The following is a 69,188-nucleotide window of genomic DNA, read 5'->3' as shown; positions in this document are numbered from 1 at the left end:
TGAGGTCAAGAGTTTGAGACCAGCCTGGCCAATATGGCAAAACCCTGTCTCTACTAAAAATAACAAATGTGTCGGGCGCGGTGGCTCACGCCTGTAATCCCAGCACTTTGGGAGGCCGAGGCGGGTGGATCACAAGGTCAGGAGATCGAGACCATCCTGGCTAACACGGTGAAACCTCGTCTCTACTAAAAATACAAAAAATTAGCTGGGCGCAGTGGCGGGCGCCTGTAGTCCCAGCTACTCGGGAGGCTGAGGCAGGAGAATGGCGTCAACCCGGGAGGCGGAGCTTGCAGTGAGCCGAGATAGTGCCACTGCACTCCAGCCTGGGCGAAAGAGCGAGACTCCGTCTCAGAAAAAAAAAAAAAAAAAAAAAAAAAAACGTTAGCCAGGCATGGTGGCACATGCCTGTAATCCCAGCTACTCGGGAAGCTGAGGCAGGAGAATTGCTTGAACCTGGGAGGCAGAGGTTGCAGTGAGCTGAGATCATGTCCCTGCAGCCAGGGTGACAGAGTGAGACTTCGTTTTCAAAAAAAAAAACAAAAAACAAAAAGAAATCAGATCCCAGGCAAAAGACGATAGAAGAGGAGATTTGGGGAGAGGGCTTTTTTTTTTTTTTTTTTTGAGACAGTGTCTTCTACTGTCGCCCACAATGGAGTTTAGTGACATGATCATAGCTCACTGCAGCTCAAGCTTGGGCTCAAGTGACCCTCCTGTGTCAGCCTCCCAAGTTAGCTGGGACTATAGGTGTGCACCATCATGCCTGGCTAATTTTTTAAACTTTTTTTTTTTTGAGACAGAGTCTTTTTTTTTTTTTTTTTTTTTGAGACGGAGTCTCGCTCTGTCGCCCAGGCTGGAGTGCAGTGGCGCAATCTCGGCTCACTGCAAGCGCTCCGCCTCCCGGGTTCAAGCCATTCTCCCGCCTCAGCCTCCCGAGTAGCTGGGACTACAGGCGCCCGCCACTGCGCCCAGCTAATTTTTTGTATTTTTAGTAGAGACGGGGTTTCACCATGGTCTCGATCTCCTGACCTCGTGATCCGCCCGCCTCGGCCTCCCAAAGTGCTGGGATTACAGGCTTGAGCCACCACGCCTGGCTTGAGACAGAGTCTTGCTTTGTCACCCAGGCTAGAGTGCAGTGGCATGATCTCGGCTCACTGCAACCTCCACCTCCCAGGTTCAAGCAATTCTCCTGCCTCAGCCTCCCAAGTAGCTGGGACTACAGGCACACACCACCACGCCTGGCTAATTTTTTTTTTTTTTAAGTAGAGACGGAGTTTCACCATGTTGGCCAGGCTGGTCTTGAACTCCTGACCTCGTGATCCACCCGCATTTGCCTCCCAAAGTGCTGGGATTACAGGCATGAGCCACCGCGCCCGGCTATTTTTTTAAACGTTTTATTTGTAGAGACGGGGTGTCAATATGTTTCCCAGGCTGGTCTTGAACTCCTGAGCTCAAGAGATCCTTCCGCCTCAGCCTTCCAAAGTGCTGAGATTATAGGCATAGGCTACTGCTCTAGGCAGAGGGCAAAATTGACAGGGTCTAGTGATGGTTTGACAGGGACAGTTGTGTGTGGTTTGGGGAGCAGAGTTAAGGAGGATGCTCCCAGGTCCTGGTTTGGGCAGCAGGGTGGATGACAGAACTGTCAAGAGCTAGAGAACACAGTGGGGGGTGGGAGGGGCAGGCTGTGGCGAGGGGCTGGGTGGAGATATTTGGGTCTTGAACTTGCCAGTTTACGTGCCTGAAGGACACCCAAATGGAGGTATGCTGAAGGTGGTTGGATGTGTGGTCTGGAGCCTTGGAGAGGAGCAAGTGGCTGCTGAATGAGAAGACAAGGTCAAGGACAGAGCCTGGGGAGTCCCAATATTTATGCGCAAAGGAAAAGAGGAGACTGCAAAGGAAACCGAGAAACTTCCCTAAAAGAAAAAAGAATAGCCAGGAGGGAGCAGTATCCCAGGTGCCCAAGGAAGATGCTTGTGGGAGGCACAGCGAGCAGCATCAGCACCACGGGGAACTGAAGAGATGTGCTGAAATGTGCTCCTTGGATTTGGTGAGTCGGAGGAGTCACTGGAAATCTCTTCAAACTGGAGGGCACGTGAATGAGAGGGACTAAGCTGGGCAAGAGGATGCTGAAGGACTAAATGGCTGTGTGGAGGGTCTAGGACTTAGTGAAAGGCTAAGAGACCAGAGGGCCTCGGGAGGGCAGGAGAAGGAAAGGGAAGGATCCCCTACCCCGCCCCCTCCATGCACTTCCTTAGATCTTTTTGGCTTCTACTGGGCCCCCTTCTTAGTTGTCTGAAAGAACCTCTGATGGACACAGGGAAATAGGGTTAGGAGGGCCTCCCTGGGATGCTGGTGGAGGGTGGAGGGTGGAGGAGAAGGTATGAATGAAGCACCAAAGCAAGCCGATCCCGGGACGCCCGTCCCTCCAGGCCTTCGGAGGAAGGAGCCCTGTCCTCCTTTGGAGAGGTGGGGCAGAGACCTGGACTCTCCAGCCCAGTGACCAAGGGACCCAACAGAATTGTGACCTTTAACCCCTCTTGGAGTCCAGGCATTTCTGACCCCGCTCCCACCCCAACAAGGACTTCCAAGTTGGAGTGTGGCTCAGGCTGGTCCCCTGAGAGAACAGTGGAGGATGTCTCATGGTCACCGGAAGGAACAGCCAGGTATGATGGGAAGGGGTGGGAATGATTTGGAATCCTATCCCATCCTCCTGGGGTTGGGGGGTGGTCTTGGCACAGCTGCCCAGGCCACAGCTCTGAAATTGGACTTCTCTCGCCTCCCCAGGCCCTGTTTGATATGCACATCAGATACCGGTGCCCTTTGCAAAACTGTTATTTGTACAGAAACCTAAGGGAAGACGAAGGAGGGAAACTTCTCCCCTCTCTTTCCTCCCTCCAGCCACTTCCACTTGCAGGGACCTGCAGGAAAACGCCCACCCCCAGCGCTCTCCCTCACCACTCCGAGACTTGCAGCTTCCCCAGCTCCCCACGTGGCCCATGCTGGGAGTTTCTGCTCTGCCGGAAATGGCTGGGCCTTGGAGCTTCCTCCCACCTGCCCGGGGCCTCTCAACCTCAGCCCTTCCTCCCCATTTCCCCAGCCCTGAGCTCAGCGCTGCCCTGCACCTCCTCCCCAGCCTGGAGTCTCGCTGGCTGTGGCATATTTGCCTCAAGCCTCCCCAGTTCCCTTCATCTCCAAGAATGGAGTTAGAGCCTCACCCTAGTCTATCCCCTGAGCAGCTCCCAAGATGCCCACTGTGCCCTAAGGGTACAGGGGTTGGCAGCAGGGGATGGGAAGCAGGCCATGTGAGGCAGGCCAGGGCTAGGAGAAAAAGAATGGGCTTTGGAGCGGATGGGCCAGGACTACACACCCTCTGCCTGCGGCCTTCCAGCTTGTGTCCTGGACCCGCTTCCTGTCTATGAATGGAGGTGATAATACCACCCCACAGAGCCCTGGTGGGGACCAAATGAACAAGGAATGAAGTGCCCCACACACTGCTTGCCACATAGTAAGTAGGTGCTTAAAACAACATCCTCCTCTCCTCCTTGGGGCGCTGATGAAGAGGGTCCGTGCAGAGGACTCTCCAAGAGGCTAGGGGCACCTGGTGTGGGGGTGCAGGGCTCTTCTGCATCAATGAGGGGCCTTTGGGGGAGGAGGGGAGGGAATGCTGAGCCCTGGGCCACTCCAGTGCCTCTGCTGACTGCATTCCTTGGCCTGGCCTGGGGAGGACTTCTGGGAAAGGCTCCTTGCAGTGGAAGGTCTCGTGGGGAGGGCCTGGTGTGGGGGGACAGCATCTGGGTTTTGAACACCCCCGGCACATACAGACTCCCCCAACTCATAATCCGATTTATATTCCTACTCCCTCCTCTGGACCCATCACCATGGCAACAGTTTTCTCAGTTGCACTTCATCAGCTTCCCAGCAAATCTTTTCTCCTGCCCCCTCCTTACATCTCTTTTTCTCCTCCTCTGTCAGTCGGCCTTTCGAGGTACTCACAGCACTCCCCTCCCCTCTGTCCCTCAGCTTCTGTTTCTCTCCTGCTCTTCATGAAGGTGTCCCTGCCTGCCTCTGTCCACATCTCTCTCTATGGCATCCCTCCTGCCTCTCCCTTTTCAAGTGCACGATTGCAGCAACAAGCTGGGGTCTGTTGATTAGACAAGAACTTGTGTCCTTTCTGATATCAGGACAGAAAAGCAGAGTCCTGGAGGGTTTCGATTCCAGTGGGCTCTGCACAGATTTCTGTCTGCAGTGATGCAGTGGGTGGGTGGGTGTCAGCTTGGGTTGATCTTTGCAACTCTGACCAGGAGGCAGAGAATGCTGGGGAGGGAAAGCAGTGTTGGGCAGTTTCTTCTCCAGCCCTAAGTCATGGCTCTGGATGTGTTCGCTTCCCAGCTCACCCTCAGAAACCTCACCCAATGCCTGCAGTTACCACTGGCATGCGGTGCTTCCCAGGAACCTAACTTTGGCTCTGACTTCCCTTTCTCTGAAGTTCTAATCAAATCTCTTCACCTCCTCACTGGTCATGTCCACTTGGTATGCTACTGCCATGCCTAATGCAGTGACTAAACATGAACCATCTTCCCCAAGCCATCACCCCCTTCGTACTTCCCTGTCACTACCCACAGTAAAAACCTTGGTGCTACCTGTGACTCCTCTGTCATCCTCCACACCTCACTCGAGTCCAAGGTGGATCCATTCTCCTTTGGAAATGTCATTCGGATCTGCTTCCTTCCCTTTGCCATTCTCATACATATTATCCTAGACCAAGCCCTAGCCCCAGTGAGTCATCTTAGGCCCTCACAGTAGCCTCAGAGGTGGACTTCCCACTTGGGTTTACTACAAATGTAGTCCTTCTTCAGAAACCAGACCTGGCCAGGCGCCATGGCTCATGCCTGTAATCCTAGCACTTTGGGAGGCCAAGGCGGGTGGATCACCTGAGGTCAGAAGTTCAAGACCAGCCTGGCCAACATGGTGAAACTCCACTAAAAATACAAAATTACCTGGACATGGTGGCACATGCCTGTAATCCCTGCTATTCAGGAGGCTGAGGCAGGAGAATCACTTGAACCCAGGAGGTGGAGGTTCCAGTGAGCTGAGATCATGCCACTGCACTCTAGCCTGGGCAATAGAGTGAGACACTACTAGACCTGGGCCTGTCCTGAGCATGACTTTCTTCTCCTCCTCCTCACCCTCTCATTTTTCTTCTTCATTTATTGAGCACCTGTTATGTACTAGGCTCGTCATATATGCTATCTCTTAATCTTCACAATAAATCCTAAGGTAGTTGTTATCGCATTTTACAGGAGAAGAAACAGATGCTCAGAGCCGTTAATTTGCCCCAAGTTCTACAGCTAATAAGCAATAGAGCTGGAATTGTAGATCAGATCCAATTTGCCCCAAGTTCTACAGCTAATAAGCAATAGAGCTGGAATTGTAGATCAGATCCAGATCTGTTGAGTTCCAGGGTTAGTGTTTTGTTTTTTTTGCTATACCAGATTGTTCCTCGTATCACTCTTCACTCAAAAACCTTCTGAGCCTTTCTATTTTCTTCTTTTCAGGCTCATTTTGATCTGACTCCATCCCACCTACAAAACCATTTATTCTTGCTACTTCTTAGTGTGACATGGATTGGTACCAACCGGAAGAACATTTGCATACTTTAGGGTTTTGTCTCCATCTCTTTCCTGTTAAATATTTTTATTAACAGCTTATACGAAAATATAGTATCACATTTCACAGATATAACCCTTGAGGGATAGTAAACATTGAAAGATAAGGATCCAAGAATCATCTCCAGGTAAACCTAACAGAATAAAGTGATCAGAGATCCATGTAAGACCTCAGCAATACACAGTGGGCCAGACATGGCTTAGAAGAAGTTTAGGTGAAAAAGAATCAGGGGTTTAGTAAGTTCAGTCTGAGACATCAGCATTGGTGGGGGAGAGGGGATAGGGAGAAAGAAAAAGGGACATCAAGCTGGGTGCGGTGGCTCATGCCTGTAATTCCAACACTTTGGGAAGCTGAGGCGAGCAGATAACTTGAGGTCAGGAGTTCCAGACCAGCCTGGCCAACATAGTGAAACCCCATCTCTACTAAAAATATAAAAATTAGCTGAGCGCGGTGGCAGACGCCTGTAATCCCAGCTACTTGGGAGGCTGAGGCAGGAGAATCGCTTGAACCTGGGAGGCTGAGGTTGTGGTGAGCTGAGACTGACCGTGCCATTGCACTCCAGCCTGGGCAACAAAAGTGAAACTCTGTCTCAAAAAAAGAAAAGAAAAAGGGACACCCAGCCGGGCGCGGTGTCTCACGCCCGTAATCCCAGCACTTTGGGAGGCTGAGGCGGGCAGATCACCTGAGATCAGGAGTTCAAGACCAGCCTGGCTAACATGGTGAAACCCTGTTCCGACTAAAAATACAAAAAATCAGCTGCAATCCCAGCTACTCAGGAGGCTGAGGTAGAAGAATCGCTTGAACCTGGGAGGCAGAGGTTGCAGTGGAGCCAAGTTTGCGCCATTGCACTCCAGCTTGGGGAACAAGAGCAAAACTCTGTCTCAAAAAAAAAAAAAAGAAAAGAAAAAAAAAGAAAAAGGGACATCAGAATAGCATGGCTGCCAGGAGCAAATCCAATGTTAAGTCATGTTACTGGAGATACAGTATTTGGAATAAAGGAGAAGACAGATAATCTTGCTTTATTGTAAGTTGGCCAGGTGTTATAATGGGAGCCATTGTTTTGTGACCTGGGAATGTTTAGGCAAAAGAAAAGAGTGGATCATGAGGTCAGGAGTTCGAGACCAACCTGGCCAACATGCCGAAACCCTGTCTCTACTATAAATATAAAAATTAGCTGGGCGTGGTGGCAGGCGCCTGTAATCCCAGCTACTTGGGAGGGTGAGGCAGGAGAATCCCTTGAACCCAGGAAGTGGAGATTGCAGTGAGCTGAGATTGCGCCACAGCACTCTAGCCTGGGTGACAAGAGCAAGACTCTGTCTCAGGAAAAAAAAAAAAAAAGAAGAAGGAGTAGGGACCACTAAAGCTCAAATACCTGAAGGGCTATCATGGGGAAGAAGAATTAGACTTACAGTGTGCACCCCCAAAAGGTAGTGCACGGACCACCAGGAGATAAGAGATCAGCTCAAAATGAAGTTCAGTTCCATGGAGACCACTGGGAGATGAAGTTCAGCTTTGAGGAAGGAAAAACAGATGTCCATAAACGGAGTGAGCTGTCTTGGGAGTAACAGTAAGCTCCCTGTTACTGAAGGTGTTCAAGAAGATGCTGATGGCCAGGGGCTGTGGCTTACGCCTGTAATCTCAGCACTTTGGAGGCCCAGGCAGGTAGATCACGAGATCAAGAGATCAAGACAATCCTGGCCAACATGGTGAAACCTCGTCTCTACTAAAAGTACAAAAATTAGCTGGGCATGGTGGCACACGCCTGTAGTCCCAGCTACTAGGGAGGCTGAGGCAAGGAATCGCTTGAACCCAGGAGGTCGAGGTTGCAGTGAGCTGAGACCACCCCACTGCAATCCAGCCTGGTGACAGAGCAAAACTCCATCTCAAGAAAAAAAAAAAAAAGAAGATGCTAATACACTGCTGGCCAGAGATGTTGGCAGGGAGGTAACCATCAGAAAGAGTTTGAAGGCTGGGTACAGTGGCTCACACCTATAAACCCAGCACTTTCGGAGGCTGAGGAGGGAGGGTTGCTTGAGCCCAGCAGTTAGAGACAAGCCTGGGCAACATGGCAAAACCCCAGCTCTACAAAAAATACAAAAATTAGCCAGGTGTCGTGGTACGTGCCAGTAGTCCCAGCTACGCAGGAGGCTGAGGTGAGAGGACCACCCAAGCCCAGGGAGGCTGAGGCTGCAGTGAGCCGTGATCATGCAACTGCACTCTAGCCTGGGCAATGAAGTGAGACCCCGCTTCAGGAAAAAAAAAAAAAAAGAGAACTTGAACCAGGTAGTTGGTCTTTGAGATTTACTCCCCTCCCATTGGCATTGGTCCTGCTTTTGCTCTTTCCCTGCCCCTCGCCGAGCCCTCTGTGTGCCTCTGTCCCTGGCCTGTCTTCCCAGCTTCAGGTCAGTTTTCTCTTTCTCCACCAGGTCTACCTGAGGATGCAATTTGCACTGACTGCATAAACTTCATATCATTTAATTACTCAGCATCTTTTTTTTTTTTTTTTGAGATGGAGTCTTGCTCTGTTTCCCAGGCTGGAGTGCAGTGGCATGATCTCGGCTCACTGCAATCTTCGCCTCCCTGGTTCAAGTGATTCTCCTGCCTCAGCCTTGCAAGTAGCTGGGATTACAGACGTGCATCACCACGCCAGGCTAATTTTTTTCTGTTTTAAGTAGAGATGGGGTTTCACCATGTTGGCCAGGCTGGCCTCGAACTCCTGACCTCAGGTGATTTGCCTGCCTAGGGTTCCCAGAGTGCTGGGATTACAGGTGTGAGCCACCGCGCCCGGCCTATTCAGCATCTTTTATTGTTCTCTCACTGTCCCCATCTTAAAAGCCCCTTGAAGGCAGGTACCTGTATTATTTGTACAATGACTAGTGAGAATAAGAACTTGGGGCTGGGCAATATAGTGAGACAACCACCTCTGGGAAAAAAAAAAAAAAAAAAAAAAAAAAGCAGCACCCTAGTCCCTGCAGATAAAGCAGATGTATTCCTGAGGTTGTGAGATCCTGCAGGAAGACAGAAGCATTGGGCTTATTCCCTTACCTCAGAGCTATGTCTTTTTTTTTTTTTTTTGAGACGCAGTCTCGCTCTTTAACTCAGGCTGGAGTGCAATGGTGCGATCTTGGCTCACTGCAACCTCTGCCTCCCAGGTTCAAGCAATTCTCCTGCCTCAGCCTCCCAGGTGCATGCCACCATGCCTGGCTAATTTTTGTATTTTTAGTAGAGACAGGGTTTCACCATAGTGGCCAGGCTGGTCTCAAACTCCTGACCTCGTGATCCACCCGCCTAGGCCTCCCAAAGTGCTGGGATTACAGGCATGAGCCACCACACCCGGCAGAGCTATGTGTTTTAAAAACACTTCCTGATTTGGGATTTCAGAGCTGAGATTACAAATGCCTTAGGAGTTAGAATAGGTTGGCCTATTTTTGAGATGGAGTCTCATTCTGTAGCCCAGGTTGGAGTGCAGTGGCACGATCTTGGTTCACTGCAACCTCTGCCTCCCGGGTTCAAGTGATTCTCCTGCCTCAGCCTCCCGAGTAGCTGGGTCCCACCCAGCTAATTTTTTTTTGGTATTTTTAGTAGAGACAGGGTTTCGCCATGTTGGCCAGAATGGTCTCAATCTCCTGACCTCATGATCTGCCTGCCTCGGCCTCCCAAAGTGCTGAGATTACAGGCATGAGCCACCAGGCCTGGCCTAATTTTTGTATTTTTAGTAGAGACGGGGTTTCATCATATTGGCCAGGCTGGGCTCAAACTCCTGACTTCAAGTGATCCACCCACCTCGGCCTCCTAAAGTGTTGGGATTACAGGCGTGAGCCACTGTGCCCCGCCAGGTTATAGGTCTTGACAGATGGAGAGCACAAGGCCCAGGGAAGTGAATCAGTTTGTTTTAAGTCACAGGGCAGGTTTTAGGTCTGGCTGGCATTGGTACAATGCCTGGCCCAGGGCTTTGTCCACAATCCAGGGAAGCCTTTTTAGAATGAGTAAGAGAGCTACATAAATATAAACAGGGTCATGATGAGAGAGAAAAGGGGGGCCTGGGAGATGGCAGGTTCTGAGCACCCCTCCAGGCTCTGGGGGATGTCCAGATAAGGAGGCCGAGCCTGCCTTCCCAGATCACATGGCCTCACAGGGAAATGAGCCAGACACAGGAAGAAGTCCAATGGAAAGTTGGATCAAGTGCTGCCGTGGTGTCGTGGAAAGAGTCTGGACACGGAATCAGGAGGCCTGGGTACCTGTTCCAGCTATCAGCACCAGCCCTATGCTTTTAGGCGAGTCGTTTCACCACTCTGGACCTTCACCAAGCAGTTTCCTCACCTGAGAACATTCCCTCTCTCAAAAATAACAGTCCTATAGTGCTACATATTAGAGCAGATTAATGCAGTAACTAAATATATTGTGGGCATGCTCTCCCCTCCAGCACAATCTCGGAAAGCCTCTTGCCTTCCATTAGCAGAAAGAATGAAATGTTCCCAGGACACAGAACTGCCAGACCAAGGGGGCAGTGGGCGAGACACAGGTGACTGACCGACTGGCTTTCTCTGAGGTCCTGCCTCTGACAGCTTCTCCTGGTTTTATGAGCTCTGGTAGCCCCATGCAGATGAGAGCTAAGTGAGTGTTTTTCTCTCAACAAGCCAACTATTTAATCGCTATCTATAGGATAAAGAAGGGCATGAAGATAAAGGCACCTAAGTCTCTTGTTTTATATCTGAAGAAGCTGCAACCCAGAGACAGGAAGTGACTAGGCCAAGGTCTTGTACTTTGGACTCTCAGACCAAAGTTGTTTTGGGACTTGGAGAATTAGAAATGGGTTGTTTGGGGCTGGGTGCGGTGGCTCATGCCTGTAATCCCAGCTTGTTGGGAGGCCAAGGCGGGCGGATCACAAGGTCAGGAGTTCGAGACCATCCTGCCTAAAACGGTGAAACCCCATCTCTACTAAAAATACAAAAAAAAAAATTAGCTGGGCATGGTGGTGGGCGCTTGTAATCCCAGCTACTTGGGAGGCTGAGGCAGGCGAATGGCGTGAACCCAGGAGGCAGAGCTTGCAGTGAGCCGAGACCACGCCACTGCACTCCAACCTGGGCGACAGAGCGAGACTCTATCTCAAAAAAAAAACAAACAAACAAACAAAAAACAGAAATGGGTTGTTTGGGTCAGGCGTGGTGGCTCATGCCTGTAATCCCAGCACTTTGGGAGGCTGAGGTGGGCAGATCACAAGGTCAAAAGTTTGAGACTAGCCTGGCCAACATGGTGAAACCCCGTCACTACTAGTAATACAAAAATTAGCCAGGTGTAGTGGCGCATGCCTGTAATCCCAGCTACCAGCTACCAGCTACTTGGGAGGCTGAGGCAGGAGAATTGCTTGAACCTGGTAGGCGGGGGTTGCAGTGAGAAGAGATCACGCCACTGCACTCCAGCCTGGACAATAGAGCAAGACTCTGTCTTGGAAAAAAACAACAAAAAAAGCGTTGTTTGGGAATGCCGCCTTAGAGGCCTCTCATAACAACTGGTGGAGAGCCTTTGGTGGGATGCTATTTTTTTTTTTGTACTTTCAGTAGAGACAGAGTTTTGCCATGTTGCCCAGGCTGATTTTGAACTCCCAGACTCAAGCAATCCACCCACCCCAGCCTCTCAAAGTGCTAGGATTACAGGCATGAGCCTCCACACCCAGCCTCCTATTCTATCTTTAGAGCTCTAGTGAGATGTACTGTTTGCCTGGACAGAACCATACCTGATGCTGGAAGTTCCAGCTCAGACAGTTGGTCCTTGCAGGAAGCTTCCCCAAACTCTCAAGTCTGGGATTGGTGTCCACTTCCCCTAAGTGTGACCACACTGAATTGAAATCACCCGCTCACTTGTTGTCTGACCCCCACTAGGCTGCAGGCTATGTGAGGACAAGGACAAACATCTATGTCACCAACATGTACCAACCTAGTGTCTAGTCAAGTGCCAGGCACCTAGCAGGTCCTCAATAAATATCTGTTGGATGAATAAGTAGGTGGGGTTGGTCAGAGAAGGATTCCTGAAGGAAAAGACTTTTTTTTTTTTTTAAGAGACAAGGTCTCATCTGGTTTGAGTTGGTGTTTGAAAAAAAATAAAAATAAAGAGACAGGGTGTCCTGGTGTTGTCAGGCTTGTGTGCCCAATCCCACCATGATCAGCACCAGAGTTTCAGTCTGTTCCATTCTGACCTGGGCCAGTTCACCCTTCCTTAGTCAACCTGGCGGTCTCCCACTCCTAGGAGGTCACCATATCAATGCTGAACTTGGTGTGGACACCCATCAGCATAATGCATTACAGCCCAGAACTCCTGGGGTCAAGTGATCCTCCTGCCTGCTAGCTGGGACTACAGGGCTTGCCACCGAGCTAGGAGAAAAGGCAAATATTGAGGTATCACAGGGTTCAAGGAGGACAGAATTGTCTCCAATTGGGTGAACTGCCCATGCAAAAAGAAGTCTTGAAAGGAAAGTAGTGGGAAATAAGGAGAGGGAGAAAAGTAAGGCAATTGAAAGGGGGAGGGGAAGGAGCCCTTCAAGATGATTGGCTTTGCTAATCAGGGAGGGCTTTGGGTAGATGGGAGGAAGGGTCTCAGCCATGCTGGGGATAAGAACACCTAGAATCCCTCAAGTGGAGTCTTTTTACAGGGAGGGACCTAGAAAGCAGCTTGGCTGGAGGGGAGGGAAGCTGAAGGGGGTTGGGGTAGCTGGTAGGAGCTTTGAAGCCTGGCTGGTTTGTATTTGATGCTGGGGTCTGGAGGGAATGGGTGCTCTGGGAAGGCCTGAGGCACAGAAAGAAAAGGTAGGAGCAACTTCCTCCTACAGACCCTCTCTATTAGATGGAGACCCTGGGAGGACAGGGCCTATATCTTCTCTTTTTTTCCTACCCTCCTCCAGGTGTTTGGGACCCACAAGTACAGCCCCTAGGGCAAGGATCTGGAAGTGGCTGAGGCAGCCTACTGAGCGGGATGGTGTGGCAGGGACTGTGGGAGCTCCCTCCTTCCATCAGCCTTCCCAGAACGATCTCTTTCCCTAGGAAGGTGCTGTTCCCGCAAGAGGAGCACTCTACTGTGGTCGCCAATGTTCTTCCGCGAATCCCCATGTGAGCGTATTTTTTCCAGCGGCTGCTAAGACAGATTTAGCCACCAGGGGGCAAAAAAGCAGCCCTTAAGGTCAGTGTCCCTCCTCTTCCCCCCCCCCCACACACCTGAAGGCCAAGATGGGTGGTGCCTCACCTGGCGCTCCAGTCGAGCGTAGTAGCTGCGTTAACCCCTTCCTGCCTAGTCTGCGGTATTCCCTCGGCAGAGGCATCCACATCAGAGTTGAGGAGCACAGAGGACGGGGGAGGGGCTGTTCGCTAGGGGAGGGGCTAGGGTAGAGGTGAAGTCAGGTTTCCAGCTACTCAGGTCCTTAGTCGTCGCTGGAGCTAGGGGAGGCTAGCGTTACTTGCCTCCGTTGGGTAGTTAGCCCCCCAGATGGGTGAAGCAGCCCCTCTGGGGGCAAGAGAGGCATGGGCTGCAGTCACCTGCAGAGGTGGGATGTAGAGGAGAGCGCTGAGGCAGCTACAGAACCCAGACTTCCGGGCTCCCCTGCTTCAATCTGGCAGGGACCTCGGCTGTCGGCTGCAACTTGGAGATGGGGGTGGGGTGGGGGAAGGGTAGCCAAAAAGTGGAGGGAGAGTCCCAGAGGGCGGCGGTGGGGAGGGGAGGCAGGGAAGATTAGGCAAGTGAGCGGGCGATTCTGCAACTCTCAGGTGCCTTGTTTTGCGTGTGGCGACTCCAGAACCAAGCAGCCTTTCAGGGCACTGGAACCCGACCAGTTCCGGGATTGCGTTCCGGGGCACAAGGCGTTAAACTGTGGGTGGGAGTGGGGTCCGGAGTCCCTCCTTCTTCCCTCCCTCACAGCGTCACCACCACCGAGTCCACCAGGCTGGCACTCAAGGAGTTAAGTCTGCCCGCAATCTGCAAGACTGGAGCCGCGGAGGGGGAGGAGGGGGAAGCGGAGGGGGTAGAGGAGAACGGGGAAGCAGACTGCAGGGAGACAGCGCCAGGAACCCCCTCCCCAGGGTCCTGGCCCCTGGGCCCCTAGCCCCAAAAGAGGCCCTGTCCTCCCCGGGGTCGTGCTCTCTCCCCCCGCCCTGCCCCCGCCCTCCAGCTTTGTGTCCCCAGGAGGGTGGGCTGCAGGATTTCCAGCCAAGCCTTGGCTGCCTTCTCAGTTTTTCCAAACCCTCCAGTCTGGGAAGGCGGGAGCCCTGTCAGGATAAGAGTCCCTCCCCCCCTGCCCCAGCCGGCCCCCTCTCTCAGTCTCTCTTTCCTGCCCCCACACCTTTTCCAAACTCCTTGCCGTTCCCACCCTGGCCCCTGCGCCCCCTAGCACCTCCTCTATTGGCTCCCAAGTTGCAAACTCTGGTTGGAAGGGGCCAGGCGGGTCCCACCATCCTGAGAGGCGCTTGTGAAGCCACACTCCTCAGGCCGACCCTGAGACCCGCGGGGCACCCGCCCTGTTTCTCTCCGCTTGGCGCCCGCCCCATCCCAGGACCTGGTCCTGGGGTCTCCCACTCTGAAATGGAGGCGTTGCTGGGGGGCGCCGGCAGAACCCGGCAGCAGGCTCTGTGTGGCAGGTGCCAGGTCCTGGGGCAGGCTTCGAGGAGGGGGCAAAGTGTTCCGAGCGCTGGCACGGTTCTGTCCAGCAAGTCTATATTATATAATAATCACCATCTATCAGGAAGCCAGGCAGCTGGAGTGAGTGGGGAAGCCAGGATGCCCGGATCAGCTCTTCCTCCAGGGCCCAGGACGGTGTCGCCACCAAGATGGGGGTGCGGGCGCAGCCCAGCAGTGAGATGATGTGGGGGTCGAGGGGCAAGTGAGGGGCGCTGGGCAGTCAGACGGAGGCCCCACAAACCCCGCCCCCAGACATCTGACTGACAGTGTCCCGAGCCAATGATTGAAGTCACTGTGGGGCTCTGCGTTAACTCTTTCTTGGGTCCCTATTTGCTTTAGGGGATAGAGTCCTTTCCAGGAACTGTTTGGTCTGGACTCCTCCCACCTTCTCGGGCTAGTGCTCCAGCCGGTGCAGAGTACCAGCTGGAGAATCCTTTTGTCCTAGTAACCCCGGCAACGGGATGCCTAATCTCAGATCATCAGCAGCCCTCGCGCCGACCCCCGGCAGCCCCAAAGTAAATTGTATTACAAGATACGGTTGTGTGTACACACTGTGCTTCCAGAAACAGCCCCTCGTGGCGCTGGCACACCCACACTGCGTCACGAACGGGCACCCTCACGCACCCATACCCATGCGGGCACTTCCACCAACGAACGCCAACGCTGACACACCTGTGACACCCCTCGTGACACAGTGACACACAGATACACGGAAAGACAGAGGTTCCCCAAGTTGGCCAGTAGAGGGAGCCGCTCGATTCCAGCAAGGGCCCCCTGCCTCTCTCCTTTCCTCCTGGCTCTCTCCAGGGTTCCACCCAGAACTTGTGGCTCAGAGCTCAGCTCCGAATCCCAACCTGGAACCTCCGCTGGGGGAATGAGTCACAGCCCCACCCAGGGGAGCGCTCCGCATGGCTGCTCCATAGGACATGTATTGTGCACCATTTAAGAGACCCCTGGCAACACAGACTCACTTGCCCCTGCAAACACTGTTTTGGACCTACTATGAACCAGGAATTGTGCCAAAGGGATCATAACAAGCCCCTTTGGCTTGTCATATATGTAAGGGGAGACTGATCCACATAAATGCAGTGGTCCCCTCTAAGAAGCACCCTGTTCGAGAAGTGGGGGCCTATATTATGTCTTTCTGGAGAGGAGATAAGAAATTAAACCTTATTTCCATGGGTCAGGTATTAGCCTAGGTGCTGGAATCTTTCACATTAGAAGCCTCTCTGGGCTTTGGTTTTCTTTTCTTTTAAGTGGGGATAAAATCGACTTCTCAGGACTGTGGTGATTCAACCCCCTAACCCAGGACAGTGCTTGGCACAGCAGGCTGGCACTTGGAAAAGTGTTGGTTATTGGATCAAAGCATCATCATGAGACAACGTGCATGAAAATGCTTTGTAAGCAGTGATTGGACATATGGGGGGGGGTTACTATGTTATCTTCTTTCAGGTTTTTGCTTCCTTCCACCGTGCCTCCCTAAACCTTGTCCAGTGCCCAGCTGTTGGCACCGTCAACCCCTCAAGTCAGTATTTACTGAAGTCCTACTACAAACCCAGCCAGTGCTTGAGTATTGTGGGGAATGGAGAGGCTAGGAGGCATGGTCTGGGCCCTTAGGAATCTTTTGGGGGAAATCAGACACACACACACACACACACACACACATATATATATATACACGCACATATATATGTGTGTGTGCATACACCTATACATATATAGGTGTGTGTGTATATATATATGTGACAAATAAGATAAAACACATCAGGAAGTACTCAGATGCTATGATGGGATAGGTGGTCAGAAGAGAGGGAGGTCAGTGAGGCTAGAACTATCTGGGGACCATCTGTGAGGAGGGGCAGGGGAGAGGGCCGAGGAAACAGCAGGAGCAAGCAGGCTGGCTAGTGTTCTTCCTATCAGACACAGTCAATGCTTGTCACTTGGTATTAATTCTGGGTGGGTGGGGACAGTAGGAAACAGGGAAAGTGCCCTGGGATAAGGAGACCCAAATTCTAGTCCTGGGCTTACCACTTTCTGGCTGGGTAGCTCTGGGTAAGTCCTTAGGTAATGCAAACCTCAATTTCCTCACCTCACTAATGGGACCATAACATCTTTCTTGCAGGTTTGTGGTGAACATTGAAACATGTGAAATGTTTTTAAAAAGTGCTTTGGGCCAGGCGCGGTGGCTCACGCCTGTAATCCCAGCACTTTGGGAGGCCAAGGCAGGCCGATCACCTGAGGTCAGTAGTTCGAGACCAGCCTGGGGGACATGGTGAAACTCTGTCTCAACTAAAAATACAAAATTAGCCGGGCATGGTGGCAGGTGCCTGTAATCCCAGCTACTTGGGAGGCTCAGGCAGGAGAATCGCTTGAACCCAGGAGGGAGAGGCTGCAGTGAGCTGAGACCGTGCCATTGCACTCCAGCCTGGGCAACAGGAGCGAAACAACATCTCAAAAAAAAAAGGGGCTTTCAATTTCATTTTCATTGCCTCGTCCTATAGGGTGGTGAGAGTGTGTGTGCGTGTGCGTGTGCGTGTGCGTGTGTGTGTGAGAGAGAGAGAGAGAAGCACTTTGAGGTTAGGTTAGGAGAGTTCTTTTGAGAAGACAAAGGTTTCACTTCCACAAACATTTTCTTACCATCCACTTTGTGCTGCTGAGGATTGAAATGAAAAAACTCAGTCTGTGTCCTCAAGGACCTCATGGTCTACTAGGAGAGACATGAATAGAGAGATGCTCAGTGCATTATGGATGTGGGTGGGTACAACGAAGAGGGGACCCAGTGGTGTGTGTGTGTGTGTGTGTGTGTGTGTGTGTCTGTGTGTCCAGGCAACTTCCACTCCTTCCAATCAGTGCAGATAGGAAGGTAGGTTTGTCAAACCTTTCCCTAGCCTGGGATGTTGTTGGCGCGTCTCCTCCCCAATCCTCAGGAGCGAGGAGGAGAGAAGAAACCCCCCTCCCCGCCCCCGGGCCAACCTGCCTCCCGCTAGCCGGCCGGGCGCCTTACCGAGTCAGACCACTGGGAGGCTGGGGGAGCCGGGTTGGGCGAGGAGGCAAGCGAGATGGGGGAGCTCTTATTTTGACAGGGGCCTCTCCGGGCTCTGGTATGAAGGCAGAAGGAGGCAGCCAGAGAGCCCCGATGCTTATTCAGGCTGGGGAGTGGAGCCGAGTGGAGGGGCAAGCGAGGCTCCGGCAGCGCAGGGGAGCCCGGGGAGGCGGCGGCGCGCGGCGGAGCCAGTGGCTGGACATGCCCCGGACCCGGGGCCGCTGCACCACCGCCGCCGCCCGGAGCCAGCCGGCCGGACGCCCGCACGCCTGGGTCCCCCGGCGCCGCGCCGCCCGGGGGCTGCGACCCGGACCCTCGGCGTCCGACCAACAATAAGCGCCCAGACAGCCCCCTCCCCACCCAGTGCCCGCCATCCCCGCGGGCTTTGGGGAAAGTGAAAGGAGGAGGCGAAGGAAGGAAGGAAGGAAGCAAGCAAGCAAGCAAGCAAGGGAGGAGGAGCAGGAGCAGGAGCCGGAGCCCTGAGGTTCGGGGCCGAGACCCCAGCCCCGCGCCCCGGCCCCGGCGGGTGTGCGCGCTCTCCCGCCGCTGCCCGGCGCCCACGACCATGCTCCGCGGTTGGGAGGCAGGAACCCAGGCACCCAGCGATTCCCGGATAGCCTCTCCCGGGCCGGGCTGGTATTGAGATCAAGGCGTCCAGGATCAAAAGATCACCGCCTGCCCGCCCTCTCTGCATCTCCAACTGGCGAGCAGGAGGACCCCCATCCACACAACGACCCTGACCTGGTCATGGCGTCCAGCTCCGGCCTGGCGTGAGGACCCCCCCAATCCGCGTGAGGTGAGGGGTGGGCTGGGGGCAAGGCGAAAGTCATGCCAGGCCAGCAGAGGCGCGAGGAGGGAGATCCAGTTTGAATCGGGGAGGGGAAACACAGTCTGATTGTCTCTTGCTCTCTGGCACGTACCCCCAGGCTGTTTAAGGTGTGGGGGACTCCCCCAGGGTCAGTGGAGGCTACTCTTAAGCCCCCAGTCAGGTTGGCAGCTCCAGAACACCGTGGGGAGGGCTTAGGGGCAGCCAGGGGACCCTGCCACCCTAGCGCAGAGAACAAGGCCGGCCTTGGGCCAGCTGGAGCAGCGAACCTTGCCCTGGGGGCTTCTGGGAGATGTAGTCCCCCTCCCAGGCTCACCAACCCCGTGGGTCTCAGCACCCCAGCCCTCCTCCTCTGGCTGATAGGAGCCTCCAGAAGGAGGTGGGTTGGGACTGGGGAGAGCTGGGGGTCACCCTTTTCTCCCAGGCACTGCCTGTGAGTAGCGGGGGCTGTGACCGAGGAGTCTCTTCTTCCAAGGCTTCTGAGTGATGTGGGCTTGGCTGGGGGGTGGGGCAGTCATACAGTTCCTTGGAGGTGTCCCTGCGCTGCTAAGGGGAGGTGGCCCCTGTCTTGATCCAAAGGAACCCTCGGGGAAGAATGTAGGAAGAAGAGTGAGCTTAGGCTTCTTGTTGCGCTGGGGTAGGTCCTATTCCAGGGCTGCTGGAATTTGGTTTCAGAAGAGACAGAGGGCTGCTCTCTCCTGAGAAGGAGAGTGTCCCTTGAAGTCTAGGAGTCTGGAGGGTGTCTCTCTGCAGCAATGAAGCTAGGATCAGCTTCTGTCTGTCTGTCCAGCTTCCTTCCTTCCGGGTTTTTCTGACACCCCCTCCCTCCCTCCTCTTTCTGTCTACTGCTTGGGGTGTGTGTCTGTGTCTGTGTCTGGGGGGACCTCTGATTCGAGGAGAAAAAGTGTTGCTCTGAGAGAGGTGACCTGGGCGTGTGTTTGAGCCCTCAGAAAGGGGTTCCAAGGCTCCCTGGATCTTTTGCCCTCACTCCCAGCCTTGGTTTAGTGTGAAAGCTGACTGTGCACTGTATCTGCTCCAACTCTGCTGCTGCCTCTGAACAGCTCTCTGGATGAGACCGCCACAGTGAGTGGGCTTCCACTGTCTTCTCCCTCTCTTCTCAGCCTCTCCAGGGAGCAGCCACTTCCGGGCAGGGGCTGCCTTGCTCTTCTGCTGCCTCTCAGCATGGGCCTGGCTACCTTCTCCGGGTCAGGACCACAATTTCATGACCCCAGAGGAAGAGCATGCTCACGCCCTGTCTTCCTGGTGTCAGCTCTGAGGGCCTGCTGATAGAGGCCTCAGGACAGGACAGGGAGAGAATGGGTGAGGCAGGTGAGGAGCAGGGAGAGAGACTGGGAGGCTGGTGCCAGGGAGGAAGGTGCCGCCTCCCCCAGGTGATTTGCCTCCTTGGCCTTGGAGAGCCAGGTCTGGAAGGCCAGCCTTCTGGCCACCTCCCTCTAGGGGTTCCCTGCTTACCCATGTTGCTCCTGAGTGGGATGGGGTGATGCTTCACAGCAGGAAGGGTGCTGAGGGGCAGGTAGAATACCTAAAATCTTGGATCCAGAGTGACTCTTGTGCCTGGAGTAGAAGGGGTCCTATGACTGGTGATGGGTTCTGGAGGCCCATATGGAGGTTCAGAATGAGTCTCTACTAGGATGGGGAGTCATGGGACTGAAGAGATACTACAGGGTCCTAGAGAGGAATTGGCAGTCCACAGTAATCTAGCGCCTCAGTGGCAATTTGGGTCCTATTGATCTTGTCTGTTGAATCTGTGTTGGGTACCCATGACCCTGCTTAGCTAGTTCCTGCCTTTGGAGTCCTGGTACCTGGGTTAAGCGGGAGCCCTAGGCTGGGGTCTCAAATTCCAGACCAGGCAAGACAGTAGCCTCTGGGCAGAGGCCTAGGGGGTGGCAGTGTCGGCTCAGCAAGGGCTGGAATGCCTGGCACCTGCTTTAGATTAAAGGAGATGCCGAGCAAAGGGGAGCTACCTGCCTGTCAGGGGAGTGACTGGGATGGAGCTCCGTGGAGCCCAGGAGTGGAGTGGGAGGAAAGGACCAGGGTTGCAGCAGCAGCAGCCCGGGCAAGAGTGGAGGGAGCCACTGTCACCCAGCTCTGCAGCCCCTCCTCCAGGGAGTCCAATAGGAGGAGCTGGGGGCACCCCCACACTGCCTCTGGCACCACACGCTGAAGTTCTGTCCCAGGACCCTGGGACAGCTCTGGAGAGCTGGGGTGTTCAAGTGTCCAGTCTTCCCAGTATCAGAAGAGGCCCACAAGGAGGTGCCTGGGAGGTCCTTTGGGGTTCTTGTGGTCCTGCTGCCATGCTGGCTGTTTCTGGGGCTCCTTGGGTGCTGACACTGAGGTAGCTCAAGAGCCTGGGCACCCAGGGGTGACGGGAATGGCATCCCTTCCTTCCTTGTGCCAGAGCCCTGGGCACTGCCCGGGTGCTGACCTCTGATGGAGGGAGGGGGCAGAAGGGGGATGGCACCGTGGGAAAGTGGGCAGCCGTGGGAGCCAAGCGGGTACAGGCTGGGTGCCGCGGGCAGGGAGCCTCTGCCAGGCCTGCTCTCCCTGGGGTGGGGCGGTTGTTCCATGGACTGGCTCAACCTGTTGTGCACCTGGCTGCTCTAACTCCGCATGTGTGCCCCTGCCTGCCAGCCCCGACAGCTGCCCACCCATAGCCACACCGTGGGGGCTGCCCTCAGGGAACTGACGAAGGGAGGCTCTAACTGGCCAGAGGAGCCGGGATGGGGCTGGTGGGAGCTCCTGCCAGGGCTGAGTTGCCCATCTGAGTCCCAGAGCTGGGGCTGGAGCCAGTTGGAGGGCTGGAAGGCCAGGGCTAGGAGAGGAAGGCCAGAGCACTGCAGCTCCTGAGCTGGTGCATGTCACTTGGCTCGGCGGCCCTGAAGGCTGCCTGGACTTACAGCCTGGAATTTCCTCTGCCTGGTGCCAGGGCCAGGCCTCTGAGCCCCACCCCCAGCCTGGCCTGACCTCCCCTCCCTCCCCTCCTGGGAGAACTCAGCCTGACTTTCCCTGGAGGCTGGGGGAGGGGCAGTAAGGGCATTTTGGCTGCCGTGGGAGGGGCGACTTCCTGGGTGTGGGCATGTGTTACACTGCCTCAGTCTCCCCGAGGGTCCTGCATCCTTGTGGAGAGGAAGAAAGCCTTGGGTTCCCAGGGGGATGCCCACAGCCTGCTCTGAGTGTGGGGGGTCCTGAAACCTGTGGAAGACCCCTGACTCCTGCAGGCCCTTGCCGTCCCCCAATCCCCTGTGACCTCTTAGCTTTCCACCCACCTTGGGGCTGTGCTAGCTGGTAGGGAAGGGGAGCCAGCGTGCCACTCTGGAGGGGAGAAGGTGGTCACCACTGCCCAGGAGTAGGGGAAAGGACACAGACAGGTTCCCTCTGATTCTCCATGCCGAGGGGGAGGGGCGGCTTCCCCGGCCTTCTCACTTTTCCTGTCAGTGGCAAAAGCAGAGGCCTCTCCTTTGCAGCCGAGGCCCTCCCTGTTTGGCCCTGGACCGGCCCCCCTCCTAACCTTGGTGTTTTATTCTAGGCCCCCTTCCACCAGGGCTGGGACTCCCTCTGTCCATTCCCGTTTCTCCTCCAATGGACTGGTAGCCCTGGGCTGGCCCATCTTCCCGTCCTCCTCACTCTCCACTTCCCCACCCCCAGCCGCAACTCGGAATGGCCCTGAATCCAGCATTTCCAGCATTTCGAAACCAGGATTGTTTTGAAATCCCTGAGTGGTTCTCCACCCCCCGCAGGCTCCCCTCCTCCCCTGAGCATTGCCTTCTAATCCGACTTCACACACTGTGCGCTGCAAGTTTGTGTGTTTGAGTTTGTGTGCTAGCACATGGCTGCGTACTACTTTGTGTGTGTGTGTAAGTTTGTGTGTGTGTGTGTGTGTGTGTCTCAGTGTGGGTGTATCTTCTGTCGGCGGTTCTGTTTGGCAGTTCTGTGTGATTGGCCGATGTCATGTGTGTTTCCTGAGCTCCCCTAGGCTGTCTCTATGAATACGGGAGCCTCTATGGGTCTGAAGGGGCCACTTTTGGAGAATTTGGAGTGCTTTTTAGGGAATGTCTTTGGATGTGCATCTTTGGGAGTTGTGTCTGTGTTGTAAGTGTCCGGGGTACCTCTGGAGAGTGTGTGTGCTGGGGGCGTGTCTCATCCACGTGTATGTGCATGTGCAGGCACACACATGCGCTTCACTTCTCTTCCCTCCTCTCTCCTCCCTGGGAACATGTCTGGGGTATGTAGTCACAGGTCTCCCCACAGCTCCCTGGGACATGCAGTCCTCTGCCCTTTGATAGGGAAGTTTCCTGGAGTGGGGCCAAGGCTTCTGGCAGTTCCGTGGTCCTTGGAGAGAGAGTGGTGCAGTGGAGACTTTGTGATAAACTCTCCCTGGGGACTGGGTTCTCTCCCTCTACCCCTCACGGACACCTAGCACCTTGTAGGGTCCTCGTACCACCTGTCCACCCTCTTCTTGTCCTGATTATACAGTGGTGGTTGTTACAGAGAGGCCTGGTGTTCTAAAGGAAAAGGGGTGGGGAAAGGGAGCTAACCCCCCACTCTGGGGTAACTTGTTCATTGAGGGCAAGGAACAGCCAATCACATCGAACTTGGGAGCTTGGTGGCAAATTTAAGGTTCAGAAAAGTTAACTTCTCCAGCTAGGGTCAAATAGCTGAACAAGAGAAGACACTCATATTTCCAGCCTGAGCAGAAGACGGAGGGGTCTGGAATCCAGGCATCTGGGGTGGGGCCAGCTGCCCTTGTAGCCTTGATCGATCGTGGGAAGTCCTTCTTGATGTTTAATCTCATTCCCTCCTACTGCACTTAGTATTCTACATTAGAGGAGGTTCCTAGGGTTTTTCGATTTCGGGTCAAAGCAAGGATGGTGATAGCAGAGTTACATGCTATCACCGGTGATAGCAGAGTTAGTGCATGGGATGCAGGCACTAGAACCCCCATAACCTTGCTGTATCTCAGTTTCCCATCCTGGGATCTCAGGCTAGAATGGAATGCATTTCTCCAGAAGCACTTGTGACAAATCAGTGAGGAGGCAGAGTGCTGGGGCCAGGGCTGATTGTGTGAGTCAGAGACCTATGGAGACAGCAGCAGGAGGTGGACATAAGGATAAGCTGTCCCTTTTACATCCCCACCCCCAGTGGCCTCTGGTCCCAGAGCACAGTGGGAGGAAGGGAGGGGTACAGGTTGGTACAGTGCTCAGTGACCCAGCAGGGGGAGGGCCTTGGCAAGGAATTTTCAGTTTGTTTCTCAATCTCTGTCTCTGAGACACGCACACACGTCACTGCAGACACCTTTAGGAGATGAGCTCAGAAAAGTCACCTAGGTGGCGGCAGGGCAGGGCATTGCCAGACGGGGCCATGTGGAACCAGCCTTATGCTGGTAGATGCCCTGCTCTGTATGAGCCTTAGAATGGAAAGTTGAGCCCAGCCAAAGGTCTCCTCCCCAGCAGACTCCATCTCAGGTCTGGGAGGAACACAGGCTGGAGAGGGTTAAGTCTGTTTGGTAGGGACACCCCCCGCCCAGTGCAGTGAGAGAGAGGGAGGGGTGGTTAGCAGCTTGCTCTAGTTGGCGTCTCTCCCAGAATTCTTCGGAAAAGAACTCCCCTTTGACCCCCCAGTACAAACTGAGCCCAGCCACCAGCCTCCCTCCCGCCTGCTGTGGGAGCTTCGCCCAGCCCCGTCCTACTGAATTGCTAAACCGACTCCCTCGCCCCAGGTCCTCCCAACCAGACCAGGTCCTCAGGACTTGGCGTCTTCAGGGGACCAGGGCTATAGCCAGGGAGACCACACAGGGACATAGAATACACAGCCATTCTTTTCCCTGACATAGGATAACCTGGAGGTGGCTGGTGCTAGAATCTGGAGTCCTCCAGCCTCCCCATCCCTCTCCTCCCCCAGGTCCTCAGGCCAGGTCGTGGGAGTCCTCTGCCTCTCCTCCTCCCCGTGGGGCCAAGCTCTAAGGGAGCTCTAAGGTCTTCCAGTGCCTCCTCCTCTCCTGCTTCCAGGCTAGGGAGGGGGATGGTGTGGTGGGCGGGGGGTGGGGGGTGTGTGTGTGGGGGGGGCGGTGCAGCTGGGTCAGGCTTGGCTCCCAGCCAATCCACAGAAGTCCTGGTGGGGGTAGGGGGTGGCAAATGAGTAGCTCAGAGACTTCCTGGAGCTGCAGGCTGTGTGGACTGTGTGTACATGTTTCTGTGGTGTGTTGGTGGGGGGTGCTGGGGTGATGGGAGGAGCGGGGACATAGATTGCTGGAAGGGGGCTTCTAGCTTTGACCCTCTCTCCACAGGGAGCCCCCAACCCAGACCACACCCTTGAGCCTGAGCCCGACATTATTCCTGAGGTGAGAGGTCTGTGTGCCCCTGTGTGTCCCTCTCAGCCTCCCTGATTTCTGTCCGCGGCGGCCGCGTCACCCTGGCTTAGCCTCCTGCTTGGCGTTTTGTCTTTTGGGCTCCCTCCTCTTAGCTTTCTGCCCCCATCTCTCCTTTCATTCCCCTCCCTCCAGAAGAGGGAGGTCTCCTCTGGCTCCTGGTGGGCAAGCAGTCTGACCAGAACCCTAGACGCAGTCGGGTGGGGAGTGGGGCCGGGCCGGGAGGGGTTAGAGCCGGGCTCCAGTGAGAGTCCAGCCCTTCTCTATCTCAGCAGATCTCACCCCCCACCCGCCCCACCCTGCGGGAGGCGAGGAGATTCCGCCCAATCGCCCTGGAGGGCAAGGTACGATTTCCTGGTTATCCCAAGTCCTTGCTCAGTCAAAGCCAGGGTGGCTACCAGCCACAGTAGTGTGGTTTCTGCCCTGGTCCCCTGGTCCCCTAGCGTACCCATGCGTGCGTGTACACACACAGACACACACACACAGACACACACACACACACGCACGCACGCGCGCGCCATCCTCTTTCCCTCCGCCAGCCCCCCTTTCTTACTTAGCAACAACTCCCTGAATTCACAACAAACACGCCTGAGGGCTCCCGGTCCGACTAGGGAAAGCTGGAGGAAGCTGGGGACTGGGAGGAGGCGCTTCTCCTAGACCATTCCCAGGAGGGAGGGGCTTCTCATCCCCTCACCTCAACCCCCAACCTCTCCACTGAAGCCACCCCCCAAGGGACACCGAGGAAGTGGTCCTGCTCTCTACTGAGGAATGAAAGAGATGGGGAGCATTGGCCAGGTGTGGCTGAGCAGGTGGGTGGGGGGCAAGGCTGGGACTTCACCCTCACGGGTGAGTCCCACTTGACCTTTGACCCCCACCTGGGGCCTCTCACGAGCCGTAGTAACTCTTGGCAGGGGCTCTGTGCTGTTGTCTCGGTGACTAGCCTTGTGCCCTCCTCTGACCAGCAGGGACAAGGATGGGTGAGGAAGTAACGGACTGGAGTTGGGCGGGGTTGGGGGAGGCCGGAGAACTTTGCTCTGTCCTGGCAGCACAGGCCAGGCCAGGCGGGTACCTGGGTTGAGGGAGTGGGGAGCGGTGCTGTCTCTCTGATCTTCCCTGGGCAAGCCCCGGGCACATCAGGCATGGAGGGAGGATGTGAGGAGTGAAAGGGTGGGGCCTGGACACCCATGTTTTCTTTTGTCATCATTCAGAGGACTGATACTGTGGTGCATCTGGAGTATTGTGAAATGGCGCAGAACCCAGATGCCAGGGTGTCTGAATTCAAATCCTGCTTCTTCTGAAATTATGGGCCTTAGGCGAGTTATTTAACTTCTCGGCACCTCCCTTTTCTTATTGGGAAAGTGGGGATAATAAGAATACTTTCTTAGCAGATTGTTCTGACGATTAAATTAGATGATGCACGTGAAGCATTTAGGACTGGTGAAGTTACAAAGTAAATGCTCAATAAATGTTGGTGATCCTCCTCATTTTATTAGTCAGAGCTCTTCACAGGAACTTTTGATCCTCCCAGGGGTTTTAGCAAGGAAAGAATTGATAGTGAGAAGAGGGAGTGTGGGGGTGGGGAAGAGACAGCCTTTCCACACTCCAGATTCCTGGATTCTAATACCCCTCCAGATCCACTGTTTGCTGCTTCCGTTTCCCCATCGTTGGTGCCTGCTGACTTCTTGATTGCAAGTTTGCCAGGTAGCCAGGGGCCTGGAGAAGGCCCAGGGAGTTTAGAACACGTCTCCCTCGCTATCTTCAGGCTTCTCAGGGCCAGCCCTCCTCCCTGAGGCTGTTTGCTCAGTTCAGCTCCAGCACTCCTCCCACTGCCCCATCCCCTGCTGCTCTGCTCTCACCAGGCAAACAAGACATTCCGTCCTTAAATGGCTTAAATGGCCGCCTCCTCTCCTTCCTGGCCTAGGGGTCAGGGACCTGGCTTGGGGAGAGAAGTGTCAATGTGGAGCTGTGACCTGGATGGCAGCTGTTAGGAACGCCTCAGGGCCCTAGACCCCCGGATTCCCTGTGCCCTGCCTGGGCATTTCTCTGAGGGGCAGGGCCCAGGCCTATGATAATGTTGGGGAGCCCTGATGGGCCTGTCTGTCACCTGCTGGACACAGATGGTCAGGGAGGGGGCATCCTGAAGCCCAGAAGGGGAGTGGGGTAATATCAGCATCCACAGGGTCCAAGGGACACCTCCAGAATCCTTCCCTGAGCTGCAAGGGGGAGTGTGGACAGTGCTAGGAAAAGTTCTGCCTTAATCCTGTGTGCTGGCAAGGGAGAATGCTGAGTGGGGCCAGGCGGCCAGGGCTCCTATAGGCCCTGGGGTGAGAGTGGGTTGGTGGAGGGGCTGAGGCTTGGGAACTTCTGGATGAGGAGCCCAGGAGTGGGCGGCAGGGATGGGGTGCCCACAATGAGGTGGGGAAGCTATGCAGACAAGGTGGGTAAAATCTTCTGGGGACTAAGATGTGGTAGAAGTGCCTAGGATCCCAGGGCCCCTGGGTCTGAGGCCTGGACTTAGCTAGCAGGTGCTCTCTCTGGCTTGGTAGCAAGAGGGGTGGGCTGGAGCCCCTAGCTCTGCTTACCATGTTCCTCTGGATCCAGAGAGGACACCTCCCATCCATGGGCCTGGGGGATGAGGGCTCAGGGTCTGCCTGGGCCATGCCTCACTACTGGGCTGGCTATGCCTCCTGTGCCCAGCCCCTGGGGCCTGTTCCTTGGGCAGGCTGGGGCTATTTTTGGGATCGGGCTGGGGCTCTGGGGCCGGTTTCAGATGTTCCAACGTGAACAGGAGAAAATGGGAACAGATGGCTGGAGGGTTCCGATCAGTGGGTCCTGCTGGGCGCAGGTTATTTTTAGGGCCTTGTTAACCCTTTGGGGGCTTCTGGGGCCACCCTGAGAGATACAGCCCTCTCTAGTTGAGAAGAGAACAGGTTTTCTCCCTGGGCCCCCTACTTTCCAGAACTGCTTGTCAGTTGTTCTTTCTCTCCCGGACCCTTCCTTTGAGATCCATGGCAGGAGAGTAGGCTTAAGCTTTCTCCCAGCCCAAGTACTACAGGGTGACTGCCAAGGGGTAGGCAGGGAGAAGGGGACCTGGCAGAGGGGAGGCTGGCTCTCTTGAAGGGAAATCCCCCTTCACTTGCCTCCTGGACTTTTGAGACATGGTCCTGAGGCTAAGAGAGTGGACAGCTGCCCAGCCCCTCTCTGGGTTCATGCTCTGGATTTGAGTGTGTCGGTGAGCCCAGGATGCCCAGGAGTGTGCCAGCGGAGGGAGCTGGCCTCTGAGAGGAGGGCAGGGGAGGAGCCGAGTCTTTGTACTTGGTACCACTGATATGACACCCACGGGCCCTGTTCTCTTGGACACTCACAGGGAAAATATCTGGACAGTGCCTGCCTTTACCAAATGCCCACATATTTGGGTGCCATGGCAGGAGGTAAAGATAAGGACATCAAGGCCAGAAGTGGTTTGTTGAGGGCTGGTGTGTTTTAGGCATTCTGTTAGTTTCACTACTGTTACCTCACTCTATAAAATTATTCTCCTTTTGCAGATGAGGAAGCTGAGGCTCAGAGGGACAAAGGGAAGGACAAGGCCCCACAGATGAGAAGGGGCAGGGTGTGATTGACACTGTCTGACTACAAACTCAGTTTTTTGAGACAGAGTCTCGCTCTGTTGCCCAGGCTGGAGTGCAGTCGTGCATCTCAGCTCACTGCAACCTCCGCCTCCTGGGTTCAAGCAATTCTCTGCCTCAGCCTCCTGAGTAGCTAGGATTACAGGCGCCCACCACCATGCCCGGATAATTTTTGTATTTGTAGTAGAGACAGAGTTTCACCATCATGGCCAGGCGGGTCTTGAACTCCTGACCTCGTGATCCACCTGCCTTGACCTCCTAAAGTGCTGGGATTACAGGCGTGAGCCACCGCGCCTGGCCCTCAAACTCAGTTCTTATTCCACTGCATCATACTGCCTGCCAGGGCCCCAGCCCCAGAGGGTGAGGCCACCAGGCACCAGACCTCCTCTGGGAGCAGCTTTACTGAATGGGTGTGGGAGAGGAGGCCTGGGGACAGGGGACCCTGCCTGTCACTGCTCTCACAATCCCCTAAGCCTTTCTTGCCTGAGGGTGCCAGGACTGACACCAGAAACCCCGTGTGGCCTTCCTGTCTCCCCTGCAGAGGATCACAGGCATACATCCTGTCTCATCACCCCCACCCCTCCCGGCCTGGCCCACGTGCCCCTGCATCCTGGAGGGTCATGACAGTCTGGATGTCAATGTGGGCAGAGCTCGTGGGGCCTGCAGGTGCTGCTGGTGCCAAGAGTGTGGGCCATCAGGCGAGGTGAGGGGCCAGGAGGATGCCTCTGCCTCTGGCTGTACCTGGGGAGAGAGCAGAGCAGGCAGGCAGGCGGGCGGGCGCTGGGTGAGGTCCCACCGTGGTGCGCTTGGCTGTGCCAGCAGTCTGCTGCACTCCATCCTCCCACAATGGCCCCATTGTTCCCAGCAGCCAGGCAGTTTGGAGGAGGTTCCTCGGCCACCCCTACCCCCCTAAATACGGGCCAGATTAACCCCTTGGAGGACTGAGGCCAGGTGAGGGCCCACAGGGAGCTGTCTTGCCCATCTCTGCCTGTTCTGGGAACCCAGGCTTGAGAAGTTAACCTTCTACCCACGTGAACCCAGCACCACACCACCTCCTGAGATGGGAGTCTCCACAGGGTAGAGAGTGGCACCTGGATCGTCTCCTACCCCCACCCTGGTGCAGGTGCCAGGGGACAGGAAGTACCAGTGGGGCGGCGGGCAGAGACCAGATATATTTGGGCCGGTGGGGCTAATTCCAGCCACCACTGCCTGCCCTACTGGCTCCTGAGCTCCTTTCCTTCCTGTGAAACCAGAGCTAGGTTGGGCCTAGCTCAGGATTTCGGTGGATTTAAAGAGGCAGCACCATCCCTGCCAGCCTGGCTCCCTCCACCCTCCCCAGGTAGGGTCTGGGGCAGAGAGAGGACTGAAGAGCTTCTTGCTCCTCCCTTGCCCTGGGCTAACCCCTGGCCCTTGCCTCTGTTGGGGTACCAGGCTTTTGGCACTCCTCTCTCCCAGAGCCTTGGGCGGGTGGGGTGGGCGGGGGTGGGCTGTGGTTTCCTGTGTTGGTTGTTTGTGCCTGGCCCAGAGTGCCCGCCGCCTGCCTGGGCTTCCTGCCCTGTCTTGTTTCCTTGTGCCCCCCACCCCCTCTCCACCCCTCCCCCTGTGGGAGGGAGCAGCTGGGGATTGGGTAGCTGTCTTTGGGGGCACCCCACTGCCAGGCCATGATTGCTTCCCAAGGCCCGGCCACACTGACAAGGACCGACTGTAGGAGCCAAGAGAAGTGAGGTGACCTCAGGCCTGTCCAAGCAATGCCACTTGTCCGTTCAGGCTCCAGAAGGGACAGTGGGCCAGAATGGGCAAAACCGCCGATGGCCCCCCAGTACCCTGTTCAACGATCCCAGACTAGAAAGGTCTGGGACCAGGAGTTTCCATGGTCCTGTGGAGCTGGGGTTGTCTGACATTACCCTAGGGCTGCAGGTGGGGCGGGGCTGGAAACTCCCAGGGAAAACCTCCCAAGCAAAAATGGCTGATTTGCATGGTCTCCTTTGGCACAGGGTGGGGGGAAGTGGGGAGAGCTACTAGGAACCAGGGCCATGGGAAGGCCCCCTAAGCCTGGAAGTCCCCACATCGAGGGTCCCAGAGCAGCACCTTGGTCCTTGAGCAGATTTCCTGCTGGGCTAGGAATCCTTGACCTCCCCACCCGCTGAGTCACCACCTCAGGAAGAGGAAGTGACCTGAGTGGTGGAGAGAGCTTGTGAGGACTGAGGGGTCCTGACACCCAGGAGAAAGAGGATTTGGGACCCTGTCGTCTCGGGCGCTGTATCTCCCTGAGCCAGAGGCCGAGGATTTCTTTGGCCCTGTTGTCCCCAGCAGGGTCCTGAGCGCTCACGTCATCACAGGGGGCCCTGGCAGCACAGGAACATGGACCCTCCAAAACGTTTTCTTACTGCCTCTTTGGGGTGGTTTTGAGCTAGACAGTGACACTGGTGGGCCAGCTGGTGAGCCAGGCAGAGGCTCCCAACGTGGGGGCAGCTGGGAGCAGGCAGGTTGCCACTGGATGTGTGAACGCCTGCCCTACCTGTGGTAGTTGTGTGTGGAGCAGAGCCGGTGTGTGATACCTGGAGGCTCTGGGCATCTGAGCCTTCCTCAGCTCCCTCCCCCAGCTAAGATCAAGTCCACTTTAACCCTTAGCAACCCTTAGGCTGCTGGCTCCTACCCTCGCGTCACTCGGGGTGGGGGTGGCGGATGGGGGAGCGGATGGATATCTCAGGCCCTTTGTCAAGCCGCCTCCTCCGCTTCTCCGGGCACATTCATCCTCCTGGTATGCGCCTGGCCTTCCACTCAGGTGACTCGCACCTGCTCCCTGTTTGTGAGCTTGCTACCCCTCCCCACCTAACCCCCTAAGAGGGAGGCACGGCGATGTGTTCCCAGAGCCCCATCCCTTTGCTTTCTCGTACCTCAGGGGCCCCTGGCCTGGTACTAGGACGCCCCCTTCATTGGGTACTTTAAAATTGCATTGGGCTGGGATCAGCCCTCTTGGCTTCCCATCACCAGGCCTTCCAGGTGTCTTCGGAGACTGTGAGTGTGTGGAGGAGGAGGGGTCTTTGGGAGCTGGGGCAGACTCTTGAGGGGCAAAGGGGGGAGGTGTGAGATGGGAAAGTCCTGACTCATCCACGCTTGACTCAGCTCGCCCTGCGGCGGGGTGGGAGAGAGGGGGTGGAGTCCCGGAGGGGAGGGTGACTGGGAGAGTCTTCTGGGGAGGAGCCTAGGCCTGAACGGCCACTGGAGAGGACTGATTTTCTAATAGCCCCTTCCCAAATTCTCGCAGGTTCTCAATTTTTGAGGCTGTGAACATAGGTAGTGAGTGGCCCTTGCCCTGCCCCTCCCCCCTTATGGGGGTCCTGGGCACTGTGGCTGGAATGTGGGAAGCCCACCTATCTGATGCAGGCTCAGAGGAGCAGTCATGGCTGGGGTGGCGAAGTGGGGTCACTGCAGTGTCTGGAATGAGGGTCCCCACACTGCCACGTACTGGATATGTGACTCAAGGTCACATCAATTCCTTTTCCCAGTCCTCAGTTTCCTCGTTGAAATGGGGTCGATCCTTTTGAGAATCAGCGAGTTGGTGAAGGGAGAGCCTGAGATGCATGCCAGCCAGGAGCCTGCTCAGAGCCCTGGTGTCTCAGTGACTCCAGCCTCTGCCTCTGCTCTTCCCTGGTTGTGATGGAGAAGCTGGGGGTGGCGGGCTGCTTCCCAGGCAGGTCCTGGACTTTGGAACCTTCCCCCAGGAGCCTTCCTCCCCAGAGACACGGCTGGAGTGGCGAAGGCCGATGTGCCCTAGGGTTAAGTTGGGGTTAGACTCCCGCAGGGTGGCAGGTGGGGCCCCCCCCACCCCGAGGTCCCCGCCCAGCCTCCAGCAGCCCCGCAGGGAGCATCAGGAGTGTGCACCGGTGTCTGGCCGGGCCTGTCACCGGGACGAAGCTCCTGGGCCCAAGACTCCTCCCCTTTGACCGGGATCGGCTGCTGGAGGGCTGCTGGAGGGCGGGTAGGGGAGGCGAGGGGGGAGCCAGGGCTGGGGGCGGTTGGGTGAGGCCTCTGTGTTTGTGTAAGTCTGTTGCTGTATCTATGGCCCTGTGCGTGTTTCTTTGTGACTACCAGGCTCAACTTTCTTCGGCTCTCTTGTGGCCGGCCTCAGTCTTTTCATCTGTTCAATGAGTCCGGCGCTCCCACTCAGCCCTCGGGCAGCCCCAGTGTCTGCGCGTGCCCCAGGCTGTCTCCGCGGCTCCCGCTCCGGCCGGCGCTTCCCTGGCCTCCGGCGCGCCTCTAGCTTCCTGGGCTCCGTGCGTGTCTTTGTCTCCCTGTCCACGTGTGAGCTGTGAGTGTGTGTGAGTCAGAGTTCGGGTGTCTGTGGGTCTCTGAGCCTCTGCCGGCAGCACCCGGGGCTCGCCAAGCTCTTGCCGGTTGGCGCGCGCCCAGCCCCTGACGGGACTTGTCCGTGTGTCTGTCCGCGCGCTGGGCCTGGAGAAGCACGCTGCAGTCCTGTCCGCCTCCCGCTCGCTGCCTCGCTGGCTGTCGCTCGCTCGCTCTGCCTCTCCGCCCGGGCTCTGCCGAAGGGGGCGGGGTGGGGGTGCAGGGCGGGGGGAGGGGAGGCTCCTGCATTCTTGCGGTCGAGGAGGAATCCGAGCCAGCGTTACTGGTCTCCAGAAGAGCCCAGCTGCAGCCCCGGGGCCCCGCCAGGCCTCTCGCTGCCCGTCCGGGCCTGCTGGGATGGGCACGGGCTAGGCCTCGAGCTGGGGACGGGGCGGGGCGTGGCCCCCACCCCGGGCCCCCTCCACGGCTGGAGCGCTCTGGGGGTGGGGCGAGAGGGGTACCCCACCCTGGGTGAGGGGCGCGTCTGGGAGCAGGAATCCCTCAGGGGGCCATGGCAGACCTCACAGCCGCCCCACGCGGCACCTTTGCTACCTAGCCTTTTAGTGAATTCTGTCTCTGCCGCCCCGTCGGGGCGTAGGCTTGCTGGAGACTGCAAGCCCCCTGAGGGCAAGGTGCGGGAGGGATGGGGACAGGGCTGGCCTCCAGGATCGAGACCCCATCTCGTAATCCTCTTTTTCCAGTGCCACCCCACCCTATCCAGCTCCCTAGTCCCAGGGCTGTTGGGTCCTCCCTTCTCCCCTCCCCTCTGACACCCCCTCCCCAAGTCACGAGTTTTCTCTTTGGGGCTTGTTGCTGCAGTCCGTGCTCCAGTACCGAGTACCTGGCTGGGCCCTGGGCACGCACAGGGGCCGTAGCCCCACTGTGTGTGGGAGCCATGAGGATCCTGGCTAACAAGACAAGGTGTGTGGGTGTCGTGGCGGGCGGGATGTGTGTGTGTGGAGTGCGGGAAGGGAAGGGCCCAGTGGTGATGGGGCCCAAGCTGTGCTGGCCAGGAGAGGAGCCGCCCTGGGCACCTGGCTCCCAGGCCACCAGTGGGCTAAAGGGGGGTTAGCATGGGAAGGCCTGGCTTGAGGCAGGAGGCGCAGCCAGCCTTAGTGCCTGGGCCTGGGTGGGGGGCAGAGGGGACTGGCAGCCAGCTATGCTTGCGGCTTCTGGTCTCTTCTAGTTCTTCCCTCCTTAAAATGGTTTGAGCAGACCCCCTCCCACCCTACTGTGGGGTCCGAAGGCCGCCTCTGGCCTCAGTCTAGCTGGAGGTGGGAGCTGGAGTAGGGGGCGGTGCCTGCCTCCCTCCCCCCTCCCCGGAGAAGCCGGCAGACAGGGCCAGGCGGCAGCAGCAGGACAGCAGAGCTGAAATAAATCTGAGCTGGTGTGGAATGAGGGGGGATAAATATCCTCTCCCGTGATGTGATCTTTCCAGCGGCTATTAATAGGTCTCCGGGGAGGGGGAGGCGGCGGGGGGAGCGGGCTGGAGCTTAAAGGGCCCGCAGCCTAGGCTGTAGGAATCCTTGGCTTCAAGCTGCACTCCCCATCTGCTTGACACACCGCTCCCCTCCCCCTTTCCTCCTGCTTCTGCCTGCCTGCCTGGCCTGCCAGGCCCCCCTCCTCAGGCCTTCCCCTCCAGCTGTCTGGACCAGTGGGTACCACTCCCTGGTGTGCGTTTCCCCACTGTCCCTGGGGAATGAGACCGGGGCATGTGCAGTGACCCCAGGTCCTGTGGCCCTTCTCTGCTGGTGTTGGGACATATGGGAGTTGAGGTTTGAGGCCTTGGAAGGAGTCTGAAGACAGCAGATCTTATAAGAGAGGATGCTTAAGTCTGATACAGAGGACAGGGCCGCCACAGAAGCTTGCAGGCTGATGGATGTTTTGGGGCTGAGGTGGGCGAGTTCTGCCAACTCTAGGCCCTGGTTTCCTTCAAATTGTGGAGGCTGGGGGGTGGAGGGTTTCCCCATCTCCACTCCCCAAGGTAGATGAGGGCTTCAGCCCTTGTCTGAGGAAGCCATGGAGGGAGGTAGAGAATAGCTGGTGGTGGTCTTGAGATGCCACCCCTTCCCCCCACCCTCCTCCATTAATTAGGGGAGGCAGGATGGGGTAATTAAGTTCCAGGCATGCCTAGCCCCTAGCAAGGTTAACTTTTCACATCTCTCCTACCTTCTCCCAGGTTACCCCACCCCAGGAGGAGAGAAGCTCCAGGGAGCCCGCCGCTGTCCCCCCGCGGCCATTGCCCCCCTGCCCCAGCCAAGCCAATGCACCCAGAAAATAAATTGACCAATCATGGCAAGACAGGGAATGGCGGGGCCCAATCTCAGCACCAGAATGTGAACCAAGGACCCACCTGCAACTTGGGCTCGAAGGGCGTGGGGGCGGGAAACCATGGGGCCAAGGCCAACCAGATCTCGCCTAGCAACTCAAGTCTGAAGAACCCCCAGGCAGGGGTGCCCCCTTTCAGCTCGCTCAAGGGCAAGGTGAAGAGGGAACGGAGTGTGTCTGTGGACTCTGGAGAGCAGCGAGAGGCTGGGACCCCATCCCTGGATTCAGAGGCCAAAGGTACCCCATTTCCTCATCCCTAAGACCCTAGCATCTCCGATAGTCCCAGGCTCAGATGTTCTGGGAGATCACCGCTCTGCCCCCTGCTTGTCCAGTCCTCATCCCACGTTCTTCAGTGTTTCTGCATGGCTACCTTTCAACACCCACCAACCAGATCATTTGGGATTGGGGTTGGCCATGGTGCCACCCATGGAGGGGCCACAGAGAGTGGTCGGACTTCTGGACCCCTTCCCCTCCTGCTTTCCCACCAGTGCTCCAGAGGGGGAGAGGGAGGTGCCATGGAGTGAGGAGCAGACCTCAGACCCACACACTTCCAGGAGCCTCCATATCCCCGCTGGTGGGAGCCCTTTGGGAGCAGGCACCGGGGCCTGGAAGAGTAGCAGCAGCTCCCCCTCCCCTCCAGCCCTAATTAGAACCAGTTGTGGTTGGGGATTATGCTGTACTTGGTGTTGGGGGGAGGGGAGACAGGCATGGGGCTATAGAGAGAAATCAGAAACAAATGGTGTTGTGGTGGGGGCCAAGGGCTGGTGAAGTGCCCACCATGGCCTGGGCAGTGCCCTCTAGGGTGGGGCATCTTAGAGAATAGGTCTGGGAGGGACCCTGGGTATGGGAGAATAATGGGGCCTCTGGGCACTCACTCTTTCCTCCGTCCTGCCTGGGCAGAGGTGGCGCCACGGAGTAAGCGGCGCTGTGTGCTGGAGCGGAAGCAGCCATACAGTGGGGACGAATGGTGCTCTGGACCGGACAGTGAGGAGGACGACAAGCCCATTGGGGCCACCCACAGTGAGTGCCTGTCGATGCCAGGGTGCTGTAGCCCGTGATGTTCCTGGGGGATGGACTTGAGAGGACTGAGCCTGGGAAAGAAGTGAGGACCGGGAGCCCTGGATTTTTCTCTCCCATCCTACCTCTCAGACTCTGTCCCTCCCTACACTGCAACAGCCTCACCTCTGCCTTCCAGGTGCTCAGTGGCCCCCTCTCCCTAGGGACCCTAGGTGGGGCAGAGTGGAGTGGCCTCCTTCCTGGTCACATCACCTACACCTCTACCTGTGAATTCCTGGCCTATGCTGCCACCTACTGGTTAGTGGAGGGAGGGCTGTGAAGCGTCCGGCTCCCAGTGTCCCTGGGAGTCGGACAGTTGACTCTGCTGTGCAAAGCCCTGCTAAGCCTGGGTGTGAGCTGCCACTTGGCTGTGTCTTTGGTGCCCTTCCCTAACCTCTAATTGACTCCTGGCAAGTACCCAGGGTGTGTCACCAGGACAAGAAGTGGGTGTGGAGGGATGCTCTGATTCTTTTATGGATCCGCCTATATTTTGGCCTTCCATGAGTGATGGGGGAGAGCCAGACGTAACCCCTGCCCCTGGGAAGCTTGTACACATTTTTTTTCCCTCAAAGTTTACATCTTTTTGAGGAGAGAGACATAAGAAACTAGCCAGAGAGGCTGGGTCTGGTGGCTCTCACCTGTAATCCCCAGAATTTGGGGAGCTGAAACCGGAGGATTGCTTGAGCCCAGGAGTTCAAGAACAGCCTGGCCAACATAGGGAGACCCCATCTCTAAAAACAGAGAGAGAGAGAGAAAGAAAGGAAAGAAGTAAAGAAAGAAGAAAAAGAAACTAGCCAGAGACTATTAAATTGTGAACTCCTTGAAGGCAGGGACCATAGAAAGAAGAAAGAAAAGAGTACGTTGGCTACTTTGCTACTCTGTTTGATTTAATCCTCACAACAGCCCTGTGAGGTCAGTGTTATCATGATGCCAATTACAGAGGAAGAAAGAGTCAGCAAATGTTCTGGAGTGAGCAGACTATGTCTGTGACAGGGGTGCAGAGGGTCAAATACCAAACCTCTACAGCTAGCTGGAACCTCACGGACCATCCTGTATCAGTTCTCTCTCCTCTGTGGGACTAACCTGGTGGTCGCCAAGCCTCTGGCTGAACCCTTTGATGACAGAACCCTTTACTGCCTCCCAGACCAGACACCTCCTGCCGTAGCCATCACCTCCAGTTCACTTATGTCACATCAGACTGCACCATTGTAGAAACTTTGTGAGTTTTATATATTTATTGTTTAGAAACAGGGTCTCTCTCTGACACCCAGGCTGGAGTGCAGTGGTGTGATCACAGCTCACTGCAACCTCAAACTCCTGAGCTCAAGTGATCCTCCCACCTCAGACCCCCAAGTAGCTGGGGCTCAGGCATGTATCACACCTGGCTAATTTTTGTATTTTTTGTAGAAACAGTCTTGCCATGTTGCCCAGGCTGATCTTGAACTCCTGGTCTCAAGCGATCCTCTTGCCTTGGCCTCCCAAAGTGCTGGAATCACAGGAGTGAGCCACCGTGCCTGGCAAACATAGGGAAATACAAAGTAGAAATTGCTAACATCCCATACTCAAGGCGACCATTGTGACTATTTTAGTCGTACTGCCCTTAGATTCTTTTATTTATTTATTTATTTATTTTTGAATCGGAGTTTCACTCTTGTTGCCCAGGCTGGAGTGCAATGGCACGATCTTGGCTTACTGCAACCTCTGCCTCCTGAGTTCAAGCAATTCTCCTGCCTCAGCCTCCCGAGTGCCATCCACCTGACTCTTTTTTTTTTTTTTTTTTTTTTTTTGAGACAGACTTAATATATGTTTGCCAGGCTGGTCCATGGGACAATCCTCCTGGGTTCAAGTAATTCTCCTGCTTCAGCCTCCCAAGTAGCTGGTATTACAGGCATGCGTCACCACGCCTGGCTAATTTTTGTATTTTTAGTAGAGGTGGAGTTTCACCATTATGGCCAGGCTGGTCTTGAACTCCTGACCTCAAGTGATCCACTCACCTCGGCCTCCCAAAGTGTTGGGATTATAGGCATAAGCGACCGTGCCCGGCCTGCCCTTAGATTCTTAAAGAGTTCTTACTGAGGGGCGATAGAACATAGACATTGACAGGACTAGTTCTGCCATTAGGGTGCCTTGGTTTGCAACTCAGGTTATTTCTGTAAATTTGGGAAAGGGCCTCAGTTTCCTCATCTGTAAAAATATTATTTATCTCATAGGGTTGGTACGAGGAGTAAATGAGGTTATACATGTAACATATTAGCTTTTATCATTGTTATTGTACTAGAAAGTTCCTTGTTGGACTAAGCCCTGCCTCTCTCCCCATAGCTTGTATCCAAGAGCCCCTCAGCAGCCTTCACACATTGAGGTCAGCTCTCAAGCTCCCCCGAAAATTTCTGGCTCTGCTCTTCTATGTAAAATTGGATAGATAGGGTCCAGAGCAGGGCCGTTTTGGGATGGGTCCATCAGAGAAGAAGGTGGAGAAGAAACTTTTTCCAAAGAGGGCAGCCTGACACTGAGCCCAGTGAAGGTGGTCACTGCCCTGGCTGGGTGGAGACAGCTTCAGGCAATTTGTCTCCCATTAACTGAGAATGCTGGTACTCACTGTCTGCGGGCCAGGCGCTGTGACTTGCTTTTCTTGGCATGCGAATGGGCCTACCCACTCACCTAGACCCGTTGTAGATTTTTTTCTATGCTAAGACTTACAGTCAAGTGTATAACCATGGAACAAAACTTCCCTTGGTGCTGAGGGTAGCTGGTCTGTCTTGAGAGTGTTTCCAGTATGTCCTCTTTTTCTGTTTCTTTTTTCTTTCTTATTTTTATTTTTATTTTTTTGAGACAGTCTTGCTCTGTCACCCTGGCTAGAGTGCAGTGGCGTGATCTCGGCTCACTGCAACTTCCACCTCCTAAGTTCAAGCAATTCTCATGTCTCAGCCTCCTGAGTAGCTGGAATTACAGGCATGCGCCACCATGCCCAGTTAATTTTTGTATTTTTAGTAGAGGCAGGGTTTCACCATGTTGGCCAGGCCGGTCTTGAACTCCTGACCTCAGGTGATCCGCTCGCCTCTACCTCCTAAAGTGCTGGGATTACAGACGTGAGACACCGCTCCCGGCTCTCTGTTTTTCAAATGGATTTTTTTAGTCTGTGACATTAATTTAAACTTACGGTTAAAAATATATTTCTTTGACCTGCCCCCTGTGCAAGGAGGAGGTTAGTATTTTACATTTTATAGATGAAGAAACCGAGGCTTAGAGAGATGTCTGGTTCATAAAATCACAAAGTCAGTTAGTGGTGGGGCTAGAGTGAAAAACCATCCATCATTTGAATCATCAGCTTGTGCACCCTCTCTGCCTTCTCCCCAACTGGGTCACTAAACTGTGTGCACATACACTTACCCAGTATGAGGGGCAGCAGCAGAGCTCAGAGCAGAGCTTCAGAGTCCCTGCCCTGGGTTCAGTTCTGGCTCAGCACTGACTGGCTGTGTAACCGTGGGTGAGGAACTTATTTCCTCCTTTGTTAAGTGGAGTGTGTGACACGTGCCTCCCAGGGTGTGTTGATGAGATGAAATCACACCTGTTAAGTCCCCAGCAGAATGCCAGGCCCATGGGAGCCTATGGAAAGGACACATTTTCTCTGTCCCTGCTCTCCACATGATCACCACTCTTGCCATCGTGGAAACCAGCCTGGTGAGAACACCAGATAGTGACATCAAATGTCCCTGTGGGCATGAGCTGTAAGGCTGTGAGCATCAGTGGGAGGGGGCATCAGCTGGTCCTTCTTGCGTCTGGACCGCTTAGCCCCTTTCCCTCTCCTCTCTCCTCCTGCAGATTGTAATGTAGCAGACCCAGCCATGGCGGCCCCACAGCTGGGTCCCGGCCAAACCACCCAACTGCCCCTCAGCGAGAGCAGCGTGCCAGGCGCCCCGCACGGCCCTCCTCCTGGCCTTCGGCCTGATGCCCCTGGGGGCGGGGGCGGGGGCGGGGTCGTCCCCGGAAAGCCTCCCTCGCAGTTCGTATATGTCTTCACCACCCACCTGGCCAACACGTAAGTGCCTGGTGGGCAGGCCAAGTCTCTCTCTCTCTCTGCCCAGCACCTCTCAGCCTGGGGTTCCGAGGGAGCCCCGTGCAGGGGCAGGGTGGGGTGGGTGAGGGTGGGGCTCCCTCCCGCTCACCTCTCTGAGCTGGCGGTGCCCCCGCTCTGTGCAGGGCTGCGGAGGCAGTGCTGCAGGGCCGGGCCGACTCCATCCTCGCCTACCACCAGCAGAACGTGCCCCGGGCCAAGCTTGACCAGGTGAGCGTGGCGCCTCTGTGAGCAGCAGGACTGGGCGGAACATCCCCTTACCTGTCTTATGCTCTCTTTGTCCTTCTGCAGGCCCCTAAAGTGCCCCCCACCCCAGAACCGCTACCCCTGAGCACGCCATCAGCGGGCACCCCGCAGTCCCAGCCACCTCCACTGCCACCGCCACCCCCGGCCCCTGGCAGTGCCCCACCTGCTCTGCCCCCAGAGGGGCCTCCTGAGGACAGCAGTCAGGACCTGGCCCCCAACTCGGTGGGAGCTGCCAGCACAGGTGGTGGGACTGGGGGCACCCACCCTAACACCCCGACGGCTACCACCGCCAACAACCCTCTGCCTCCTGGAGGAGACCCCAGCAGTACTCCCGGCCCTGCCCTGCTGGGGGAGGCAGCCCCCCCTGGAAATGGGCAGCGCAGCCTGGTGGGCTCAGAGGGCTTGTCCAAAGAGCAGCTGGAGCATCGGGAACGGTCCCTCCAGACGCTGCGAGACATTGAGCGACTGCTGCTCCGCAGCGGAGAGACTGAGCCCTTCCTCAAGGGGCCCCCAGGAGGAGCGGGTGAGGGGGGCCCACCAGCACAAGCCCCCCCTACCCCCCAGCAGCCACCCACAGCCCCTCCCAGCGGGCTGAAGAAGTACGAGGAACCCTTGCAGTCCATGATTTCACAGACACAGAGCCTAGGGGGCCCCCCGCTGGAGCATGAAGTGCCTGGGCACCCCCCGGGTGGGGACATGGGGCAGCAGATGAACATGATGATACAGAGGCTGGGCCAGGACAGCCTCACGCCCGAGCAGGTGGCCTGGCGCAAGCTGCAGGAGGAGTACTACGAGGAGAAACGGCGGAAAGAGGAACAGATTGGGCTGCATGGGGGCCGCCCTCTGCAGGACATGATGGGCATGGGGGGCATGATAGTGAGGGGGCCCCCGCCTCCTTACCACAGCAAGCCTGGGGATCAGTGGCCACCTGGAATGGGTGCGCAGCTGCGGGGGCCCGTGGATGTTCAAGATCCCATGCAGCTCCGGGGCGGACCTCCCTTTCCTGGGCCCCGTTTCCCAGGCAACCAGATACAACGGGTGCCTGGGTTTGGGGGCATGCAGAGTATGCCCATGGAGATGCCCATGAATGCCATGCAGAGGCCCGTGAGGCCAGGCATGGGCTGGACCGAAGACTTGCCCCCTATGGGGGGACCCAGCAGTTTTGCCCAGAACACCATGCCCTACCCAGGTGGGCAGGGCGAGGCGGAGCGATTCATGACCCCCCGGGTCCGTGAGGAGCTGCTGCGGCACCAGCTGCTGGAGAAGCGGTCGATGGGCATGCAGCGCCCCCTGGGCATGGCAGGCAGTGGCATGGGACAGAGCATGGAGATGGAGCGGATGATGCAGGCGCACCGGCAGATGGATCCTGCCATGTTTCCTGGGCAGATGGCTGGTGGTGAGGGCCTGGCAGGCCCTCCCATGGGCATGGAGTTTGGTGGAGGCCGGGGCCTCCTGAGCCCTCCCATGGGACAATCTGGGCTGAGGGAGGTGGACCCGCCCATGGGGCCAGGCAACCTCAACATGAACATGAATGTGAACATGAACATGAACATGAACCTGAACGTGCAGATGACCCCGCAGCAGCAGATGCTGATGTCGCAGAAGATGCGGGGCCCTGGGGACATGATGGGGCCCCAGGGCCTCAGTCCTGAGGAGATGGCCCGGGTTCGGGCCCAGAACAGCAGTGGCGTGATGGGCGGCCCGCAGAAGATGCTGATGCCTTCACAGTTTCCCAACCAGGGCCAGCAGGGATTCTCTGGGGGCCAGGGACCCTACCAAGCCACGTCCCAGGACATGGGCAATACCCAAGACATGTTCAGCCCTGATCAGAGCTCAATGCCCATGAGCAACGTGGGCACCACCCGGCTCAGCCACATGCCTCTGCCCCCTGCGTCCAATCCTCCCGGGACCGTGCATTCAGCCCCAAACCGGGGGCTAGGCAGGCGGCCTTCGGACCTCACCATCAGTATTAATCAGATGGGCTCACCGGGCATGGGGCACTTGAAGTCGCCCACTCTTAGCCAGGTGCACTCACCCCTGGTCACCTCGCCCTCTGCCAACCTCAAGTCACCCCAGACTCCCTCACAGATGGTGCCCTTGCCTTCTGCCAACCCGCCAGGACCTCTCAAGTCGCCCCAGGTCCTCAGCTCCTCCCTCAGCGTCCGTTCGCCCACTGGCTCGCCCAGCAGGCTCAAGTCTCCTTCCATGGCGGTGCCTTCTCCAGGCTGGGTTGCCTCACCCAAGACGGCCATGCCCAGCCCTGGGGTCTCCCAGAACAAGCAGCCGCCTCTCAACATGAACTCTTCCACCACCATGAGTAACATGGAACAGGGTGAGTCAATGGCGCAGGCAGGCAGGTGCTGAGCAGTGCGTCTATGCTGGGGCTGGGCAGTGAGTGAGTAATGGCCTCTGTACCAGGGGACCAGAGGTGGCTGGGTCTGCTCACAGGGCAGATGATGACATTTGTAGGCTTTCTCAGGGGGTACCATGTGAGTCTCCCAGGCATTTTGAGTGATCGAACTTGGGGCCTGGGATCTTCCCCTTGCCTGGGGCCCTGAGGCTGCAGGGATTCCTTGAAGACTGGTGGGCTCTGGAGATAGGGGGGCCTGTGGGTGTGTCTGAAGGACCAGGTGATTTGGGGAACTGACCTCTTCCTAAACCTCCCCGATATCCACAGCCGAACTCATCTGCCCCTCCCCAGTCACCCCTGCTCTCTTTGTCTCCCCATTTCTGTAGGTACCCTCCCGCCTAGCGGCCCCCGGAGCAGCTCCTCAGCACCTCCCGCCAACCCTCCCAGCGGCCTCATGAACCCCAGCCTACCATTCACTTCCTCCCCAGACCCCACACCTTCCCAGAACCCCCTGTCACTGATGATGACCCAGATGTCCAAGTACGCCATGCCCAGCTCTACCCCGCTCTACCACAATGCCATCAAGACCATCGCCACCTCAGACGACGAGCTGCTGCCCGACCGGCCCCTGCTGCCCCCCCCACCACCACCGCAGGGCTCCGGGCCAGGTGCGAGGACAGGCCAGGGCCCCAGGGAGGCCAGCTGGTGTGGGCACTGGGAGCGGGGAGCACAGCTGTGGTTGTGCTGGCTTTTCTGTGCTTCTGAAGGCCCTGGGCGTGGGGGTGGAGGCTCAGGGATGCTGTTCCCACTCACTGGAGTCATTAGTGAAACCCAGCCCAGAGCACTCGAGTGGTCTTTCCAACACCTGGTAGTGTGTCTGGCGAACTGGGCCAGAACTTGATCTCTTGGTTTCTAGCTTCAATGCCTCCAGTCCCTTCCCTCCCAGCCAGGGGAAGCCAGTGGTGAAAACTCCGACCCCTGGCACCCCCTGGCTTGGGAGTGGGGAAGGCCTGAGCCCTGTACCCTCCCCGAGCTGGGCGCACCATGCCTGACCCCCTGTCTTCTATTCCCTACAGGGATCAGCAACAGCCAGCCCAGCCAGATGCACCTGAACTCAGCCGCTGCCCAGAGCCCTATGGGCATGAACCTGCCAGGCCAGCAGCCCCTGTCCCATGAGCCCCCGCCCGCCATGCTGCCCTCCCCCACCCCTCTGGGCTCCAACATTCCACTGCATCCCAACGCACAGGGGACAGGGGGGCCCCCTCAAAACTCCATGATGATGGCCCCAGGGGGCCCCGACTCCCTGAATGCCCCCTGTGGCCCGGTGCCCAGCTCCTCCCAGATGATGCCCTTCCCCCCTCGACTGCAGCAGCCCCATGGTGCCATGGCCCCCACTGGGGGTGGGGGCGGGGGGCCTGGCCTGCAGCAGCACTACCCGTCAGGCATGCCCCTGCCTCCCGAGGACCTGCCCAACCAGCCGCCAGGCCCCATGCCTCCCCAGCAGCACCTGATGGGCAAAGCCATGGCTGGGCGCATGGGCGACACATACCCACCGGGTGTGCTCCCTGGGGTGGCATCAGTGCTGAACGACCCCGAGCTGAGCGAGGTGATCCGGCCCACCCCAACGGGGATCCCCGAGTTCGACTTGTCGAGGATCATCCCCTCTGAGAAGCCAAGCAGCACCCTCCAGTACTTCCCCAAGAGCGAGAACCAGCCCCCCAAGGCTCAGCCCCCCAATCTGCATCTCATGAACCTGCAGAACATGATGGCGGAGCAGACTCCCTCTCGGCCTCCCAACCTCCCAGGCCAGCAGGGCGTCCAGCGGGGGCTCAACATGTCCATGTGCCACCCCGGACAGATGTCCTTGCTGGGCAGGACAGGCGTGCCCCCACAGCAGGGGATGGTGCCCCATGGCCTGCACCAGGGGGTCATGTCCCCTCCACAAGGCCTCATGACCCAGCAGAATTTCATGCTGATGAAGCAGCGGGGCGTGGGGGGCGAGGTCTACAGCCAGCCGCCCCACATGCTCTCCCCACAGGGCTCCCTTATGGGCCCCCCGCCCCAGCAGAACCTCATGGTGTCCCACCCCCTTCGGCAGCGCAGTGTGTCCCTGGACAGCCAGATGGGCTACCTCCCGGCGCCAGGCGGCATGGCCAACTTGCCCTTCTAGAAGTCGCTGCCGGGGCTGGAGCCGGGGCAATGTTGCAAATATGATAACCTTAACAAAGTTCTTCCCCTCAATGTTGGGATGGCCTGGGTCGTGGGGTGGGGTGGAGGGGGTGGGAGGGGGCTTGTGTAGGGAGTGGCATTTGTGGAAACCAGATGTGCTGGCAGCTTAGGGGGAAGTGGCAGAGTGGGGTGGGGAATTTTGGTTTGGGGTTGGTTCCATTTCGGCCACCAGGACTGCCCCTCCCCTACTCCTCCCAATTCCTATGGAGCCTCTCTATTTTACCTCTTTCCCTGCATCCCTGCACCCACCGCGCCCCCTTCAGCTATGCTTTGGAGTCCTGGATGGGAATCTGGGGGGAGAGAGGAAGGACAGGTCAGGTCTCCCCCAGCCCCTTCTGCTCCTGTCTCCTCGTGTTCACATTGCTGGAGCTCCACCTCCCTCTTGGTTTCTGTGTACCGGCCCATTTTCCTTCTGTCTTTACCTGCTTCGTATCCTTTCCCTGCTGATGTGGCTGACCCCTCTCCCACCCCTCCCTGCAGGCGGCTGGCCAGGTGGGCAGGTGCCAGCCGGAGCTGTAAATAGAGCGCTGCGCTTTTGTGCTGGTTTGTGCGTGTGCTGTATTTCTGTGTTTTGATAGAAGTCACACAAAAAAAAAAAGGATAAAAGAAACCCTTCCCCCTTCTTCAAGTTATTGCTCCCTCCATTCCCCTGGACCCAGGGACGTGCAGCCCTACACGCCACCCACTGTTTGCAGTGTCTCTGGGTCCCTAAGGGATACCATTCCTGTCCCCTCCCCAAATGGTAAAATGACGTAAATGACCCACTCCTAAACTGAGGTCAGACCACCTAGGCTTCCACCTGGTGAGCCCCAGCAGGGCTGAGATCCCCAGGGCGGCAGCCTGTCCGCTGCTGAGTGATTCAGGGAGAACATGTGTGCACGTGCATGTATGTTTGCCCACACCGGTGACACGGGGCCCTGGCTTCCCACTTTGGATGCCCGGGCATCCGCTGCTGCTACATCTTAGCCAGAACTTGAAGTCTTTTGTCCCAGTTTGGGATGAAGGAAAGGAGGAAGAGGCGGTGGCTGTGTGGCCCCCTTGAGTGGAGCCATGGAAGGGGTGGCATGGTGCCACTGGGGCCTGTGGTTGCAGTAGCCCTGGACCAGGTAACCTCCAGGGCCCTGACTTTTCCAGAGGCTGCTGCCACCTACTTCTTTTCAAAGAAGGGGGAGAACAGTTCGTCTGGGTCAGTGCACCTCCCCTCCAGTCTCCACCCCCTGAGGATGGAATCGGGGAAACTGCATCCTGCCGCCTCCTCTCTGCCTGCCCACTCACCGGCAAGGTTGTCCCTCTGCCCAGGGCTCAGGGCCATGTACCAGATCTGTCTGTGCCCACCCAGGCACAGCCACTGCCTCCCCCTCGGCTCCCTGCTCCTCCCCAGGAGAGCTCCCTATCCGCCTTTGGTCAGAGCTGAAGCCATATACGACTGGGTGTTTGTCCCCTACTTTGGCCCCAGGAGTACAAAACTTCTCCTTTTCTCACTTCCTTTCCTGCCTCGGGAGGTGGCAGGGCAGTTCCCTGGCTGAGGCCTTTTGCGCCCCACCTCCAGGACCAAGGGCCATTCTAGACAGGGTGTCTTCTACCAGGACCCGTCCCTAGCCTTCCTGGCCTGGAGGGCCTGGTCTCGCACTGGCAGCTGTAATACAAAGGGAACTCGCCCCACTTCTCCCAGCCTGGTGCTGTCCTCTCGGCCCACCATCGGCCAGGTCCAGCGCTTCCTCTGGGGCTGACAACAGGCCCCTGACTCACCCCGGTCACCTCCCAGGGGCCATGGCCAGGGCCTCTGTGTTTGGGGGGCCACTTGCCCTTCATCCTGCCAGGCGCTTTGCCCGCCCTGCCTCAGCCTGGGCCCTGTGCCCTTGAGCCCTCCACCCCTGGCCCAAGACCCCCCAAACTGTCTGACTCTGTGTTTCCTGCCCTGAGGAGAGAGGAGTCAGATCACAGCGGGCCGAGTGCCCTCTCCGTCCCCTCTCCTCCCACCCGTGCCACAGGCCAGCCTACTCTTCCCTCCATCCATGGCCATACCCCCAGCCATTTTGTACCATTATATAAATATATATATAAATATAAATATATAAATACAATATGTGAAGACATCTTCTTGGTTTTTATTTTGAAACAATTTTTAGGCTTGTTCCGGGGGTCTCTGTGCTGCCTGTACTGTATTGACCTGTTTTATAGGTGCCTTTTTATTAAAAAGAAAATTCAAAATCCAGCCTCTTGCCTCTTTGCCTCTGCTTCAGACTCCTCCATCGATTACCCAGCTTGCTAGGAGATACTCAGAGAAAAAAGGGGCATCTTAGGGCTTCCTCGTTGTTCTGCCGTGAAGACACGCTCCCCTGAGCCACAGCTGTTACTTCCCCAGTGGGGCCTCCCAAGGAGCTTGGCTGCTTGGCTGGAGTGGGACAAGGGCAGGGTCCCTGACTCCCCACCCGATCAAAGGCTGGGGAGGTGGGAGGGAGCGCCGGACGGGCCTCCCACACCCCAGGTGAGCAAACAAGCACAGAGCAGCTTCCTGCGGTTCCATCTGAGTGACATCCTCACAGGGGCAGGGCACGGCTTCCTGGGGCCTGGGGACTTCCCTGCCTCAATGTGTTTCTTAAACTTCCCTGCCTAAGGTGATGCCACGGAGGAGATGGTTGAGATGACTCCCACAGGCCCCTTCCAGTCCACCTTTCTGCATTCCGACTCTGAGTTTCCTCGGGTCTGTAGCTTATGGGAAGGGAGTGAGGAGGGGACAAGCCAGCCTCCTTCCCCATCAATGCCCACAACCTCCCATCCCCTGGATCCAGCCACCCTAGGAGTTCTCCACCCCACTCCATCTCGCCTGGTGGAGGGGACCGCCGGGTTGGATTGATCTGTCTCCCTCCTTGGGGTTCAGGAAGAAAGCTCTTTTCTTTCCTCTGTCGGGTTTCTTTCTTGCTTCTTGGCCTTCACGCTTCCTCAGGTCACTGACTGGCCTCCAAGGCACCTAGAGTCGGCCCTGCCTGCAGACCACCCAGGATCTGGTGACATGGGGTGGACCCAGCGCTGTTTCGGTCAGAGCCAGGGGCAGCTACCTGAACTCAACCAGTCTGAGCCTTCTGCTTGGTCAAGATGACTGCAGGCTTGGGGGCCTGGCAGAATGTCTGTGTTTTTAGGGACTGAGTTTCTGAAGGCCACACTCTGCTGCCAGCTGGCCTTTCCTCAGCCTTAACCCCCACTCATCCCCTAGTGCTCAGCTTCTGGCTTGGTTTGACAGGTGGGCAGGAGGAGAGAGGGGAAGCTGTGGAGGTCAGCAGCCCCTAAGCTGATGGAGTGTGTTCTGGGAGGGGCAGGCGCTCTCTGTTGGCAAGGGCAGAAGTAGAAGTTGTTTCTTGAGCATTGGATGATTAGGATGGGAGGTGCGTGAGGTTCTCTCAGCCCAAGGGGGTGCAGATGGATAGAGACAGCCTTCACTGTGCCTTCGAGCTGCTTTCCGCTCCCTGGGCTCCAGCCTAGCCCCAGGGCTGGCAGAAGAGCTGGCAGGGACGTTCTAGAAATGGGGGTTGGTTCCTCTAGCTACCCCAGCTGAGGATACTCCTAGGACACTCTTAGCCATGGTGAGCCCTTAGGATCCCAGCTCCTGTTGGAAGGAGCATCTAGCATCACTGCATGCCCCAAGGAAAAGCAGCAATAAAGGGGGACACTGGGACCTAGAACGTGGTGAGGGAGGTGGCATTCTCTGACTCAGAGAGACTGCTCTTGCGCCAGCTAGGGAAGAGATGGCACAGGGAGGCAGGGCCGGTACAGCCCAGCTTGGTCAGGAGCCGCGACAGGTCACTGCGGAACTTCACGCCAGCGAAAGTGTAGAGCATGGGGTTGAGGCAGCAGTGGGCCAGCCCCAGGAACTCACACATGGTGATGGCCACGGGGAGAGAGCCATTCAGCTTGCAGGTATTGTCCACGGCCTTCAGCCTCGCCAGGGTGTCCAGGAAGATGACGATGTGGTAGGGTGACCAGCAGAGGAAGAAGATGCTCGTCACCAGGATGGCCACCCTGACTGCCTTCTGCCGCTGAGGGCGCCGCTGGGCCTGGCGCAACCTGTGCACTACCCCCACGTAGCACCAGCCCATCACCAGCATGGGCAGCAGGAATCCCGCCACATGGTAGAGGAATCGGGAGGTGAACCAGGCATGCGTTTCGGCTTGGTTCTCTTGGGAGAAGGTGCAACGTGGCAGGGAGTTGTTGTGATGGGCTTGGCTGACTTTGGCGAAGAGAATCTCTGGCAAGGCAAAGAGGAAGCCCACCAGCCAGATGGTCCCACAGGTGATGTGGATGGAGAGGAGGCGGCGGTGGCGGTAGGCATGGACGGCATGGACAATGGCCAGGTAGCGGTCCACGGCGATGCAGGCCAGGAGCAGGCTGCTGCAGTAGAAGTTGACTTTGTGCAAGGCAATCACAGTTTTGCAGAGGAAGGTCCCCAGGACCCAGCCCACAGAGCCCTCCGCCACGGCAAAGGGCAAGATGAAGACCAGCAGGAGGTCGGCCACAGCCAGGTGGAACAGGAAGGTCTCCGTGGAGCTGCGTGTCTGCCGGTGCCGCTCTAGGATCACCAGCACCAGGACGTTGCCGATCACGCCCAGGAGGAAGATGAGGCTGTAGGCCACGGGCACGAACACGGCCTTGAAGGAGGCCATGAGGGGCCCCTCTGTGGCGGGGCAGAGATGATTTTCCACCAGGGAGGTGTCGTTATAGTTGTCAAATCTGTCCAATTCCCAGAACTGCAAAGGCAAGGAGACGGGAGGGTGAGGACCTGAGGACCTGTCTTTCCTTTCTGAGAGGAACTCTAGCTCTCTTGGAGGTTTTTCCTACGTAGGGCCCACTGCCTAAATGTGAAGTTTCAAATTTCAATTTTGAACAAATCACTTTGTCTTTTCCAACTTCAGTTTTTCGCCTGTCAAAGGGACCGCATTCCTTAGAGTGGTGGTGCAGATGAAGGGAGGCGTGCGGGTGGCCGAGCTTTGTAAGTGCTGAAGGGTTGGACCCCATAAGTCAGCTTGTGTTTTTGGGTCCTCATGTATGGAAGCCTGCAGCCTTGGGGGCTGGAGTCACAGGACTTCAATTTGGGGAGTGGACCTGCTTGGTACAAGGACACATCTGTTCCAGTTCTGAGCAGAACAGTCGGACACTGCAACTTAGCATTGTGCTGGGGGCTGGGGGCGGGCAGATGCTGACGTGGGCTGCAGGCTCCCTCCTCATGGGTCTCCCTGTTCCTGACTGTCACTGTTATCACTGAAATGGCAGTAATAGCCTCCCATCTGGTTCAATATGCACAACCCGCTCAAGGTATGTAATATAATTCCTATTTCACAGATGTGTCTTGCTAAAGATCAGGTTTGTGTGAACCGACGTTTATCTACTTCCAAAGCCAATACCTCCCACTGAACAACCCTGCCTGGGCTTCCTTCTAGGGGCAGCAGATGCAGGCTCCTTGCTACTTCCCATCACTGGCAACCTCCCTGCAGCTGGAAGTACTCAGAAGCAGAAAGCCCAGCGGCAGAGAGAGGCAGGAGAAAGTGAGGGCAACACGGGGAGACTGGCAGGAGAGAAGGGGGGAGACTGGCAGGAGAGAAAGAGAGAGCCTGCTCCAAGTGCAGGGGGCGTGCCTGTGATGTCTCCGGAAGTTCCCTCCTCCCCATCCTCCTCTTCCTCTCCCCATCACCCCCCCTCCATCACCCCAGCACTCAGGTTGTTTACCCAGCTAACCACAAAGGAAGACATGTGCCTGTTTTCACACCTTTCACTCACAGCTGTCCCCTGCACCTGTTCCTCCTCACCTCCCAGCTCTGTTCTTCCCACCCTCCCTACCCAAGCCCCTCCCCAGGCAATTCAAAACCAGTTATAACCAACCTATGTGGGTTCAAAATGGCAATACTATGAATGATGAGCCCCAGGGAGGCAGAGGATGGGATGGGGTATGCTGTCCACCAGGCTCGGGGTGGCTTAATGGTGCCCCCATTTCAGGAGAGCAAGGCACCCCCACAAGGAGGGGATGGTCACACTGGGTGCCACAGGGCTTTCTTGCCTCTCAGGAGCCACAGTTGTGGGTCACACACTCACTTCTAATGCTGAGAAGACCCATTCTCCAACCTGGGTCTTTCCTTCTGGCTCTGCGGGAATGGGGGTCTATGAGAAGGAGGTGTGGGAGATACATCAGTGCAAGGGTAGAGCCATCTGCCAACCCTTCCTGCAGCACCCCTCTGCCATTGCCTCAGTCTAGTCTTCCTTCTCTTCACTCTAATGCTCAGGAGACCATCTCTCCATGGGTCCCATCCCCACCAGCTTCTCTACTCCTGTCCACCTCCTGCACAGAGGACAGGGTAAGTTTTCTGAAACACAAATCCCATTGCATCAATGTTCTGCTTAAAGTCCTTTACTGGTTCCCTATCACCTATAAGCAGTGGTTTTCCTTTGCTGTTTGTCTTTATCTTATTTTTTCAATTTCACTTTTTTTTTTTTTTTTTTTTTTTTTTGAGGTGGAGTTTTGCTCTTGTTGCCCAGGCTGGAGTGCAGTGGCACGATCTCGGCCCACTGCAACCTCTGCCTCCTGGATTCAAGCAATTCTCCTGCCTCAGCCTCCCAAGTAGTTGGGATTCCAGGCATCTGCCACCATGCCCAGGTAATTTTTTTGTATTTTTAGTAGAGACAGGGTTTCACCATGTTGGCCAGCTGATCTCAAACTCCTGACCTCAAGTGATCCCCCCGCCTCGGCCTCCCAAAGTGGTGGGATTACAGGCATGAGCTACCATACCTGGCCTCAATTTCACATTTAATAGCAAAGTCAGCTATAAGAAAAAGTCATATTTGTTGCGTCTGTTCATCAACAGAAGATTGATTTGAGTCTGAGCATGGTGGCTCAGGCCTGTAATCCCAGCACTTTGGGAAGACAAGGCAGGAGGATCACTTGAGCCAGGAAATTTGGGACTGCAGTGAACTATGATCATGCCACTACGCTCCAGCCTGGGTAACAGACCAAGACCCAGTCTCAAAAAAATAAAAAAGAAAAAGATTGGAGTAAGCCAAACTTAGTGCGATTCACACATTGCTAAATTTCAGAACTGCTGGGCACAGTGGCTCCCAGCACTTTGGGAGGCTTAGGTGGGAGGATTGCTTGAAGCCAGGAATTCAAGACCAGCCTGCACGACATAGCGAGACCCCATCTCTACAAAACATTTTTTTTAAAATAAAGTTTAGAACTCATTGCAGAACATCCCATGCAGTAGGATTCCATGGAATTTCTCCGCCAAACACACACCTTTGTTTTTGTTTTTTGATTGATAGTGTCTTGCTATGTTGCCCAGGCTGGAGAGCAGTGGCTATTAATACGTGTGATCATAGCACACTACAGCCTTGACCTCCTGGCCCAAGTGATCCTCCTCCTGCCCCAGCCTTCTGGGTAGCTAGGACTGCAGGTGTGTGACAACAGTGCCCAGCTCCAAGGACTTTCTTTAGAGTATCCATGACTGTGTGTGTGTCACAGGGTTCCCCTGGAGTGGGGAGTGGTGTTGGGGCTCCAGGCTCCCCTCCTTGACTTTAAACTAGAGCTCTCCACTTTTGACTTGTGTAGTGCTTCACACATAAGCTTTCGTTGAAGAAAATGGTTCTACTTTCATTTGAAAACCATGGACCTGTGGGATGAAGTCTAACCTCCCAACAGAGCCTTTATGTTCTTCCCAAATGTATACTCCTCTGACCTTTCAAACTTTGTCTTCTATTAATATATTATTGCTCTAGACCACCTCCTGGCCTTTCCCCAACACCCCAACACATTCCTGTCTCCAAACCTCTGCTTGGCCTTTTCCTTCTGCCTAGCAGGTCTTTCTTTCCAAATTTGCCTATCTAATTTCTATCCTTTCTCCAAAGCTGATTCAATCCCATCTTCAGACATCCTTCCCGGCTCCCCTCTTGTAATTCTCTCTTCTCCTTATGATGCGTGTGCATTTATTACAGCACCCAGGGTTGGGATGACCACTTTCTAACCAGATGGCAAGGTCTTAGAAGCAGGCCTTCTGTGTCCCCCTCCCAAGGCCATGTGTTTTACATAGGACAGATGTGTGCTGGCCTGCTCGGAAAGCAGTTTCCCAGAGAAGGCCAGGAGACCTTATAATCTGAGACTTAGGCAAGTGCCTCTGCAGGGACTCACTCCATAATCTTCTGCATTCTGCCTTCTCCCAATAACCTTGACGGCCTTGATCCTAGATCCTATCTTGAGTGCTCTCTCTCTATTGGGAGCTATTTCCAATATTGTCATTGAGCACACCCACTTGACTAATACTGGAATTCAGCAGTCTTCACGCAGAGCCAAGCCGTCAGACAGGGAGAGGGAAGCAGGGCCTGGGGTGGTCAGCAGGGTTGAACTCCACCTACCTTGGCTGTGCCTGGGTGAGGGCTTAGGTCCAGCCAGCCTATCTGACCCAGAAAGCCCTGGGTTTCTGGGCTTGTCCTCCACTCAAGTTCTTGCCCTTCAAAGGTTCCAGGCTGACTGAGTTATTGCTCATCTAAAGTCAATGCAGTGGGACACCTCCCTAGGGCTCCCATCTCCTGAGAACCAGATTTAGAGGGGGCTTGGGAGGGGCCTGTGTCTTCCTCCTTGCCAAGAGGTATTTGTCTGGCAGCGTTCAGAGAGGGTAAGATGGGAGGAAGCTGGTTTGAGGGGTGCTGGGAATTGACAGCACATCTCAGCAGGAGGTGTCAAACAGATGTTTTGGGGGTTCGGGAGTGGCACATGTTAAAGCCACTTCCCACACATAGGACTTCTAGCTCCCCCAATCTCCCCCAAACTATGGAGAGAGGCAATAAAGCAAGGTTGGCTCTGGCCTCATGGGAAGTTGAGGAATCAGGAATCCTGAATACCGTGGGGCATGTGCTGCTGAAGGAAGCCCTCCAATCCCACACCCAGAGGGAGCACAGGGCAGACCATTTGCATGAGCGGTGTGCCAGTTCTTTGACATGAGAAGCTGCAGAAACCCAAGGCCCTCATGCACACACACACTCTTGACAGCAACACGTACCTTGCATAGACACAGGTGCCAAGATGGGCCACACCAGCATGTGGCCTAGACAGGCACCCAGCAAGCAGACAACAGCCTGGTCATAGGCCAGGGCCGCATGCCCCAAAGAAGGCAAGAAACACAATGACCAGAATGAGGCTGAGAGTGGAGCTAGAATCTAGTTAGAAAATTGCTGTAAGCACTGGGGAGGAGCAGGGGCTGTAACAGTGTCCAGTATTGAGGGGCTTAGGGGGAAGTGGGGGGTGTAAGGAGATGCAAAGTGCTTGGCCTGTGGTAGGGCCTAAAATGTTACTCTTCTCCTTCACTCCACTATAGGATGCAGGCTCCTCCCTGGATAATTAAGTCTCCAAGCCCCACCTGACTTCTTCAAATAATCAGACTGCCCCACTGCCCAGCATTGGCCAGCATGGAGCTCAGCTCACATTTGCTAATGGGGATTCTATGTCAGCAGGTGCATTGGGCAGGGGTGTCTAGCATGCCTCAGGGATCTATCCTGGGGGTCCCCTCCTCTTCAGCACTCTCAATCCAGCTTTGGGGGCACTCTCAGGCAACATAGAGTTCTTTACAAGCTGGAACCATGGGTCCAACCTAACCAGATGAAACTGCATGGGGAAAAATACACAAGCCAGGACTCAGGTTTAAAACATTATCCATCCAGGGATAAGTTAGGGAGGACCAGGTAACAACAGTTCGTGAGAAAGACTTGGGAGTTTGTTGCCTACAAGCTTAAGATGAGTCATGGGAGTGACGTGGCCAGCAGAAGGGCCACTGTTACCTTCATCTAGGTGAACAGAGGCCTGTAAGTGGGCAGCTGACACCAGCCCAGTTTGGTTGGTCTGGACAAGGACGACCACTTTGTTGAGGGGCTTGGAAAACCCTGCCAGTAGAGGAAATTTTCAGGTACTAGGGGTGTAGTGTCTGGGACAGAGAAGACTTGAGTCCCTGAGGGCTGATGTCAAGGCTTGGAAAGAAGCTCCATGGGCAAGAGGGCGGCAATGGACTCTCACTGTGAGCTTCCAGGGGGCAGTCTAGAAGTACTGGGCAGAAGCTGAGGGGGTAGCGTTTCAGTCAAAGGAGGGAGAACTTTCTAACAGGCAGAACTGTCCAGCAATGAGATGGTACCTTTAGGAAGGAGAGGAACGTTTGAGCCCGTGTGTGGGAAGAGATTCCTGCCCTGGGAAGAAGGAGGCTGGACTCTGCCTTCAAATGCCCCTCGCTCCCACTCCCAGATTCTCTGTCTGTCCTGCCCTGCCTGGGGCTGAGCTGGTTCTCAGCATGATCTCCATCTAGCTCAGTAGCCGGAGACTTTGTTTTTCTAGTCCATTCTGCCGCCAGTGAATGCCCCAGCCTGACCTTGCTTCTCAGCCCCGAGGAGGGGGCAGGGCTGCCTGCATGCGTGGCTTACTCAGGCCGAACCCCAGGACTCCAAGGCCTGAGTCATGCTGGCCGCGGGAGGTGTCTGCACACAGACGCCAGTCATTGCTGTGGCCAGGGGGAGCACACAAGCTCCATATCCTTTTATGTCCCTGTGTGGATATTCCCAGCCAAGGGTCAGGAGCTGTGAGTGGGGCTGGCCAGGGTATCTGTCATTCCAGCCTTCAGTGGCTTAAGGGGAGCAGGGGTCTGGAGGAATGAGACTGGGCTGTGGGTGAGGGTGTAGGTCTGTACCCCTTACCCCGTCTTTCTTCAGGAGGCCCACAGCCCCTAAAGACCATCTGAGACTCTGGCTTGCCATTTGTCACATCTCCCTTGCCGCACCCACAGCCTTCAGGGACAAGTCTTCCATCTCCACCCGTGGGTTTTGGCCATTAGAAGCAGGTACTGTGCTGGATGTGGTTTTAGGGGGAGAGTTCAAGCTACTCCAAGCCTCTGCAGCAAGTCTTTAGGCTTAAAGGGGCCCCACCTGGCACCACAGCGTCTCTTTGCCCTTTGGATACAGAGTCACACAATCCAAGGTGCAGGCAGACAGGCCTCCCAGGTGTGTGTGGCAGCCTCTTGAAACCATCTCCTGGGTTGGGAATATTTTTCCCCACCACTCTTGAAAGAATGTTCATTCTTGTGTCCTGATTCTTAGGTCCACATACGCGGCCACCGTTTCTGCCGTTCTGCTAGAGGAGTGGGATCAGCTGCAGCCTGCGTCCGTGGAGAAAGCAAGAGTTCCTGGCGGAGACTCTGCAGTTTGTATGCCTGAACCCAGATTCACTTCGACCCTGACCCATCCTCAGCCCGGCCTTGGGGCTCTCCTTCATCTCTGACCCCTCCAACTACACCCCAGTTGGGCCTTCTCTGCTGGGGTTCCTCTGGGACTTTTGACCTGGTTGCGGGGGGCGGGTGGAGAACCTCCCTTTCCCCTAGATGAAGCCCAGAAAGAGCCTGAGCTGGTTTTGGTTCCTCTTCTTCACACCTCCATGATGAAATGAGATGGTCCACGTGGACAGGCTGTGTCCCCTGTGATGCTCTGGTCACACTGAAGTCATGATGTGTGGTAATTGTCTATGGAGAGGGTCATAGAAAGCCAGGCTCTGGGGCTTGGGCCAGCTTCACCCTGCGCTGTAGCAGCTTCCCCTTCTGGCTGGTGTGCAGGGTGGGGCTGGAGGTATAGTTTATGACCAGCCTCTCTGGATGCCCCAGCCCAGGCCCTGGTTCTGTTGGAAGGAGGCTCTCAGATCAAGGGTCGCATAGACAGGGTCTGCTCTAGGTCTGCCTGGATCTGCCTTTCCAGCAGGATGGGTCCCTGGCATGCCCACCCCAAGACCTGGAATCTTCTTGTTCCTGGTTTTAGCCATCTAATTTTTTTCTATTTGGACAATTCATTCATGAGAATTAGCAGCCCCTCCCCACCCCCCAGCCCCTGCCTTAAAGAAGTGGACATTTTAAGCGGCTCGAGTTGGTCTTCGAGTTCAAGAGGACAAATGGAATACAGAATGACCAACATGGCTTATGGCCAGGAGCCCCCAGTTCCTTTTTTTTTTTTTTCTGGCAAGTTTGTGTAACCAAAAGGCCCCAGTTCTTAGCTCAACATTAGAGTGTAAAACCCAGTGTTCGAGGAATGTGAACCAATACTTGGTATGGGCAAGGACAAGGAGGAGAATAGGAAGCAGAAGGAATAGAAGAACCCGGACTAACTCCAGAGGAAAATGGTGAGCTAAGACCTTTACTGCATCACAAATCAATAAATACTTATTGAGAAGCTGCTACATGCAAGATTATCCTGCCTGTACCACTATGCCCGGGGTTTTTGTACTGTGACACTGAGGGACAGTCTGCCAAGCTGCTCACGGCCCTTCAGTGAATGGGTGAGGGTGGAGGAAAGGGTCTGTATTCTGAGTGGACATTGGCCCTGGAGATAGGGTATGTAGGAGATTCGTGAAGGGGGAACAAGGCACTGGTGGCTGGCTGAAGAGCTCCAGAGCCCAGATGGTCCTAGGACTCCTGGGCTTCTGGCTAGACCCCGAGTCAGGGATCCAGATATTGGAATGCCTGGCTGAGGATCACTCATTTGAGGTGTGACACGAAGCAAGTCACTGGGTCTCTTTCCCCCAGATGTAGGTTTTCTTGGGACATAATCTGCTGCCCCTGCCCCCTGCCACCACCTGTCTCTAGTAGGTCACTTAGTGAGGTGAGGCGTGCAGTTAGGGGAAACTCTTAAGGTTTCTCAGAAGCTGGGACCCGCCGGGTCTCCAGTCGGTTACTAAGATATCCAACTGGGTCAGGGCTCGTGGTCAGTTTGAAGCTGCAGGCAGAGGAAGACGCCCAGTAACCTAATCAGGCGAGGCCAGCGGCCACGACCGGGGGCCAGGGTGGGAGCGCATTGCCCCTTTGGGGCCGTGGGTTTTTAGTCTGATTTGGGGTATTGCCCAGACTCTGTGATTAGACTCAGGGCAGCTTCATGGGCTTGCAACTGGTGCATTCACACGGGGTCTGCACCCAGCAGGAACCCCCCACGTGGTTTAGTGCTCTGCTGTTGCCTTCTTATTTATAGTAATTTTTCAACAAGGGGCCCCATGTTTTCATTTTGCATTGGGTCCCACAAGTTATGAAGCAGGTCCTGATTAGATGAATGGTCCGGCTTTGATTCCGCCTGTGGTTTGGATCTGAGGGGCCAGGCTATGGGTAGTCAGCCCTTCTGCCCACTTTCTCCCCGTGTCCTACTTACACTTCCCAGCCTTGGGATTTGGGCAAGCGAGAGGCGGGCTTCTCCAAGCAAGTTTGGGAACATGGCTGGTGGAACTACAAAGTCCACTCCACAAAGCCCACTCCAGCCGGGGGAGCAGGAGGGAGTCAGACAATATCTCAGGGTAAGTTTGAGCCAGGAGAGTTGGTAAGAGCCAGGGTTTGGCTCCTTCGTGATCTAACCCAGAATGCAGCCCCGAAACCAGTCTTCTCCCCAGGGGGAGAAAAGACCGTGAAGAAGTTTCCAAGAAACCCTTACAACCAGCCTCTGCCGTCGGCTCACAAGGAACCCTGTGTTTCTCTGGTTGAGTTGCTCCACACACACACATCTTTCGGGAGCCCAGTGACAACCAAGTCAACTGCACCACTACACTTCACTGGAGAGACTTGAGTGGTGGCAGCGTAGTGCTGGAGACCATTTTCTTAGCCCACCCAAGAAACCTTTCCAAGAATACCTTATCTCTAGAGATTCTACAACAGGATCCAAGACATTTTTCAGATTAACAGTTTTCTCACCCTGCTCCCTGACTCCAGCCTGCTGGGATCCTCTTCCTTGCTACCATCTGGTCTCACATTTCCTCAGTTTAGCACATAGTTGTTGTCTAATAGCTTCCCGTGAGTGATTTTTTTTTCTCTGGCCAGAGCAGAAGCTATTTGAGGGCAAAGACCAGGTCCTCAACTTCTCCACCCAACACAGAATGTAGTGCCCTGATGATATAATCATATGGTGAGAGACGAACAGCTATGCATTCATTGACTGATTAGCAATGCCAGCCTCCTTACGGTAAGAAAACCTCCAAAGTACTTTCCTGTCTAGTTCCATATTCCGACCCTAAGAGAAAAGGAGAGAAAGAATGGAGAGGTGAAGTATCCTGTTCCCAGTCACATAGCAACTCAGAGGAGGATGCAGGGCCTGAACCCGTGTCTTCCAGCTTCCTCTAAAGGTTGTCTGCTAAGGACAGCAGCTCTCCTTATCTGCTTCTTCCACAGAATGGAAAATAAACTCTTAAAGGGCAGGAGCTGACTGACCTGTCTAGATTTTACAGATCCACAGTGGGAGAGGATTCCCACGCTGTCCCCTCTCCCTCGGACTCTGGCAGAGGATATTAGAATTCCAGACAGGGCCTCGGCGACAGGAAGCTACCCGTGTCTACTCACCAGGTCCTCCAGGTTCTCGAGGTCCATTTCCAGCATTAGCGGGTAGTTCATGGCTGTGCCGGCTGTGAGTCACCAGACTGGTCACTGTCTGATGTTGAGAGGCTCCCCGCCAGGTGCCTCTAGAGAGGTGGCAGCCGTCAGCTGCAAATTTAAGCAAATGAGCTGCGCATCGTCTCCTGAGGCTGTAGGGCCGCGACCTGCCTCACAACTCATCACTTTTTTTTTTTTCCACTGGGTCTTTTCTGTTTTTTTGAAGAAAGAGGGAAAATCCCCCATAGCATCAGTGCTAGTCAAGCATTTCAGCTTCTTTCCCGGCAACAATTGTCTCAACTGGGGCCTATGACTAGTTTAAAGGCTGCCCTCACTCCTCCTCCCTATAGCCCCAATAAGGGGCTCACAACTTGTAATGAAACCACCATACAAAGTCAGCAGGTTGATGAGGGAAACTCCTGATCAACAGAGAACAGGAGAAGAGCTCTCCTAGCAACCTCTCCTCCAAGCCACCTCCAAACCTTCATCTTCCTCACCACTAGGGTGATCAACCATTCCAGTCTGCCCAGGACTGAAAAGCCCCTTGACTTGGGAAACCCCTAAGTCCTGGCAAATTAGGGCACTTGGTCAAACTACTTGCCACCATCCTTTTGCCCAACAGGGGCAAAACCCCTTCCCTTCTCAGCTCAAGTTCAGAAAAGATAGGTTAGAATTTTTCAAAGGGAACAGCAGGAAAACAATACTGGAAGACAAAAGTGAAATCAACTTTGGAAGGCCGAAGCAGGAGGATCGCTTGAGGCCAGAAGTTGGATACCAGCCTGGGCAACATAGCAAGACCCTGTTTCTAAAAGAAAAAAAAAAGTGAAACCACCAAGAAAAGCACATAGTTACAGAGTCATTTTCTGACTCACAAATAATGATGTTCTATCTATAAATTAACTTGGTTTGCTCATAAATTATTAACCGTGTAGACTACCAAGCTAGAGAGGACTTCAGAAATCATCCAGTCTAACCCTCAATTTTTATTCAGGAGGTCTGTGAGGCCGAGAGGGAGAGCAACTTACCCAAGATCCCACAGCTAACCAGTGGCAGAGCTGGGACTTGAACTCAGGTCTTTTGATTCCACCTTTAGTGTTTTCTCTACTCCAGGCTGCCACTCTTGCAGGCACTCATAACCTCTGTCCTTTCCCTCAACTCTGTCCTGTCTGAAGGCCGCTTCCTTTAAGAAGCCCTATTGTAGATGTTGATCAATTTCCCTTCCAAGTCTCATTTTGTGGCTTTTTCTTCCAGAAGTGGGCATTTCCTCTCTTGATCCACAATGATGTGAAAACAATGACTGCACACACAGAGGCACCCACACATGGTGGCTGTTTCTTGGCCCCACCCCCACCCTTGTTATCACACTCCCTTTCAGCCAAATCTCCCTTTGCTGGGATCCTACCCTTTCCAGTGCCCTCCTTCACCCTCTCTTCCATATTCACCTTCCCTCTTTCCCCTCTTCACACCTTGCTTACTGAAGATGCCTACCCCACTGCATCCCCAACAGATGCATCATTCTTTTTTTTTTGAGACAGAGTTTTGCTCTTCTTGCCCAGGCTGGAGTGCAATGGCATGATCTTGGCTCACCACAACCTCCACCTCCCAGGTTCAAGCGATTTTCCTGCCTCAGCCTCCCGAGCATCTGGGATTACAGGCATGCACCACCATGCCCGGCTAATTTTGTATTTTTATTTATTTATTTATTTTGAGACAGAATTTCGCTCTTGTTGCCCAGGCTGGAGTGCAATGGTGAGATCTCAGCTCACCACAACCTCCACCTCCCGGGTTAAAGCAATTCTCCTGCTTCAGCCTCCCGAGTAGCTGGGATTACAGGCATGCGCTACCACGCCCGGCTAATCTTGTATTTTTAGTAGAAACGGGGTTTCTCCATGTTGGTCAGGCTGGTCTTGAATTCCCGACCTAAGGTGATCCGCCTGCCTTGGCCTCCCAAAGTGCTAGGATTACAGATGTGAACCACCACGCCTGCCCAACAGATGCATCATTCTTAGGATTAAACAGCCTGAGGAGTTTCCAGCCTCTGTTGGTGGTATTGGGGTCGTTTCCTCGCTCTTCTCCATTCACTGCCTTTAGAAGCTGCTTTCAAAGAAGAAGGCTTTCAGGACAAGGCATCACACTTCTTCTCTAGCAACTCCAGTCCTGAAACCTCCAGGAGGAAGCTGCCCCAAGGTTTCCTGTGTCCCAAGCTTGCTGGGAACTCCTCATCCTTCCATTCACCCTATTCTCAATATCCCTGCCCCTCCAATCCCTTAGCATACTTGACTTAGCCTTGGCCACCCTGGCTAGGGACATTGATTAGGAAGGAGTATAGTGTATAGAATCTTAGAGAAATTGAAAGGAACTTTGTAAGATAAACCAGACTATCCTCAACCACACCCCCACCCCCAGCAAATGCAAGATTCTTGTCACTGCATCGTTATCAGATGATCACCCAGAATCAATGAATACAAACATCAATGAAGGTGAGACATTTGCTCCTTTCAATAGATCATGTTTCAATGGAGGATGGTTTCATGATTAGAAACTTATTCCTTATGATGAGTCAAAATATGTCTTCCTGTAACTCCTCCCCAGAGGTCCTGGCTGTGCCTTCTGTCTGGACTGTCTAACTCCTCTTCCAATAAGCATCCTCTGAAGACAGCCAGCACATCCCGAGAGTCTTGTCTCCAAAACACACTTCCACAGTGTCTTCAGTCGTTATTCAAAGACTTGGTTCGTGGGTCCTTTGATGCCCTGTTTTTTGACCTCTGGGTGATTTCTGGTTAATGGTCTAGATATTATCTGACTAGGAAAAAATATAGGATAATATACATTTCCTTGTTCAAGACTCCATACTTGGCAGGGCGTGGTGGCTCATGCCTGTAATCCCAGCACTTTGGGAGGTCAAGATGGGAGAATCCTTTGAGCCCAGGAGTTTGAGACTAGCCTGGGCAACATGGTGAAACCCCGTCTCTACAAAAAACTCAAAAATTAGCTGGGCATGGTGGCACACAACTGTAGTCCCAGTTACTCAGTAGGCTGAGATAGGCGGATCGCTTGAGCCCAGGAGGTTGAGGCTGCAATGAGCCGTGATCACACCACTGCCCTCTAGCCTTGGTGACACTCTTAAAAAAAAAAAAAAAAAAAAAATTCCATACTTCTATGACTATGTAACTACAATACAATTGGACTTTCCTGCAGGGTGCCACTCCTCTTAATAACGTGCCTAATGGATTTCATTTTGAAGGTTCTGGGCCATTGCTGCAACCTATAAAGGGAATTTTTTCTGATCCCAATTCTGTCATCTGGTGATGTGATAATAACACAGATAAGTCATCCTTGGGTCTATCCAAGTCCTGGTGGCAAATATTGACAGGATGAAGCCAAAACCAGAACCCTGCTTCATGCCATTAGAGACTTACTATACCCAAAGGTCAGGAAAGACTTCATGGAAGTCTTGGCCACTGGAGGCTTGGAGAGAGTGAAGGTTTGGTGTGCCTGGAGATGGGGACAGGGTGGACAGTGTGGGACATGATGAGAACTGCTTGGAAAAAATGTGTAGAAAGAATTACCTGGCCGGGCGCGGTGGCTCATGCTTGTAATCCCAGCACTTTGGGAGGCCGAGGCGGGTTGATCACGAGCTCAGGAGATCGAGACCATTCTGGCTAACATGGTGAAACCCCGTCTCTACTAAATGCACAAAATATTAGCCAGGCGTGGTGGCGGGCGCCTGTAGTCCCAGCTACTCGGGAGGCTGAGGCAGGAGAATGGCGTGAACCCGGGAGGCGGAGCTTGCAGTGAGCAGAGATTGTGCCACTGCACTACAGCTTGGTGACGGAGCGAGACTCCGTCTCAATAAATAAATAAATAAAATAAAATAAAGAAAGAATTACCCGGGGCTGGGTGTGGTGGCTCGTGCCTGTAATCCAGCACTTTGGGAGGCCGAGGTGGGCAGATCACGAGGTCAAGGGATTGAGACCATCCTGGCTAACATGGTGAAACCCCGTCTCTACTAAAAATACAGAAATTAGCCGGGTGTGGTGGTGGGCCCCTGTAGTCCCAGCTACTCAGGAGGCTGAGGCAGAAGAGTCGCTTGAACCTGGGAGGCAGAGGCTGTAGTGAACCGAGACGGCACCACTGCACTCCAGCCTGGTGACAGAGACTCCGTCTCAAAAAAAAAAAAAAAAAAGAATTACCTTGTGCCTGGCACATCATGGGCACTCTGTGTATGGTGGTGTGGCTATGGCAATGATGATGATGGTGATGATGATGAGATAGGGCAGGGGGAGGAGCGAGGAGGTGATTGGAGCATGTACTGGACAAGGTAGGAGCTGCTCTTATGGCCTTCTCCTCTCCTACTCTTTCCACAGTTCTCTATATTTTCCACATGTGCTGTAGGCCTAGAAGAAGAGTTTTGGGGGAGGCGTAAGACTGCTTCTCAGGGCCGGGTGCGGTGGCTCACGCTTGTAATCCCAGCACTTTGGGAGGCCGAGGCAGGCGGATCACGAGGTCAGGAGATCGAGACCACGGTGAAACCCCGTCTCTACTAAAAATACAAAAAAATTAGCTGGGCGTGGTGGCGGGCGCCTGTAGTCCCAGCTACTCGGAGAGGCTGAGGCAGGAGAATGGCGTGAACCCGGGAGGCGGAGCTTGCAGTGAGCCGAGATCGCGCCACTGCACTCCAGCCTGGGCGACAGAGCGAGACTCCGTCTCAAAAAAAAAAAAAAAAAAAGACTGCTTCTCAGGTGCCATAGCAGCAGGCTCTGGCCAGTAGTTTCAGCTATGAAGGTTTGGGCAGCAGAGAGGTAGCCTACCAGCTTCTCTATGGCTGACCCAGGCGTCACACATTAGACACATCTGTGACTGTCACCTGAAGTCTTTGACTTTTTGGGCCTATTCAGAGATCCCATCCTTCTCTCCAGATGGTGAACACACTACAGCTTCCCAGGGTCTACTTGTGTTAGCCACTGACCTTTGATAGTCAACTCAGTTTGCCCCCAGTGGTAAATACCTTCTGACCTTGAGGTTTTTTTTTCTTTTTTGAGACAGGATCTCACTTCGTCACCCAGGCTGGAGTGCAGTGGTACGATCATGGCTCACTGCAGCCTGGACCTCCTGAGCTCAAGCCGTCTTCCTGCCTCAGCCTCCCGAGTTGCTGGGACTACAGGCATGTGCCACCTCAACTGGCTAATTTTATGTTTTTTGTCAAGACAGAGTTTCACCGTGTTGCCCAAGCTGGTCTTGAACTCGTAGGCTCAACCGATCCGCCTGCCTCAGACTCCCAAAGTGCTGGGATTACAGGCATGAGCCACCATGCCCAGCAACCATGAGTTCTAATATTGCTTTGAGAAGGCTCAGAGAGTTACTGACTCTACTAGAAACCATGATCTTACAATCTTCACACACATAAAGTCAGACTAGCTCCATAGGATAGAGAGGGCAATGCTTAAGCTGTGATCCTTTGCCTTTGAAGAGGAGATGTCAGAGGTTCCATCTGTGTGTGACAATCAGATGGGAGAGGACCCTTCCAGGTCAGGCAGCCCAGGTTTTATTTCAGTTTGCAACTTGCTTACATTTCACCTACGCAGGATCCCAATCCCCACCCCACAGGCAGTCTAACTGAGGCTAAATTGTTTTCTAGCCTTCTCGTCAAAATGACCACTGGAGGCTGAACATGGTAGCTCACTTCTGTAATCCCAGCATTTTGGGAGGCCAAGAGGGGAGGATCACTTGAGCCCAGGAGTTCGAGACCAGCCTGGGCAACATAGGATACCCCATCTCTACAAAAAATAAAAATATTAGCTGGTGGTGCACACTAGTGGTTCTAGCTACTCAGGAGGTTGAGTTGAGAGGATTGCTTGGGCCCAGGAGGTTGAGGTTGCAGCGAGCTGAGATTGCACCACTGCACTCCAGCCTGGATGACAAAGCAAGATCCTATCTCAAAAAAAAAAAAAAAAAAAAGACAAAAAGACTACTGACACATCCGCCAAGACTGGGTTTGTGTCTGGTTTAGGCAAGGGTGTCTGCTTACATCAGCTCAGGTGTATTTTTCTCAGTAATTATACTTTATAGTCCATGGATTACATTAAATTTCTATTTGTTCCAGAGATTAGATACAATCACTTGTCTTGGAGTTCATTTTCCATATTCCACAGAAAAAGTAAGCTGTTCCACACATTTTTGGGGTGCTGTTGCAGGGAACAGGCTGGGGTTTCCCCTTCTATTAACCTGGGACTCTCTCCCTCTCTGACCTGGCCAAAGACCTTGTTCTCTTCTTTCTCTGGGTCTTTCCCAACAGCTGAGAACAGAGCTCCCAGGTCCCCACCTCATCAGCCTCAGGAAGAGTAGGGTATACCTTTCAGCACTGAAGGAAACTCGCCACAGACTTGCATAGCAGTCACAGGTCTACACAGTCCCATGAAAGTTTAAATTTAATGTTACTTAATCTTTAGATTTCACTTAATCTTCACATTTAATTATATGTAGTCCTTGAAGCGGCTTGTGCAGGAGGGATTGGCATCACTCCTGGCTGTATTTTGGGGGATAAGGAAACAGAGTCTCATTTTCTTGCTCGTGATTGCAGGGAGGGTTCGTTGCAGAGTCAGAGCCTGAAGTGACCTGTAGGCACCAAATCCAGGGCTCCCTCCACAAGACCACACGGCCCTTCTCTCAGAGGTGCCATTTTGCAAAGGACAGGCACTTACCTGGCTGGCTAAGGGGAAAACTATGGCTAAATCCTGCAAGGGCTCCTTATCAGGTACTTTCTATGTGCCATGAACTACGGTAGGTTTTTCACACATCATTTCTTTTCATCCCCTGAACTGTCTTTGAGTGTTAGGTTTTTTGTTTTGTTTTGTTTTGTTTTTGAGACGGAGTCTCGCTCTGTCACCAGGCTGGAATGTGGTGGCGCCATCTCGGCTCACTGCAACCTCCGACTCCCTGGTTCAAGCAATTCTCCTGCCTCAGCCTCCTGAGTAGCTGGGATTATAGGCACGTGCTGCTATGCCCAGCTAATTTTTTGTATTTTTAGTAGAGATGGGGTTTCACCATGTTGGCCAGGATGGTCTCAATCTCCTGACCTCGTGATCCACCTCCCTTGGCCTCCCAAAGTGCTGGGATCACAGGCATGAGCCGCCACGTCCGGCAAAGTGTTAGGTATTTTTATTACCACACTGCAGATGCGGAAACCAAGCTTCAGACAGTAATGGGAAGTAGCATGAATGTTCACAGCTCACTCAGGCAGCAGGGACCCAACACCCCATTACAAGTCAACACAGGAAGTGGGGTGGTAAAGGCTGTCATTGCCGGCAGCCTGCACCCACGCACAGCTCCCCTCTCGTTAGGAAACAGGTAGAGTCCTGCAGGGAGGAAATGGGCTGCAGGTGCTGGGTAGGCACATCAAGGTTACCACAAGGTTATGGGGGCCACGAATGAGCTTGGGAACGTCAGCCTGGGGCGGGTTGTGTGGCCAGGGTTAGAGTGAGTCTAGTGCTTGGATCAGGTGTTTGTGTACTGAGTACTGCAGCAGCCAGAGGGGAGATTCTGCTGGGGGAACACCTTGTCTAGCAGAGAAGGCAAAACAGACACATCATGCAAGTTGGCACGCTCATATTCACATGCAACTGGGCACATTTTCAAAGAGTATACACAACTCTACCATGTTGCTAAGGTAGTATGGGTGGAGTCAGCAGTGTGGAAGGCACAGGGAATGGGGGAAACGTGCAGCATTCTTTCACACATAAGTGCTGTGGGTGCATGTGCTGGGTAGGCTGTGAGGCTGAGTGGGTGACAGAAGAAACGCTGCATCGGAGGCCCAGCACTTCTGCTTCCCAGCAAGACGGCTTTGAGAGCAGACCCTGCCTGCTTGTGCAAAGACACACCAAACACGGAATGCCGAACAGGCATCCCTAGGGGAGTGCTCCTCACACTTTATGCCTCAGAGTCACCAGGAGGGCTTGCTACCTCCAGATTGCCAGGCCCCACCCCAAGAGTGTGTGATTCAGGAAGTCTGGGGTGGGACCTGAGAATGTGCATTTCTAACAAGTGTCCAGGTGACGCTGTGCTGCTGGCCTGAGAACTACACTCCTAGAACGACTGCTCTAGGCCACGTAGGACTGGTACACAGCCATATACCAATTGGTAAACTCGTCCCCACACAGCTTATTTTCCAACCTGGAGCTCCCAACCACCCAGCAGGGCCTTCAGTCCCTCCACACAAAGGGTGCCATAGTTGACGTCTCCAGAGCAACACAGCACCTCATACAACCAACACACAATCAACAACAACGACACAGCACCTCATACAACCAACACACAATCAACAACAACGACACAGCACCTCATACAACCAGCACACAACCCACAACAACACAGCACCTCATACAACCAACACACAATCAACAACAACACAGCACCTCATACAACCAACACACAATCAACAACAACAACACAGCACCTCATACAACCAGCATACAACAGTTGGTTTTCCCAGAACACCGGCCTCCCTGGGCCCCACCCTGGCACCGTTGAGATTTCTGTGGTGCCTCCCGGGATCTGACGGCTTGCACCTCTATTTCTCTGGTCGGTCTCAGCTTTACTCTAATAAGTAATGCATGAGCTCTACTAGTTAGCTTTCAGCATTTCATATAATCCTGTCACTTTGACCATGACCCATAGGAAGAAATATATTTTATATCACAAGCTAGTTGGACATGTGTGCATGAACATATACACTCAAATACACAGCAAGTTTTGTAAACACTGCTTAGTATGGGTAGCATACTCATATTTTCTTCTTTTTTTTTTTCTTTTTTTTTGAGACGGAGTCTCGTTCTGTTGCCCAGGCTGGAGTGCAGTGGCGCGATCTTGGCTCACTGCAAGCTCCGCCTCCCTGGTTCACGCCATTCTCCTGCCTCAGCCTCCTGAGTAGCTGGGACTACAGGCGTGTGCCACCACGCCCGGCTAATTTTTTTGTATTTTTTAGTAGAGACGGGGTTTCACCATGTTAGCCAGGATGGTCTCGATCTCCTGACCTGGTGATCCACCCGCCTCGGCCTCCCAAAGTGCTGGGATTACAGGCGTGAGCCACCCCGCCCGACCGCATACTCATATTTTCTACTCTTCCTCCCTCCCTCCTTTCCTCCTTCCTTTCCTTCCCTCTTTCTTTCTCTCACTCTTTCTTCTCTTTTTTGTAGAGATGGGGTCTCACTATGTCACCCAGGCTACAATGCAGTGGCACAATCGTGGCTCACTGCAGCCTCCACCTCCCAGGCTTAAGTGATCCTCCCACCTCAGCCTCCTGAGTAGCTAGGACTACACTTGTGCATCACTACACCAAACTAACTTTTAAGTTTACTGTAGAGATGGGGTCTTGTTATGTTGCTCAGGTTGGTCTCGAACTCCAGGGCTTAAGCCATCCTCCCACCTTGGCCTCACAAAGTGTTGAGATTATAGACGTGAGCCACCATGCCCAGCCCTCTTTCTATTTTTAATAGAGGTCAATGAATCAAACTGCTTTCATGGGTCCACACATAAGTCACAATCCCCAGTTTGAAAATTACAAATGTAACTTCTCTGAGCATAAGTTTCCTAATATGTACAATTGTAAAATACCTGCATGGCCAATTTTACTATTAAATAATATCGTGTATGTAAAAGCCTTTTTCTTTCCAAATAGAAATCCTCCATAGGTCCAAAGTGCTATCACTCTCTCTCTCATACACACACATACACACACACACACACACACACACACACACTCTCATGCTTTTTTATTTTTTTTTATTTTTTTCAGAGACAAGGTCTTGCTCTGTTACACAGGCTGGAGTGCAGTGGCATAATTATCACTTACTGTAGTCTCAAACTCCTGAACTCAAGTGATCCTTCCACCTCAGCCTCCTGAGCAGCTGGGACTATAAGTGTGTACCATGCCAGGCTAATTTTTAATTTTTTTTTGTAGAGATAAGGTC

The 69,188-nt window shown here is 54.9% G+C and overlaps 2 protein-coding genes across 5 annotated transcripts; one reads left to right on the top strand and one right to left on the bottom strand.

Annotated features, from left to right (window-relative positions):
* The first annotated feature begins 17,422 nt into the window (after positions 1 to 17,422).
* On the top strand, positions 17,423 to 46,924 carry BCL9L (BCL9 like). 4 transcript variants are annotated; one of them, XM_032167636.3, is made up of 10 exons: positions 17,423 to 18,161; positions 24,496 to 24,549; positions 33,369 to 33,470; positions 34,729 to 35,114; positions 35,778 to 35,897; positions 39,753 to 39,969; positions 40,131 to 40,215; positions 40,297 to 42,583; positions 42,988 to 43,269; positions 43,678 to 46,924. In XM_032167636.3, the coding sequence occupies exons 3-10, from the start codon at positions 33,445 to 33,447 to the stop codon at positions 44,769 to 44,771; spliced, it is 4,497 nt and encodes a 1,498-aa protein (XP_032023527.1). In that variant the 5' UTR covers positions 17,423 to 18,161; positions 24,496 to 24,549; positions 33,369 to 33,444; the 3' UTR covers positions 44,772 to 46,924. The 4 variants fall into 4 exon arrangements, with proteins under 4 accessions (XP_032023527.1, XP_032023529.1, XP_058302532.1 ...); XM_032167638.2 differs by lacking the exons at positions 24,496 to 24,549; positions 33,369 to 33,470; XM_058446549.1 differs by lacking the exons at positions 17,423 to 18,161; positions 33,369 to 33,470 and having other exon boundaries at positions 24,501 to 24,549.
* On the bottom strand, positions 46,910 to 59,296 carry CXCR5 (C-X-C motif chemokine receptor 5). The gene is made up of 2 exons (XM_032167639.2): positions 59,194 to 59,296; positions 46,910 to 49,572 (listed from the first exon to the last, which is right to left on the bottom strand). The coding sequence occupies exons 1-2, from the start codon at positions 59,242 to 59,244 to the stop codon at positions 48,505 to 48,507; spliced, it is 1,119 nt and encodes a 372-aa protein (XP_032023530.1). The 5' UTR covers positions 59,245 to 59,296; the 3' UTR covers positions 46,910 to 48,504.
* Positions 59,297 to 69,188: the final 9,892 nt, after the last annotated feature.

Source organism: Hylobates moloch, unplaced genomic scaffold (assembly GCF_009828535.3).
Source record: "Hylobates moloch isolate HMO894 unplaced genomic scaffold, HMol_V3 SCAFFOLD_11, whole genome shotgun sequence".
Classification (NCBI taxonomy): Eukaryota; Metazoa; Chordata; class Mammalia; order Primates; family Hylobatidae; genus Hylobates; species Hylobates moloch.
Note: the sequence above shows the minus strand (reverse complement) of the source record. Positions and strands in the feature narration are given on the sequence as shown.

Excerpts from the sequence above, each read along its gene's own strand:
- BCL9L (XM_032167636.3), top strand. The coding sequence starts at position 33,445 with ATGAGGATCCTGGCTAACAAGACAAG. Across the intron at positions 40,216-40,296 it reads CCCGGGCCAAGCTTGACCAG|GCCCCTAAAGTGCCCCCCAC; the intron begins GTGAGCGTGGCG and ends GTCCTTCTGCAG. Across the intron at positions 43,270-43,677 it reads ACCGCAGGGCTCCGGGCCAG|GGATCAGCAACAGCCAGCCC; the intron begins GTGCGAGGACAG and ends TATTCCCTACAG.
- CXCR5 (XM_032167639.2), bottom strand. The coding sequence starts at position 59,244 with ATGAACTACCCGCTAATGCTGGAAATGGACCTCGAGAACCTGGAGGAC. Across the intron at positions 49,573-59,193 it reads TCGAGAACCTGGAGGACCTG|TTCTGGGAATTGGACAGATT; the intron begins GTGAGTAGACAC and ends TTGCCTTTGCAG.